The sequence below is a fragment of the Salmo salar genome, chromosome ssa27 (assembly GCF_905237065.1).
Source record: "Salmo salar chromosome ssa27, Ssal_v3.1, whole genome shotgun sequence".
Lineage (NCBI taxonomy): Eukaryota > Metazoa > Chordata > Actinopteri > Salmoniformes > Salmonidae > Salmo > Salmo salar.
Genome location: NC_059468.1, coordinates 28,598,755 through 28,654,074, shown reverse-complemented (window position 1 = coordinate 28,654,074; position 55,320 = coordinate 28,598,755). Strand labels below are relative to the sequence as shown.

The 55,320-nt window shown below is 44.4% G+C and overlaps 2 protein-coding genes across 4 annotated transcripts; one reads left to right on the top strand and one right to left on the bottom strand.

Moving 5' to 3' along the window:
- Positions 1-13,352: 13,352 nt before the first annotated feature.
- Positions 13,353-17,569, top strand: LOC106588859 (TLR4 interactor with leucine rich repeats). Its single transcript, XM_014178347.2, has one exon. It carries the CDS (start codon positions 14,091-14,093, stop codon positions 16,683-16,685), a length of 2,595 nt encoding a protein of 864 aa, XP_014033822.2. The 5' UTR covers positions 13,353-14,090; the 3' UTR covers positions 16,686-17,569.
- Positions 17,570-18,344: 775 nt separating this feature from the next.
- LOC106588860 (cyclic AMP-responsive element-binding protein 5) lies at positions 18,345-49,508 on the bottom strand. 3 transcript variants are annotated; one of them, XM_014178349.2, is made up of 11 exons: positions 49,423-49,508; positions 36,766-36,832; positions 36,499-36,589; positions 34,494-34,603; positions 32,457-32,641; positions 30,157-30,286; positions 29,837-29,917; positions 22,410-22,757; positions 21,753-21,971; positions 21,258-21,409; positions 18,345-21,211 (listed from the first exon to the last, which is right to left on the bottom strand). In XM_014178349.2, the coding sequence occupies exons 2-10, from the start codon at positions 36,817-36,819 to the stop codon at positions 21,293-21,295; spliced, it is 1,335 nt and encodes a 444-aa protein (XP_014033824.1). In that variant the 5' UTR covers positions 36,820-36,832; positions 49,423-49,508; the 3' UTR covers positions 18,345-21,211; positions 21,258-21,292. The 3 variants fall into 3 exon arrangements, with proteins under 3 accessions (XP_014033824.1, XP_014033823.1, XP_014033825.1); XM_014178348.1 differs by having other exon boundaries at positions 18,345-19,776; positions 21,301-21,409; XM_014178350.2 differs by having other exon boundaries at positions 19,642-19,776.
- Between the last annotated feature and the right edge of the window lie 5,812 nt (positions 49,509-55,320).

The window sequence follows — 55,320 nt, the reverse complement described above, 5'->3', positions numbered from 1 at the left end:
TAGCGTCAATTATTTGAATAATTTAATGAATGTTTTGTGCACTAAGTCATGACTGAAGTGTGTAATTAGGACTTTTCAAATCTGACTTCTCTAGGGCTCCCGAGTGGCGCAGCGGTCTAAGGCACTACAGACACCCTGGTTTGAATCCAGGCTGTATCACAACCAGCTGTGATTGGGAGTCCCATAGGGCGGTGCACAATTGGCCCAGCATCATCTGGGTTTGGCCGGTGTAGGCCGTCATTGTAAATAAGAATTTGTTCTTAACTGACTTGCCAAGTTAAATAAAGGGTAAATAATAAATAAATGTGGCCAGCTACAGTATGGAAATGGTCTTTCTGGGCTGGGTGTCAGTTAAACTGCACTACTGAAGCAAAACCGTAGGAGCCGTACAAACCGTGCTTCTAGACCGGAACCTTGGGGCCAGCCCGGCAAGGTATCAAGCTGCATTAGCTTAACAAATTTCATTAAAACCTTGAATTTCTGGTAAAACATATGTTGGTGTTCGGAAGTTTAGATATTCATAATGGGGATTCAACTGAAATTCAAAAAACATCTTTATTAACCCGAAGGGAAATTCTTGTGATTGTAGCGATTCCCATCTTGCACAGGTTGAGAGGAGTTCTTGATGTGTCCGCATAGAAATGGTTTTGTTGTGGGTGATGTTCCCATTTCGGTCTATTGCAGGGTATAAAATACAGAGTTCCATTAGGGCTACATTTGATTACAGTACAAATGTGATAAAGTGTGTTCGAGTGAGACGGTAAGAACCGCATGCTCTCCTCTCACCTGTGTTAACACTTCCTGGTCACCGGTTTGTGTAACACGTGGCCTATAACCCCATGTGAAAGTGCCCCTACAGGGATTGTCAGAGAGGAAGAGGCAACGTGAGAGGGTCCACTCCCATCAAAATCTGTCCACATGGGAATACATCTCATCATTATGTACAGTATCTCTGGGATTGTCCATCAGTCATCTATAAATCAAAGCGAAATGCTTGTGGTTTAGCTCCGACAGTGCAGTAATATGTAACAAGTTATACAACATACACAAATCTAAGTAGGAATGAATTAAGACTATATACATATGGATGAGCGGAATGGATTAAGATACAGTAGTATAGAATACAGTATATACATATGAGATGAGTAATGCCAGATATGTAAACATTATTAAAGTGACTAGTGTTCCATTCCTTAAAGTGGCCAGTGATTTCTAGTCTATGCCTATAGGCAGCAGCCTCTAATGTGCTAGTGATGACTGTTTAATAGTCTGATGGCCTTGAGATAGAAGCTGTTTTTCAGTCTCTCGGTCCCTGCTTTGTTGCACCTTTACTGCCCTTGCCTTCTGGATGATAGCGGGGTGAACAGGCAGTGGCTCGGGTGGTTGAGGTCCTTGATTATCTTTTTGGCCTTCCTGTGACATTGGGTGCTGTAGGTGTCCTGGAGGGCAGGTAGTTTGCCCCCGGTAATGCGTTGGGCAGACCGCACCACCCTCTGGAGAGCCTTTGCCGTACCAGGTGGTGATACAGCCTGACAGGATGCTTTCAATTGGGCATCTGTAAAAGTTTGTGAGGGTTTTAGGTGACAAGCCACATTTCTTTAGCCTCCTGAGGTTGAAGAGGCTCTTTTGCGCCTTCTTCACCACACTTTCTGTGTGGGTGGTCCATTTCAGTTTGTCAGTGACGTGTACGCCAAGGAACTTGAAGCTTTCCACCTTCTCCACTGTGGTCCCGTCGATGGGGGTACACCCTCTGCTGTTTCCTGAAGTCCACGATCATCTCCTTTGTTTTGTTGACATTGAGTGAGAGGTTGTTTTCCAGGCACCACACTCCCAGAGCCCTCACCTCCTCCCTGTAGGCTGTCTTGTCATCATTGGTAATCAAGCCTTCTACTGTTGTGTCGTCTTCAAACTTGATGATTGAGTTGGAGGCGTGCTTGACCACACAGTCATGGGTGAACAGGGAGTACAGGAGGGGGCTGAGAACGCACCCTTGTGGGGCCCCAGTGTTGAGGATCAGCGGAGTGGAGGTGATGTTTCCTACCTTCACCACCTGGGGGCGCGTCAAGTGGTCCAGGACCCAGTTGCACAGGGCGGGGTTCAGACCCAGGTCCTCGAGCTTAATGATGAGCTTGGAGGGTACTATGGTGTTGAATGCTGAGCTATAGTCAATAAACAGCATTCTTACAAAGGTATTCCTCTTGTCCAGGTGGGATAGGGCAGTGTGCAGAGTGATGGCGATTATACACTCAAAGTGTCTGTGTAAGAGAGAAGTGAGAACCTGTACTAGTATAAGTCGGTGCCACATGTTGAGAAGTGGGCACACATACTTTATACTCTTGACAAGCAGTTTCTTTGGGACTTTCTCTTTTGGGAAATAACCCACACTGTTCAAATTATGTTTTTTCCCAAGCACACATATTTCCCTACAGTGGTTTAGTGTGCTTTACTCAGCCTCAATTCTAGATTTGTTTACTCAACAAAACACATTTCTTCCTTTGCATGACATGAATGACACTTCCTGCCCTAGCCTATTGCTATGACAACACAGACAGGGAAAACAAAAAGCAGAAAAAACATTGTCTGAAAGGCTCGCCGCTGTTGTGTGGGGCCGCTGCCCTAGCCCTACCATTGGCTTGGTCTAATGGTGGATTTGAGCTCCCTGTGTTCATAGCTATTATTGTGTGTGTGTGTGCGAGCGCAAATCAGAGATCACTCTCCAGACTCACCGTGGTTAATCTCCACATAACATGCCTGACCAGAATGATTGTCCCAATGGTAAAGACCACAGCCTGACCACCGCCTAATGCAGAGTAGACACACCCTCAGCTACATCTGTCTAACACACACACACACACACATAGTGAACTAAGTTATGAATGGCATCTACTTATGTACTACTTGTTCTTTCTGATATGTTTTGGTGATGAAGAGGACACACAATGTCATCCTCAACAAAACAAAAAACAGCAGTAAAAGTACAGTACAGTCGACTGGCATTTTGGATGCAGTAATTGCAGAATAACTGCACTCGAACTGCAGTTATACTACAGTGGAGGGCAGTTATAATGCACTCTGACTGCAATCTTTTTTCGTAAGGGCCCCTATCCCCTCTCATCCACCATCCCCTCCAACCAACTCCTCCTTAGTCTTTCGTCAGAGCAATGACATCACATTGTTATCGATGCACATACGTTACTATTGCTACAAACGTATCTGCATAATCAGATAGATTGGCTCCATTTCAATAGTCTATGGTGGCTTCCTTCCTGGACTGTGTCAATAGCAAATCAACAGCCACCACATTTGTGTCACCTATCCTGTGTTCTTTGTTACGATGTACCCCTTCACCCTAAACTACTGTGACTGATCAGACACACTCATCTACAGTAAAATAGCCCAAGATCACACAGGTGTCCTGTACACTGAGTGTATAACACATTAGGAACAACATTAAGATCATCTCCTAATATTGAGTTGCACCCTCCCCTTTTGCCTTCAGAACAGCCTCAATTCGTCGGAGCATGGACTCTACAAGGTGTCAAGCGTTCCACAGAGATGCTGCCACTTGTTGAGTCCAATGCTTCCCACAGTTGTGTCAAGTTGGCTGGATGTCCTTTGGTTGGTGGACCATTCTTGATACACACGAGAAACTGTTGAGCGTGAAAAATCCAGCAGCGTTGCAGTTCTTGACACTCAAACCGACGCGCCTGGTACCTACTACCATACCCTGTTCAAAGGCATTTAAATATTTTGTCTTGCCCATTCACCCTCTGAATGGCTCACATACACAATCCATGTCTCAAGGCTTAAAAATCCTTCTTTAACCTGTCCCCCCCCCTTCATCTACACTGATTGAAGTGGATTTAACAAGTGACGTCAATAAGGGATCATAGCTTTCACTTGGTCAGTTTATGTCATGGAAAGAGCAGGTGTTCTTAATGTTTTGTCCACTCAGTGTATATTGATGAAAGGGTGTCATCTAGAGGTTAATTGCAGTCACTGCAGTCTAGATTCCAACTCTGTGCCACTTCCCCATAGCGTTTCTCACAGAGTCTGTGGAGGGTGCTGTTGTACCAGGCCAGTCCTAGAATGTGTATTAGGCTTGCTTGTCAGGCTTGTAGCAGTGAAAGCAGAGATCATTCACAGCTGCCCTTCAGATGTTATGGTCCCTAACTAACCTACATAGTAGCTTGCTTCAGTGTTGAAAACACAATGACATCAAGGCTGAATACTCCTCTCTCTGTCATCAACCAACAACTGGTCTATACTGGTCTGTTACAGCTTGTACTTAAGTAGTGATGGTGTGAATGTGTGTGTGTGTCTAGGAGGCTGTCTTCTCTTCCAGAATGTGTGTGTGTGTCTAGGAGGCTGTCTTCTCTTCCAGAATGTGTGTGTGTGTCTAGGAGGCTGTCTTCTCTTCCAGTATGTATGTGTGTGTCTAGGAGGCTGTCTTCTCTTCCAGAATGTGTGTGTGTGTCTAGGAGGCTGTCTTCTCTTCCAGAATGTGTGTGTGTGTCTAGGAGGCTGTCTCCTCTTCCAGTATGTATGTGTGTGTCTAGGAGGCTGTCTTCTCTTCCAGTATGTATGTGTGTGTCTAGGAGGCTGTCTTCTCTTCCAGTATGTATGTGTGTGTCTAGGAGGCTGTCTTCTCTTCCAGAATGTGTGTGTGTGTCTAGGAGGCTGTCTTCTCTTCCAGAATGTGTGTGTGTGTCTAGGAGGCTGTCTTCTCTTCCAGAATGTGTGTGTGTGTCTAGGAGGCTGTCTTCTCTTCCAGTATGTATGTGTGTGTCTAGGAGGCTGTCTTCTCTTCCAGTATGTATGTGTGTGTCTAGGAGGCTGTCTTCTCTTCCAGAATGTGTGTGTGTGTCTAGGAGGCTGTCTTCTCTTCCAGAATGTGTGTGTGTGTCTAGGAGGCTGTCTTCTCTTCCAGAATGTATGTGTGTGTCTAGGAGGCTGTCTTCTCTTCCAGTATGTATGTGTGTGTCTAGGAGGCTGTCTTCTCTTCCAGTATGTATGTGTGTGTCTAGGAGGCTGTCTTCTCTTCCAGTATGTATGTGTGTGTCTAGGAGGCTGTCTTCTCTTCCAGAATGTGTGTGTGTGTCTAGGAGGCTGTCTTCTCTTCCAGAATGTGTGTGTGTGTCTAGGAGGCTGTCTTCTCTTCCAGAATGTGTGTGTGTGTCTAGGAGGCTGTCTTCTCTTCCAGTATGTATGTGTGTGTCTAGGAGGCTGTCTTCTCTTCCAGTATGTATGTGTGTGTCTAGGAGGCTGTCTTCTCTTCCAGAATGTGTGTGTGTGTCTAGGAGGCTGTCTTCTCTTCCAGAATGTGTGTGTGTGTCTAGGAGGCTGTCTTCTCTTCCAGAATGTATGTGTGTGTCTAGGAGGCTGTCTTCTCTTCCAGAATGTGTGTGTGTGTCTAGGAGGCTGTCTTCTCTTCCAGAATGTATGTGTGTGTCTAGGAGGCTGTCTTCTCTTCCAGAATGTGTGTGTGTGTCTAGGAGGCTGTCTTCTCTTCCAGAATGTATGTGTGTGTCTAGGAGGCTGTCTTCTCTTCCAGAATGTGTGTGTGTGTCTAGGAGGCTGTCTTCTCTTCCAGAATGTGTGTGTGTGTCTAGGAGGCTGTCTTCTCTTCCAGTATGTATGTGTGTGTCTAGGAGGCTGTCTTCTCTTCCAGTATGTATGTGTGTGTCTAGGAGGCTGTCTTCTCTTCCAGTATGTATGTGTGTGTCTAGGAGGCTGTCTTCTCTTCCAGTATGTATGTGTGTGTCTAGGAGGCTGTCTTCTCTTCCAGTATGTGTGTGTGTGTCTAGGAGGCTGTCTTCTCTTCCAGTATGTATGTGTGTGTCTAGGAGGCTGTCTTCTCTTCCAGTATGTATGTGTGTGTCTAGGAGGCTGTCTTCTCTTCCAGTATGTGTGTGTGTGTCTAGGAGGCTGTCTTCTCTTCCAGTATGTATGTGTGTGTCTAGGAGGCTGTCTTCTCTTCCAGAATGTGTGTGTGTGTCTAGGAGGCTGTCTTCTCTTCCAGTATGTATGTGTGTGTCTCAAACAACAATGGAATGGAGTCTAGAGTGTATGTCCCTTTAGTGTAATTATGTGATTGAACTCCATTACGTTTGCAGATGTTATATCAAACACATGCAGTGAAAGGTTTCTAAAGCCCTCTCTCTCTCTTCATTCTCCACCTCTCCCTCTGCTTTCATTTAACCGCTGCTCTCCCTCTCTCACTGCACTCTCTCTTCCCCTCATTTCTCTATCGCTCCGAACAGTTTCTCTGTACTCTATCGCTTTCTCCCTTTCAACTGAGAAATAGTGTGCTTCATAATGTGTTCCAGATGTCGACCTCCCTCTACCTCTCCCTCTACCTCTCCCTCTACCCTTCCCTACTCTGTGTTCTCAGAAGGCTGACTGAAGTCCTGATAGGTTGGCCACCCCACATACCACGCCGCCCCCTTCCCCTCCTCCTGTATATGTGAGGTGGTACCCAAAACGTCAAGGGGTGACTGGAGTTCCCCCAAAACAGTATTAAGAGACTAGTAAATGCATATTCCATATGGGTGATTCTCATGAAACCACTTTTAAAATGAGTTACAATACGATTCATTTTCAAAAATCAACAATCATTCTAAGGACCACAATGTCTAGTTTTTGGGAAAGTGTCTTATTGTAAATACATTTGACATTTTCCCCTGAATTCTCATGACCAAAATGCATCAGGGTTAAAGTCTCAGGTCCTTTTATTTCAACAATTATTCTGAAAAACCTAACTTATTTGAATAAAACTCATATGTTGCTGTAGTTTGTGCATAAATTATAACAATGTTATACTAGTTGAAGTTTACATTAAACTATAATATTTATTACGTAGAAACACAGTGTCTGTGGACATGTCTCATTACCATAACACTTTTTCAAGTTCCTGTAAAAACTCCAATCAGTTTTTAAATAAAGTTGTATTCACCCATGATGCATCATCCAGTGGAGTCATCCTTAGATGAGCACAAGTTAAGTTATTAGCTTATATGGTTTCAGAATCAGGTTTGTATTCTCAAAAAAAAACTTCAAATCAAATTGTATTTACAGTGAAATGCTTACTTACAAGCCCTTAACCAATAACAGTTTTTTTTAAATGCCCCAAAAAAGTAAGAAATAAAAGTAACAAATAATTAAAGATCAGCAGTAAAATAACAATAGCGAGGCTTTATACAGGGGGTACCAGTACAGAGTCACTGTGCGGGGACACAGGTTAGTCGAGGTAATTAAGGTAAATGTACATGTAGGTAAAGTTATTAAAGTGACTATGCATAGGTAATAACAGAGAGTAGCAGCAGCGTAAAAGGGGGGGGGCTTATTGGGGTAGAAGCCTCTTGAACTTAGATTTGGAGCTCCGGTACCGCTTGCAATGCGGTAGCAGAGATAACAGTCTATGACTAGGGTGGCTGGAGTCTTTGACAATTTTTAGGGTCTTCCTCTGACACCACATGGTATAGAGGTCCTGGATGGCAGGAAGCTTGGCCCCGGTGATGTACTGGGCCATATGCACTACCCTCTGTAGTGCCTTGCGGTCAGAGGCCGAGCAGTTGCCATTCCAGGCAGTGATGCAACCAGTCAGGATGCTCTCGATGGTGCAGCTGTAGAACCTTTTGAGGATCTGAGGACCCATGCCATATCTTTTCAGTCTCCTGAGGGGGAATAGGTTTTGTCGTGCCCTCTACACGACTGTTTTGGTGTGCTTGGACCAAGTTAGTTTGTTGGTGATGTGGACGCCAAGGAACTTGAAGCTCTCAACCTGCTCCACTACAGCCCCATCGATGAGAATGGGGACGTGCTCGGTCCTCCTTTTCTTGTAGTCCACAATCATCTCCTTTGTCTTTGCCTTCTCATTACCGAAACGGCTAAAGTGCTCAAATTGGGAAAAGTCAGATTTAATCTTATAATTGTATAATTTCATTAGAAAATTATTTTCAGTATTATGTTTAACTCAGGCCTTTCATTAGGGGATGTTAAAACAATATTAGAAATATTGGTTTGTTTAATACTTTTGGGGACTTAACAGTAATTCAAATTTTGTCAACATTTTGATCAAATGCATAATATCTGATAAAAAAAACATAAGTCATTATAAAATAGATAAATCGAGATCCTAATCTCAATGATTCAAGAGGAAATTCTGTGAAACATAACACTTAAGAATTTTTTGGGATAGTTTTGTGAGAATGACTCCCATGTTGCAGTAATGTTATAAACCCTTTTGGATTTTTTTCTGGGTTTTTCAGTCATTGTAACATTGTAGGAGTGTTGCATGTGAGATGAGACTGATAGCCCAGCAAAGTCTTCCTCACCCTATCCTCTCTCTCTCCCTCCCCTCTCTCCTCACCCCTTCCCCTTCTTCCCTCCCTCGATTCGAACCAGCTGGGCCTAACTGGGGGATGTGTGGTGGGATAGAGCGGGAGAGGGGGCTGGATGGAGAGCAGGCATGGGGCCCATGTTCCTCCTTCATGCTCATAATACAGGTCTAACACAGACACACACACTATCATGCAGGTTTAGACACTCACTGGTTTTGACTTGCACACAGTAACACACACAAGCAAACACAAATACATACACACAAACACGCTCACTGAGCCAGTGGGACCAGAGATAGTTGGTGTGGTTCAGATCTGTGATCTCTGGCTTGGGTTAAAGCACTTAACGATCCAAACAGCTGCTGCTCATGTAAACTTTCCAACCCTCTCTCCCTCCTCTCTCTGTGTCTCTCTGTCTGTCTCACTCTCTTGCTCACCCTGTCCCCCTCTTTCTCCAACTACCTCTCCCCTCTCTCTCCCTCTAAATCTCTAACTTCCTTCTACCAAAATCTTTTGCTCTCTCCATTTTCTCAAGCTGGTTAGATGTACACACATACACCCAACATATATGGATTATTGGAGTATCTGTTATTTGTTGAGTTTTCTCCATTGATTAGTCTGCCTGTTGAAGACTAACCAAAAGCACAAAGGGATCATCTATCCACTTCCTGTACTATCATCTCTGTTGATTGTCATAAGCCCAAAGAGATCAGCCTGGTCTCATAGACTAGATGTAACATACTGTAGTAAACATAAATCCGGCACACTCAAATTAGTTTGTTACGTTTGGTATGGTTACTTAAGGCAAAAACAAAAGTAGGGTGGATGGGTAGGTGTATAACGAACAACTTTATAATTTTGCAACTTTGCAACTACTTTTGCACTACTTTGTATCTACTTAGCATGTTAGCTAACCTTAACCCCTAGCCTGGCTAATGTTAGCCACCTAGCTAATGTTAGCCTTAGCCACCTAGCTAACGTTAGCCACAACAAATTGGAATTCGTAACATATCATACTTTTAGAAAATCTGTAGCATATTATACCAATTGCAATTCATAACATATCATTTGACATGAAAGATGGACGTCCACAAATGAATAGATACCATAGGAAACATAACATATACTAGTTGGAGTGGTCCGAATGTACTTTTACTATGTTACTTCTACCCCTGAGTCCAGGTTGAAGAGATGCATCTTGTTGCATGTGGCATTTCCATTGGTCTGCATGGGGGTCTGTTTCGCATGCAGTTAATCCCTGTTGAGTCTTGAGGTCCTCTGAGAAAAGCAAGCTGCTGTGATTGCAGAACTGTTTTCAGACCAAAAAACGCCATGTGTGTCCAATTAGGGGAATTCCGCCGCTTTGTGTGTGTGTGAGGCAGATCATTACCTCAGAGCCCTCTCTCACCCCCGCTGTGTGTGTGTTCAGAGAGCCCTAAGCTGGGTGGTAAATCATCATCACTTCAAGGCCATATCACCCTCTGTGTTTTTATATTTGAATATGTGTATATTTGTCATCCCGGGGAGACCAAAGGCCACTAAAGCTGTTACAGACCTAAAGACTACATTTTTTTTGCTTCGTGAACTAGTTCAACTCAAACTGTCACAGTTCTGTTAGATAATGATACATGTGTCATGCGGATGCATAAGGTTTTCAAAACACACAAACAGCGATGCTCTACTTGTCTCACACACAGCCACAGATCCTGCAGAATCACTCACCACAGATACACATACACACAGATCCTGCAGAATCACTCACCAAAGATACACATACACACAGATCCTGCAGAATCACTCAACACAGATACACATACACACAGATCCTGCAGAATCACTCAACACAGATGCACACACACACAGATCCTGCAGAATCACTCAACACAGGTACACACACACACACACACACACACACACACACACACGAGTGCTGACTCAGGTGGGCTTTTTCAAACCTGAGCTGTAAAAGCCAACCCTCCCTAGACGACCTATATACTGCACTGTCTCATTCACATACACACACACACACACACACACACACACACACACACACACACACACACCCTCATGACCTAAACATCGACACACATGCACTTTCACACAAACATTAAATAACCTAGATAATATCTCACTTACACACTTACTGACACATTCACAGAAACAACTTTTCTTTCTCTCTCTCTGTCAGAATGAGGCTTCTCTGTGTGTTGACGGAGTGAAATGTCGAAATGTCATCTGCGCTGGTGTTGATTGGACGGTCCAAGGCTGTGGGGAATAGAGGGGTGATTGGAGAGAATGGCTGATGAAACCAGACTGTGTCCATCTTTGTGCTCAGGCATACTGACAGACAACTCTGTCCGGGGTCCTGAATGGACCTCTTTGTGAAAGTCTGGAATTGGATCAACTCCAGAAGACTACAGCTCACTGAAAAGAGGTTCTCTGTCTACAAGCATGTCTGCCTATTCTCTCTCTTTCACGCCTTCTCCCTCTTTCTATCTCTAAGTTTCTCTGTCTCTTCTTTTTCGCTCCCCCCCTCTCATCAGCTCTCTTTACTGAATATCTGTTTACTCTCATAACTAACATTGACTAGGTCTGCATTACGAAGAGACTTTCGAATAAGACTACTACACTAATTTGTGTGTAATTTACAAAACCATGCAATTACATAGGATCTGTGCAAAGCTGTATAAATGAGTGTGAAAAATTCAATTCTATTGCATGACACTACATAGACTGACTGACAGTGTAATTCGGCGAGTGTTCACGGACAGTGTGTGTGTGTGTCTCCACTGATCCAGGGCTGTATCTTGGCTCTCAGAGAGAACTGGGCTTACAAAAATGCATCCAGAGAGAGAGAGAGAGAGAGAGGGAGGGAGAGATATTCCTCCCATCGGTCTGTCAGACTGAGAGAGAAATTCATATGAAGGGCCAGACAGGAAATGACCTCGCCGGGGCAGGGGGGTTCCCAGATGGGCTGCATTTCTGACACACACACACAGCTGCATTTCACATACACACAGTTACTCACTCATAACAGAGCGCCCCTGATCCTAGTTCTGTGGAGAGCCATGACACACTGATCTCTAACAATAGATATGCATGAGAACGGGTATAATGCTCTTCTCTAACTCTGGGTTCTCCCTCACTGTAAGGCAATCCTAGGAATTTACCGCTACAATAGTCAGAAAAAATGAATTGTCCTGGAAAAATTGCATCACTTGCTTTTCTATAATCTGCGGTTAAAAAGATAAGAAAGATCCTAAAAAAATGATTCTCTTTGACGTCACAGGATAGGATTAAAAGTAAATCACTGATTTTCAAAATCTGCAACGAGTATCTAACCGCGAATCTCAGTGTTTGAAAATCACTGTTTTTCAAATGTTTTAACTTTAGATGATGGCATTGGGTACAACTTTTTAACTACAGATTTTTTTCTTCTACAAAGCGTAGAAATGCGCCGTTTTCACACGTTTACACTGGTAATGTGCTGGAGATGATGAAAATGAGGTGGAAAGTGGAGTGCTGGAGTTGCCCTGACTGTAAGTCGCTCTGGATAAGAGTGTCTGCTAAATGACTACAATGTGAACATGTAAATGCATGTGGTGCATGTGCACGATTGGCTGGGTGGGCGTGTGTGACCACTATTTTAGGACAAATCTGCAACCTTGTCTCCAGAGTCAGTGCTCCTGTAGGATTTACTGCAATGTTCTTTCACTCTGGTCTTCTACAAGATGTTGTGGTTACATTGCAAGTGCACTACCTCTTGTGCCATCAAGATCCAGACCTCTTGATTCAAGCTGTGGGGCACTAAAGACTGCGTGTACACAGGCAGCCCAATTCTGATCTTTTGCCAAATTTATTAGCAAAAGATCTGATCTGATTGGTCAAAAGACCAATTTAGTGGCACAAGATCAGACTAGGGCAGCCTGTGTAAACGCAGCCTTTAGGGGAAGCAACGGCTTGTAGGGCTCTTACACACAGTAGGCAGCATTACACAGTCAGCCTGGTCTCATAGACTAGACGTAACATAGTAAATGTAAAGCCGGGACTCTCAAATTAGTATATGTTACGTTTGGTATGGTTACATAATACTGAAAGTAGGGTAGTTGGGTTGGTGTATAACACAAATGTCTAGCAACCCAAAGGTTGCATGTTCAACTCTCATCACGGACAACTTTAACATTTTAGCTAATTAGCACCTTTACAACTACTTGCTACTTAGAATGTTAGCTAACACTAACCCTAACCTTAACCCTTTAACCTAACTCCTAACCTTAACCCTTTAATATAACTCCTAACCTTAACCCTTTAATATAACTCCTAACCTTAACCCCTAGCCTAGCGAATGTTAGCGTTAACCAGCTAGTTAACATTGGCCACAACAACTTGGAATTCGTAACATATAACTTTAGCAAATTCGAAACGTATTGTACGAATTTCAATTTGTAACATATCATACAAATTGTAAATCATAACATCATACAAAATGGATGATGGACATCCACAAATTAATACATAGGAAATGTAACATATACTATTTGGAGTGATGCATTTACTATGTTACGTCGACCCCTGAGCCCAGGTTGACAGTATACAGACTAGAGTCCACTACATGGCTCACTGCACTGAACCCTGACTACATAGATCATGCTTTGTACCCAGCCTTTCAAGTAGAGATCCTAATCAAAGATTTGGCACCCCACCTCTGTAGTCTTAACACAGGCACCATGACCTGAATTCCTCTTGCATTAATGTGAACCATGTGTGTTTGAGCCCCAGCCCTCTCTAAGGTACCACTGACCAGCCATCTTGAATACATTGGTGTTCATTGATGATGGCATGGAGGTAAATGACTGTCTGCAAGCAATTTGAATTCTAGCAGTTACACACCAAATTAAGTGTTTTTCTTCAGTGCAACATTTGAGATCCTGTGGAATGAGAACGTTTTCTTTTACTGTCTTCCTCTGGTGCTAGGCCTATGCTGTCTGGAGAGATCCATTATGCATTTTGAAACGTGTGCGAGGAGGGAGTCCAAGACTGAGTCACTCAGTCCGGGGTCCCCCGGGGGACCCTCGTGGGAAGGAAGGCTTCCCGTCTGCTTTCTCCATACCGAGTATCGAATCTCACCTCGCGAGCCACAGGGGGTGCGGGGGCACGCGGAAAACTCGGTCAAAGGGTTCAGCCACTTATCTCTCTCTCCATGCCTCGAATACAACAAGATACAGTATATGCGTCCTATCTTCCACGCATTTGATTAGATTTAGAGAACGTGTGTGTGTGTGTGTGTGTGTGTTCAATGCACGCGCAGCTCTGAATCCTGTGACCCAGGCACTGTACACGAATGGTGGTGGCGGGGACCGGAGATGCGGGGGAGGGGCTGAGCGCGCGCGCGTGTGTGTGTGCTCTGCGCGTGAACCCTGCGTTTTGCGGAGGTCTGTAATTTGCTCCAGATGACCACTTGGGGCCGGGATATGGATCATTCTGGGGAGGTGAGCGTTTCCTCACACGGCATGACAGCGCAGTGCACAAATACATTTATTCTTTGAACAGCAGTTTTTAGCCATGGATCCAGACACCTTGTCACACTAAACTAAGTGTAGGACAACTTTCCTCCAAAATGACGGAGCAACAAGTCAATAATGGACATATGTATCGGACACCAAAGTGAGAGTGGAGAGTCGGGGTAACTGCACGTGAACACAAAGGGGGAATGCCGCATCAGAAGCTTGTGCCAACTGCCGTTTTGGAATGGATACCGGTAATTTCGTGGGTGTCATCTGCTTTCTCCTTTTCTCTTGTGAAGGGTTCCTCGCGCCTTCACCCGCCAGCGGCTTCTGTCCTGAGCGCTGCGACTGCCAGCAAGCGCAGCACATCCTCTGTACAAACCGGGGGCTGCGCGCGGTGCCCAAGGTGCACTCCTCGCGGGTCCCAGAGGACGTGCTTGTCTTCAGCCTCGGGGGAAACTTCATCGGTAACATCTCCGCCTTCGACTTCACACGGTATGGAAATCTTATAAGGTTGAACTTACAGTATAATCAAATACAGACCATTCACCCAAAAGCGTTTGAAAAGCTCTCCAAATTGGAGGAGCTGTATTTGGGCAACAATCTGATATCAACAATTCCCCCAGGAACTTTACAGTCACTGGCAAAACTGACTACTTTGTATGGCAATAACAATGACATGAAGAAGATCACTCCAGAGCTGTTTGGTAACTTGGAGAGCGTTGTGAAGCTGAGGTTAGATGGGAACGCCATAGAACTGTTACAGAACTCGGTCTTCAAGAGCTTGACTAATCTACATTATCTCCATCTAGAATCGAACCAGCTGAGTCACATTCACAGAAACGCTTTTTCCAAGCTCACCAAACTGCGCTTTCTCAACCTGGCGCAGAACAAACTGACAGCCGTGCGTAATGTGTTTACGTTCTCCCAGCTCAGGTCACTGAATACGTTGCTGCTCTCTGAAAATGAAATACAACACGTCGGAAACCACGTCTTTCAGAATCTGAAAAAGCTTTCTAAACTATCCCTCAGCAATAACAACATCTACCATTTGGAAAGCGAGTCGTTGAAAGGACTGTCGAGCTTGACAGAATTTCTGATTGACGGGAACGAGCTGGAGAATCTTCCTGCAGGACTTCTCGACCCGCTGGAGAGAGTTGAGGAGCTGGACTTTAGTTGCAACCAAATTTCAACTGTGGACCCCTCGGCTTTTGAACAACTGAAGCACCTGAGTGTTTTAAAACTCAAAGACAACAGGCTCACGAGCCTCTCGGGTAACATATTCGCCCTCAACAGCGGCCTTTACGATTTGGATCTCCATGGCAACAACTGGACGTGTGACTGCCGCCTGGGTGAGCTGAAGCAGTGGATGAAATCGGCGCACTCTCAGGGGAAGCTGCTGACCGTTTTCCTGCAGTGTCATCACCCAGCGACACTGAGGGGGAAGTATCTAGATTATATCAACAGCTCCCAGCTGCAGCCCCCAGGGAACTGGAGCCACTTGTGTGAGACCCAGACTGGGCCTGAGGAGAGCAGAGGAGGGGGTGTTCTGGAGAAGGAGCTGGAGGAGAGGGAGAGAGGGCAAGGAGAGGTGAGAAAGGAGATAGAGGGGGAGAGGAGAGGAATAGAGGCAGAGGAAAGGAAGGATGGAGAAGAACATAGGGAAATTGGGAGTAGAGAGGGAGTGGAGAAGAAGGCAATAGAGAAGGTGAGCAGGGGTAGCAAGGGAGAGGATAGGAAGGAGGGAGAGGAGGAGGTGGGTATCCAAGGGGACCAGGGAGGGCAAGAGGAGCGGGACAAATCCCTGTTGTCGAACAGGAAGAGGAGGAAGAAAATATCCGCCAGCCCTAGGTCGCGACCTTCTGCTGAGGCTTCTGGGAAGCGTGAGAAAGGGAGGTGGGATTCCGTTCCGGGCCGCAGTGTTCCTCAAACACAAGCCCCTCTCCTGAACAACCCCACACCTCCAACCACAACCTGGCCTCAGACAGTTGACCACCAAAATAGCCATGGTAACCATCTCAGTGGGCCAATCACAGAGCTCCTCACCTCCTCTCCTCCCAGCCTTCGGAAAGAGGAGCGGTTTGACCTGTTCAGAGGTGGTCAGGAGGACGTTATACCTGCAGTGACCGACCCCTGTGTGTTCAACCGTCACTTCATCACCAACGTGTCCGTCGACCAGGTCGCCTCCAGCACAGCCACGGTCCACTGGACCACACGCCACCACAGCCGCTTCACACCGGGAGCCGGACCGGGACTAGAAGAGGTCCACTACCGAGTGCTGTTTGACCGCTTTGGGTCATCTGACCGTTTCCCTCGGTACGTGTACGCCCGTGGCGGGGCGCGGTCGGTGATGTTACGAGAACTAAGCCCAGACGTCACCTACATGGCTTGTGTTGAGGGTGTGGTGGGAGGGTCCGTGTGTCAGGTGGCACCCAGGGACCACTGCGCCGGATTGGTCACTCTTCCAGAAGAGGCTCATCACCAAGAGACACTGACCTCTGACCTCCAGCTGGTCACCGTGGCAACACTGGCCGGCAACGCCGTCCTTCTTCTGGTGATTGGAGGAGCCTGGCTGGGGCGAAGTTTGAGGCGGAAGCTGAAAAGGAGGAAGTCAGCAGTGCATGTGCGCCACATGTATTCCACGCGGCGACCGTTCCGCAGCTCCATGACAACAACGGCGGCGGTGTCAACAGACTTCACAAGTTTCCAGAGCAGCCGGCCGCCACGGCTCGGAACCCTGGAGGAAGGGGGCGACCTTATAGAGTTCCCCTGCGACCGTTTCCTTGACAACAGCCCCACCCGTAGAGACAACAGTGACATGCAAAGGTTCTCAGATTAATAGAACACCAGAGACCTAGAACTTGAAAACATGTTTGCGCTGTGACCCACTTAAGCTCTAGAATATATATTTTTTATTGTGAGCATTAGATATATCTAGAACCTGAGAACACCAAGATGCCATCACCAGGAAGGAACATCCTCAGGAGAATGTGTAAGATGCTGCAGAGACAGAGACAGAAGTGGACTGGTATTTAACCTGTACTCTGAGCACTTCATGACCATAGCAGGACCACAGCCAGGGTTGAGTTATGACCATAGAACCACAAGGTTGTATTCATGACCACAGAACCACAGTAAGGTTGTGTTCAGGCAATATGACCATATGACCACAGTTATAGTTCTGTTCATGGGTTATGACCATATGACCACAGTTATAGATGTGTTATGACCAAAGTTATCTTTATGGGTGACCAAATAGCTGAGCTCATCAGGGCTGATTCAGACACTACAGGAAGTCAATCTGACAGACTTCCTCTAAGCCTCATGCATTTCCTGTTCCATTGCCTTGCACCTGTGTGTGTGTGTGTGTGTGTGTGTGAGAGAGAGAGAGAGAATTACCTGATTTCATCTGGTGCTAATATTAGACTAATAGACATTAAATTGTGTATAAAATGTCATTTGTAATGTGCTTGAAAATGCAAGAAAAGATGGCTGCTGGTTGGCAGAAGTAATTATTCGGTTTTATATATTGTTTTTATACTTTTATACTCAACTATGTATTGTGCTATGAGCACAAGTAAGTAACCATGCATTTCCAGACTGTGTGACTGTTGGACATAATGGTCCATTTGTCTGTATGAAAAGAAAGACAGATGCCTTTGCAAATAATGGTATAAGTCCTTTGTTCAAATGGCTCCGATACAAATAAAGAAACTGATATTACAGTTTTGGTATTTTTACAGAAAGGCAGTATGTTTAACATTTGTAGTAATACTGCATATTCATTCATTAGAAAACATGTTTGTGTGTGTAATGTATGCCTGCGTTTGTGTGTGTGTGTGTGCGTGTGTGTTTCATCATGTACTTAAAGCGTGTGTGTGTGCGTGTGTTTCAAGACAGAAAGTCTTTCAATAGTTAGGTGTTTTTTTGGGTAGACCGGGTGGAGTACCTCCAACACTCAGGCCTGATCAGCTCTACACTCCAAGCCTGTCAACAGTGTGTTACCATAACAACAGCAGACACACAGACATATAGACCAGGAAACACGGTCTGAGATATGAAACAGAAACAGCATAATCCACTTCAATATCCTAGTCATATTTGGTTAAGACTGATATGTTGCTTCTTAGGTTTTTGTTAAAGTGGATTGGGCCTGCCCTCTACTGATAGTGAATAAAAGTCATCACTATTGACTTTGGTTAGTTCTTGGCATTTTCTTCACTCAACCTGCTAAAGCTAAGTTATAGACCAATTTGTAAGTCGCTCTGGATAAGAGCGTCTGCTAAATGACGTAAATGTAAATAGACGGGTAAATAAATCTGTGATCGGTGACCTTTGACTCATTCAATCAGGGTGGCTCAAACCGTCTTCAGTTCCAGAAGATATCGCTAGGGGGCAGACTAGACCATTTGTCTGACAGGCCCATTCGATCAAATGACATTTTCTCCTCAGATCTCCTGATGGAGGCAACCGAACTTGAGTAAAAATCACAATAAGATACCAGAGAATAAGTGCTTTTATTTTCGTATTAGGTTTGTAGCGATTGTCAATATCTGTACAAAAAAAAAATGAAACAAAACACAAATCACAATACAGACACAGAAGGATACATAGATACAGGTTATAGGCCAACGTGCTGTGTGAGCCTAGTTTACATGATAAATACACTGTAGGAAACTAGTAAGTGCTTTACAGAGGTTAAACAAAGGGCCAGGAGTTATCTTGGTAAAGTGACATGGTCAAGGAAAACTCTGGGCCCAACTTAATGTATGTACAAACATTGTAATACTTTCAAAGGGAAAAGAGGCTCTGCATTACATTGTTACAAAACAAGGGCATCCTATTCATAGGACTTGATATAAACTTGTATAAAATGTACATTTGTATTAGTTTTCGTTCACGTTCTGCATTTCAGAGAGGCTTATGTTACACATACAACCATACACATACGCAATTTAGTAACATTATTTAGTCATGGTTAGAGCCAGGAGTTTAACCTGACCCAGTGACCTGACTAGGTAAAACTCTGGTCCAAAATAACAGGCTATTTTTAAGCCCCAGAGTTGTTCCTGGAGAAACTCCTGGTCCTAGTCATGGTTTAAGTTACAAGACCCAACTCCGACACATTCAACAACAAAACAACTGGCACTAAGAAAAAGGTGATATGATAACGAGTATGTTTGCAGACACACCGCTAGGAAGCAGTCCTGGAATAGATAGCACAGTACTTGTCTGATTTCCCACTAACTGAGACACATTGGTCGACTGATTCCCCCAGACACAATACGATCCAGTTCACAGGTGACTATGATCACACAGTTAGAGAGACAGAGACTAGGGTTGCAAAAACCCTGGTAACTTTCCCAAAATGCACAGGTTTTCCAGAAATCACGGTTGGGAAAGTTACCGGAATTTTGCAAACCTACCGGAGATGTAAGGCTTATAGAGACCAGTCCAGTTCTGCTATACATGTGTCCATAGAGGCTAGGAGACCAGGAGAGGGAGCCATTTTAGACTAATGAGATGCACCCACCTAGGGTTTAATCCCTGATTCCAGGTAGAAGTTGCCTCTAACCACAGATCAAAGATCAGCTCACCCTTCCCCATCCTAACCTTAACCATTAGGGGGGGAACACATGACTGACCTTAGCTCAGTGTTTAGGAGGAACTACATCCTGTACTCAATTGGAGGGGGGTTGATTCTGAACCATAGAGATGTACTAGAGAGTTTGTCTCCTGGGACATTATTGGAAGCTCTCTATCCAACTCTATGTTCCGAACCACATGCGCACCCACCCGCTTTCATTTTGAATTGCTGTGCGCTCCATCGCCCCCTCCAGATGAGGAGGTGGAGATGCTGTTGGATTGGATGGCCTGCTGCTGCGACCCGGGACACAGGGGGGAGGGACTTCCTGTCGAACTCCCTGGACCTGGGGCACAGAGACAGCTGTCAATCAAATTGACCTGGCTAGTGTTTGACAGCTCCCTCTCTCTCTGTTTAAGATCTGGGTCCAGAGGAAAGTCTACAATAAAAACACTACATATAGAAATAACAAAATGTCACTAGAAATAGAGCAGTCATATGTTATATAATTAATGACAACTCATGTACAGTTCATATAAGGAAAATAGCTATTTTATTTTGACATTTGCTTTACTGTGGAGCAAATAAGGCAAACATTGTAATATACCAATAAAGTACATCTGTCTGTAACACCCAAGAATGTGCTCATTGGTTACATCAATTATCATTCTGAAAAGAATAGGCATCATAGATTTTTCCATTCAGTCATCAAGGTGCAAAGGGTTTTTCAATCTCACTTTTCAACCTCATACGCCAACCATTGCGAGACTGTAGCCCTGTGTTTCTGATACCTGTATTTTTGACTCTGGACGTTTGTTGAATTGGGGAGATGCTCTGACAGGGGAGCTACCTGGGGCGTCAAGAAAACTTTAGGCTTTAAGCTGCTATCCTGGACATGTAACATTTTGCCGGTGTGCGAGGCACTTCATCAAGTGTTCTTGGGAGTGAATCATACCTTGAATTTATGAAAGTTTTACGCAGAGCAGCACAAGTCTCTCACAGCGCCGTCCCACTGGGAACAATTCAACGCCTATTCTACGCTGGTTCAACCAGTGGAGGCTGCTGAGGGGAGGACGGCTCATAAAAAAGGCTGTAAAGGAGCGAATGGAATGGCGTCAAACACATGGAAACCATGTCTTTTATGTATTTGATATCATTCAACTTATTCCGCTCCAGCCATTACCACGAGCCCATCCTCCCCAGTTAAGGTGCCACCAACCTCCTGGATGTTCAACATAATTTAATTGAAATGACGTGGAAACATCGTTGATTCAACCAGTGGGTTGCTGCTAAGACCCAGGTTTCATTAAAAACAATAGGAGTGTCTCACACTCTGCAAAAGTGTCCTGTGTAGCAGGCCCATCACACTCACATGGGACCATGTAGATGGTACACATAGTACAGTATGTATCCTTGTGGGTACAGTCTGTGTTTTGGGATAGGAGTAGGAGTCTGTGTTTGGGATAGGAGTAGGAGTCTGTGTTTGGGATAGCAGTAGGAGTCTGTGTTTGGGATAGCAGTAGGAGTCTGTGTTTGGGATAGGAGTAGGAGTCTGTGTTTGGGATAGGAGTAGGAGTCTGTGTTTGGGATAGGTGTCTGTGTTTTGGGTTAGGAGTAGGAGTCTGTGTTTGAGATAGGAGTAGGAGTCTGTGTTTTGGAATAGGAGTATTGTAGAGGGTAGGGGTATACCTCTGGGTGTTTTGGGATAGGAGTATTGTAGAGGGTAGGGGTATACCTCTGGGTGTTTTGGAATAGGAGTATTGTAGAGGGTAGGGGTATACCTCTGGGTGTTTTGGAATAGGAGTATTGTAGAGGGTAGGGGTATACCTCTGGGTGTTTTGAGGATGGGTGGGGTCGGGGTGTTACTCACTGAGGTACCCCTGTGATTCTCTCTGGCGGGCGGAGACAGGACAGTCTTTATGGGTCAGCAGGATTTGCTTCAGCTGGCCAACCTCTGACCTCAGAGTGGTCACCTCGTTCTGGAATGGCATGAGGGACAGAAACGTTAGTGATAGTGTGACTGTGTGTGTGTGTGTGTGTGTGTGTGTGTGTGTGTGTGTGTGTGTGTGTGTGTGTGTGTGCGTGGGTGCGTAAACTCATGTTGTCTAGGGTTGTCACCATACCAGAGGAAAACGTCCTAATGTTAGAAACAACCTTATGTCACCCTGAATCATTTTTTGATTTCCGTGCTATAGCACACAATATTTAACATTAAATAGGACCAAAGAGTTTAGTCTGCTTTGAGTTTTACTTTTGTCCAGGGAAAATCAGTTATGGTAGTATCGCTGTACTGGTATGGTGACAACCCTCGTAGAAACCTACCTGCAGCTGCATGTTGTTGTGCGTCAGCTCCTCTGCCTTCTTCTCCAGAGCAGACACCCAGACCTTCCTCTTCTGTCTGCATCGCGTGGCCGCAGCTCGGTTGCGTTCCAGGAACTTCTGCCTGCGCTCGTCTGGGTCCTGGTCCACAGACCTCCTGCGACGTCCTCCAGTCGCCTGGCCTGCATGCAGGGAATGTGTCTGCTGGGCTGCTGGAGACAACTGCACAACAGTCAAACACGGGTCATTAAACACGGGTCATTAAACACGGGTCATTACACACGGGTCATTAAACACGGGTCATTAAACACGGGTCATTAAACACGGGTCATTAAACACGGGTCATTAAACACGGGTCATTAAACACGGGTCATTAAACACTATTTACTAAGAACCTGTAAAACTTTGGATCCTCTGTGATAAGGGCTGTCTTCCAAATAGCACCCTAATTCCAATTTACTTTTGAGTGCACTACATAGGAAACAGGTTAATTTGGGATTCAAAAGGTCTATGTAATAGTGCCATAATGTTGATGCAAAAGGGGTGATGACAGGCAATTTTACAGATGTCAGATTACAGCTATTGGCAACCACCCTCACGCTAAACTAACAAAGCTTGATATAGAGTGGTTGTCATGTCAACACCTAGGTAATACTGTACCTGAGCAGCTATGGAGTGGAGGGGCAGGTGAGGCGAGGTCTGGTGGGTGTGGCTGGCCTGCAGGTGCGAGGGAGGTGATTGGTGAACCGGATGATGTGGCACGTTCCCTGATTGGTGGCCCAGGCTGTGGGCGTTTCCCAGGTGATGTGGAGGGGCGTGGCAGTGCTGCTGGTAGGAGATGGGCGGAGCCTGCTGCAGGTGCTGATGATGCTGCTGCTGCAGTTGACTGTGCCGTTGGCGCGGTGACATCTCCATCATGTTACCCATGGTGGGACCCATGTTGCCGTTGGCGACAGCTCCCGGGTGTGGGTGTTGGTGTTGGTGGAGGTGACCCACGGTTTTAGCTCTCTAAGGAATAAAAACATAACAAAACATAATACCATGAAATTACAATTAAAACTGATCTCTACAGGACATTTCTTACCAACACCCAAGTGATTTTATTTTTGTCCAAAATCCAGACTTGGTCCAAAAAACAGACTTGGTGATTAAAGGCATTAAAGCATTTCCAACAAACATCACCACTGAACTGAGGAAAGGAATACAACTGAATGTCGTCATTGCGTTTCTTATTCTTTCTCTTCTTTTACAGCTGTGAAAACAGTTAGAGGTCAAGAAGTACCAATCATCAATGACACTTGATATCTTAAGTTAAGTCAACAGTGTATCACTTGATATCTTAAGTTAAGTCAACAGTGTACCACTTGTTATCTTAAGTCAACAGTGTATCACTTTATATCTTAAGTTAAGTCAACAGTATATCACTTGATATCTTAAGTTAAGTCAACAGTGTACCACTTGATATCTTAAGTTAAGTCAACAGTGTATCACTTTATATCTTAAGTTAAGTCAACAGTATATCACTTGATATCTTAACCTCTCTGGGCTAGGTGGCACCAAATCGTCCCACCTACGTAACAGCCAGTGCAATCCCGTGGCGCGTTATTCAAAAACCTTAGAAATGCAAAACCTTCAATTTTTCAAACATACGACTATTTTACACCATTTTAAAGATAAGACTCTCGTTAATCTAACCACACTGTCCGATTTCAAAAAGGCTTTACAACGAAAGCAAAACATTAGATTATGTCAGCAGAGTACCCAGCCAGAAATAATCAGACACCCATTTTTCAAGCTAGCATATAATGTCACATAAACCCAAACAGCTAAATGTAGCACTAACCTTTGATGATCTTCATCAGATGACAACCCTAGGACATTATGTTATACAATACATGCATGTTTTGTTCAATCAAGTTCATATTTATATCAAAAACCAGCTTTTTACATTAGCATGTGACTAGCATGTGACTAGCATTCCCACCGAACACTGCCGGTGAATTTACTAAATTACTCACGATAAACGTTCACAAAAAGCATAACAATTATTTTAAGAATTATAGATACAGAACTCCTCTATGCACTCGATATGTCCGATTTTAAAATAGCTTTTCGGTGAAAGCACATTTTGCAATATTCTCAGTAGATAGCCCGGCATCACAGGGCTAGCTATTTAGACACCCAGCAAGTTTAGCACTCATCAAAGTCAGATTTACTATAAGAAAAATGTTATTACCTTTGCTGTCTTCGTCAGAATGCACTCCCAGGACTTCTACTTCAATAACAAATGTTGGTTTGGTCCAAAATAATCCGTCGTTATATCCAAACAGCGGCGTTTTGTTCGTGCGTTCAAGACACTATCCGAAAGGGTAAATAAGGGTTACGAGCATGGCGCAATTCGTATTCCATTACCGTACTTCGAAGCATGTCAACCGCTATTTAAAATCAATTTTTATGCCATTTTTGTCGTAAAAAAGCGATAATATTCTGACCGGGAATCTGCATTTAGGTAAACAGACGAAAAAAATAAAGCATTCGGTCGACTCGGGCACGCGCCTAAGCCCACAGTACTCTGAGCGGCCACTTGCCAAACGCGATAAAGTGTTTCAGCCAGAGGCTGCCTCAATATCGTTCAGCTTTTTCCCGGGCTCTGAGAGCCTATGGGAGCCGTAGGAAGTGTCACGTTAGAGCAAAGATCCTAAATCTTCAATAAAAACAGCCTAGATGAAACACATCTTGTCAGACAGGCCACTTCCTGCATGGAATCTTCTCAGGTTTTGGCCTGACATATGAGTTCTGTTATACTCACAGACACCATTCAAACAGTTTTAGAAAATTTAGGGTGTTTTCTATCCAAAGCCAATAATTATATGCATATTCTAGTTACTGGGCAGGAGTAGTAACCAGATTAAATCGGGTACGTTTTTTATCCGGCTGTGTCAATACTGCCCCCTAGCCCTAACAGGTTAAGTTAAGTCAACAGTGTACCACTTGATATCTTAAGTTAAGTCAACAGTGTATCACTTGATATCTTAAGTTAAGTCAACAGTGTATCACTTGATATCTTAAGTTAAGTCAACAGTGTATCACTTTATATCTTAAGTTAAGTCAACAGTGTACCACTTGATATCTTAAGTTAAGTCAACAGTGTACCACTTGATATCTTAAGTTAAGTCAACAGTGTACCACTTGATATCTTAAGTTAAGTCAATAGTGTATCACTTGATATCTTAAGTTAAGTCAACAGTGTATCACTTGATATCTTAAGTTAAGTATATCACTTGTGTGTATCACCTTATAGGGGCAGCAGTTAGCCTAACGGTTAAAGAGGTGAGCCAGAAACCGGAGTTAGAATCCCAGGTCCAACGACGGACCTGGGATTCGAACGGAAAGTGAGCTGGCAAGCAGAGGGTTGCTGGTATCAAATCTCAGGGCTAGAGGCTTCACTACAAACCCTGGTTTGATTCCAGGCTGTATCACAACCGGCCGTGATTGGGAGTCCCATAGGGCAGCGCATAATTGGCCCAGAGTCGTCCGAGTTTGGCCGAGGTAGGCCGTCATTGTACATAAGAATTTGTTCTTAACTGATTTGCCTAGGTAAATAAAGGTTAAATAAAAATAAATAAAATAAAATTCACCTGAGGGATTGTCTGAGAACAGCCACCCATACAGTTGATGAAACTGTGGGTTTGTACAATCGAAGAATCTCTGCACAAACTGTCAGAAACTGTATCATAGAAGCTCATCTGTGTGCTAGTCATTCTCACCAGGGTCTTGACCTGACAGCAGTTCGGTGTCGTAATTGACTTCAGTGGGCAAATGCTCAACTTCGATGGCCACTGGCACGCTGGAGAAGTGTGCTCTTCATGGATGAATCCTGGTTTCAACTGTATTGGGCAGATGGCAGACAGCGTGTATGCCGTCGTATGGGCAAGTAGTTTGCAGATGTCAACGTTGTGAACAGAGTGCCCCATAGTGCCTGCGGGTTTATGTTGTGCGCAGGCATAAGGTACGCACAATGCACACAATTGCATTTTAGCAATGGCAATTTGAATGCACAAACATACCGTGATGAGATCCTGAGGCCCATTGTCGTGCCATTCATCCACCTCCATCACCTCATGTTTCAGCATGATAATGCAGGGCCCCCCGTACACAATTCCTAGAAGCTGAAAATGTCCCAGTTCTTCCATGGCCCGCATTCTCGCCAGACATGTCACCCATTGAGCATGTTTGGGATGCTCTGGATAGACATGTACGACAGCGTGTTCCAGTTCCTACCCAATATCAAGCAACTTTGCACAGCCATTGAAGAAGAGTGGGACAACTTTCCACGGGCCACAATCACCAGGTTGATCTATGCGAAGGAGATGTGTCGAGCTGCATGAGGCAAATGGTGGTCACACCAGACACTGACTGGTTTTCTGATCCACGCCCCTACTTTTTTTTAAAGGTATCTGTGACCAAAAGATGCATATCTGTATTCCCAGCTATGTGAAATCCATTGATTCGGGCCAAATCATTTATTTCAATTGACTGATTTCCTTATAGGAACTGTAACGCAGTAAAATCCTTGAAATTGTTGCATGTTGTATATATCCATTGTTTAGCTGGAATGGAATGTTCGTATCATGTATTTGTGATTAATATGTGGTTGTCTCACCTTGCTATCTTAAGATGAATGCACTTATTGTAAGTCACTCTGGATAATATTTTTTTGTTGAAAAAAATATATAAATTGTCACAAATGTATAATTTGTGCAGTTCTTTATAAACAATGTAGTTATTTGTTATATTTGACTGTGTAAAACATAATAGTACTAAGTTTTTCCCTGAGAGTGAGGAGGATATTTGACATTTTGCAAAAAAACATGATCATTGGTCTCTCTGAAATGAAACCATCAAGTGATAGATTTGAAACAAATACATGTCTGTCACTGAACAACCCCATGATGCCATGATTAGATAAAAAACACACAATTCCATTAAACATTAAAAGCAAATGGACAAACATTTCTGAAAAAGAATATATAGCAATTTGTAATGAAACTCTTCACTTCAATTATAGAATATAAATAATACATAGGCAAGTTATTTTACAATTTATTGTTTTACAAAGTGGAATTAAAATGTATTTAATTTTAATTTTTTGGCAACAATCTACACAAAATACTCTGTAATGTCAAAGTGGAAGATATTTCTATTTTTTAAATAAATAAATTCATAAATAAAATATTGTCGTTGCATAAGTATTTAGCCCCTTTGTTTAGGCAACCCTAAATTAGTTCAGGATTAAAATTTGGCTAAACAAATCACATAAATTACATGGACACATAGTGTGTGAAATAATAGGGGTTGACATGATTTTTGAATGACTAACCCTTCCTCTGTCCCCCATACATACAACGTCTGTAAGGTCCCTCAGTCAAGTATTGTATTTCAAGCACAGATTCAACTACAAAGACCAAGGAGCTTTTCGAAAGCCTTATAAAGAAGGGCAGTGATTGGTAGCTGGGTACAATAACAAATCAGACATTGAATATCTCTTTAAGCATGGTCAATAATTATGCGGTGGATTATGTACTAAACCACCCAGACACATTTACATTTAAGTCATTTAGCAGACGCTCTTATCCAGAGCGACTTACATCAAAGACACAGTCACCCTTCTGAACGGAGCTATAGGAAAGGAATTAAACTGCTCAGGGATGTTACCATGAGGCCATTGGTGATTTTAAAACAGCTACAGAGTTTAATGTCTGTGATGGTAGAAAACTGAGAATGGATCAACAACATTGAGGTATACAAATATACAGAATCAAAATATTCCCAAACGTGCATCTTGTATGCAACAAGGCACTAAAGTAATACTGCAAAAAAACACGGCAAAGGAATACACTTTTTTGCCTAAATGCAAAGCCTTATGTTTGGGGCAAATCCAACACATTTTTAAAATGTTTTTATTTAACCTTTATTTAACTAGGAAAGTCAGTTCACAGCTCTAGCAGTGAGCTCTCACACTCAGCAAGAGAGGCCAGGCAAAGTCTGTGTCCCAATTGGCACCCTATATAGTGCGCTACTTTTGACCAGAGCCTATAGACAGGCCATAGGGCTCTGGTCAAATGTAGGGAATAGGGTGCCATTTGGGACAGAAACAGAGAGTGTTTCTGGGGAATGACATCATCCAACATTACTATTGCTCTCGGTTATGCAATATTTCTTTAAGAGAAGTAGTTTATTTTTTCTGTTCCATTCACCAATGAAAAAATAGAGTACATTTAGAGAGTGCCAACGATGAGGTCATGTAGCTGTCTATGCCAGTTTGCCAGCCACACAGACACACACACACACTCTCTCTCTCTCCTCTCACACACACACACACACACACACACACACACACACACACACACACACACACACACACACACACACACACACACACACACACACACACACACACACACACACTCAGCAGCAACAGTATAAGAGTCCTGGAGATCTGTTTACTACATTAAAAGCCTGTAACACTGGCTCTATGATTCCGTCACTGTTCTATACTGGTACATTACTCCAACAGGTTGATATTTCTGTCTGGCTGATCACCCTGAAACCATGGTGTACTGTACTCTACCTCATGTGACAGAGTCAAACAGATATCCATCACTGTTTGACACATGGAATACGTCCCAAATGGCAACCTATTCCCTTTATAGTGCACTACTCTGGTCATAAATTATGTAGTGCACTTTATAGAGAAAAGGGTGCCATTTGGGATGCATACAATCCCTCACTGAAGGCCTCACTATTTAACTTATTTAACTTGCAGAGTTCTTGAATTCTAGAACGGAGCTAACTTGACCTACTTTCAGTAAAGCTAACCTAGATGTTATACAATTAATAAACCCAGTCTCATTCTCTAATCTGCTGAGCCATTTGTCAAGCTAAACAATAACATGTTTAAAATACATCAACTTTAGAATATATTTTTCTCAATAAAAAGTCCAGAATTCATTATAAAATTCCAAGACAAGCAACAGTTGTACGTTGGCCATGTCAAAGTCCTCAGGTCAAAACAGGTACAGATATGAGTCCATAGAGAGAGCTGCTACTCAGACGAGAGGAGGAGAGTGTTAGAACACAAAGGCCAACCAGCCCCAGGCTGTGGGTCAGATGTTAGCCAGAGACCTTTCTGGTTCAGACACATGACACCATATAGTCCCCAAGCACAGGGTCAGCACGTGAGCCCATTTCCTGTGTGTGTTGTGCGTTTTTGTGGCTGGGGAGTCTCTTGGAGAGTCTAGTGCCTGTTTAACGTTGTAGATTGTGAAGTGTTTTGTGTGTGTTTTGTGTGCTGAATTTTACTTAGAGCAAATTCTTCAAGACAGCCTTTAAAAACTAAAAAAGATGAATAAGTGAGAAAAAGGTCAAGTTAAACAGAGAATCAGAAATGTATAACTTTTGAGTGAATTACAGGGATAAAGAGGGCTAGAGGGAGAACATGTAAACTGTGACTTCCTCTGGTTGGGGATAGTGTATGTAAAGGTGTAGAGTTACACTCCGTTTCCTCTGTTCCAGCCTAGGAGGAATGAGAATAGCCAGAGGGTGAATGGGGCCCCACAGAGAGAGAGGGAGAGAGAGAGAGAGAGAGAGAGAGAGAGAGAGAGAGAGAGAGAGAGAGAGAGAGAGAGAGAGAGAGAGAGAGAGAGAGAGAGAGAGAGAGAGAGAGAGAGAGAGAGAGAGAGAGAGAGAGAGAGAGAGAGAGAGTCTGTCTGTCTGTCTGTCTGTCTGTCTGTCTGTCTGTCTGTCTGTCTGTCTGTCTGTCTGTCTGTGCGTGCATATGTGAGAAGGAAAAGGTGAGAAAGTGCAAGAGCATAGGCAGCATGAAAAACATGACATACATAAGAGGTGAGTAGCTGTTTGTACCATGTTTGTATTGGAAGAAATAGTTCAGGATAACAAGCCCAAACAACAGCTCCTCTAATCTCTGTCATCATAGAGAACCATGCAGAAACATGAACATCGTGTGAAACAAGAAAGAGCCTTCTAATTGGTCGGTACCATGAAAGAGTATTCTGATTGGTCAGTACCTGAGGTGAAGAGCAGGAAGAGTTGTGGGCGGGACCTTGGATGCTCATCATACTGGATCCCATAGACATCTGTCTTTCCATCTGAGGAACATAACAAATTACTTATTATTTCTACACAATGTACCTTGAAAACAAGTCAAATCTATTGAGATCTATACAGCCTGTAAATCCTTCCCGTTTCAATCAGTTCCAAAGGATAATTACTAGATAATTACAATGTAATACTAGGACTTGGTAATAGCAATGTAACAAGCAATAGGTATTTCTCAAGTATAGGCTCATTAAAGAAGGCCAGTGTAAGTAACGTTGTATGTACTTACAGACATGTGCTGGGCAGATGCTCCCTGCATGGCTGGGTCTGGCAGGGGGCCAGGCATGGAGGCGGCCAGGGGCTGTCTCTGTCTGTTGTTCCTCAGGTGCAGTAGGGAGGAGAGGGGCCCAGGGACAGGTCTGAGATCATCAGTGGGAGAAAGAAATAGTCAGACGTCAGAGAACCTCAGTAACCAGCCTCTACACTGGTCTCAGATCAGGGACAGAGAAAAGAGAGAGAAACATGGGACAGTGGTAGAGTGGAGAGGATGAAGGAGACAGAAGAAAGCGATTGAGATGTAAAGGGAGAAAGTTTGATGTAGCTGAGAAATGGATGGAAAGTACGGTGAGATAAAGCCATAGAAAGAGAGGAGGTTCAATTAAAGTGATAGAGGGATAGAGTGAGAGTGAGACAGAGACAGAAAGATGGAAAGTAGAGGGGGAAAGTAATAGATTGAGCAGAGGGAGAGACATGCGCCACAGAAGGGGCTGGGGTGCGATGTGATGATGTAATGCATTTGGCCCTCAGCCAATCAGACTGCGTGGTCCTCCCTCGCTGCGCTGAGGTCATCCCTGGTGATGTCACCACTGACTCTGTAGCAAGCAGCGAAATAAACGTGCAAAAAGAAAAGAAAGAACCCGAACCAAAACAACGCCTCCTAACGTAACCATAACAGTCCGCCCGGGCCAACAGCCAGACACTCGGAGATGGGGTTGTCGTAGAAACCAGTGGTAAACACAGGGAGAAACAGTCAGATCCCCAGAATCCAACACGGATCACCTCATTGCTAGCTCGGCCTGGGCTACAGAGCAAGACGTTGTCTGACTTTAACTGGCCATGTGATATGGTCACTTCCCTTCCCTAGTCAATGTACTCTAATAGGCAGTACTATGTTGTAATCAACTGGACTGTACTACTCAACTGTACTATGCTGTGGTGTGCTCTGCTGTAGCTAAGCCCACTCTAACTCTTCTGAAGAACTTCTGTTACTTCTGAAACTCTAGGTTTGTGTCCCAAATGGAACCCTATTCCCTATATAGTGCACTACTTTTGACCAGAGCTCTATGGGCCCTGGTTTAAGGAATAGGGTGCCATTAGGGACTGAGAATAGACCTCTAGCAGCAGTGTCTTGAAGTTCTGAAACATACATTCTGAATCAATCAATGAACATCACCGATTGGCCAGAGAGCGAATGTAAGGGCTCATAAAGGTATGTTAGAAGGTATCCATAACACACCATCTTTCCAGCACATGGACTGACTAGATAGCTCAACTCGCTGCCTCACACACCAGAGATTCACGTAGCTACCTAGCTCTAGGTTAGTAGCTGTATCTGTGACAGGTTTCACAAAGCAGGGCCAGATGTCTGGAGTTGAGAGGAAAGACAGAGCCATGCCTAATCTCCATGCGCTGCAGTGTGATAACCACAGCCATGTAACCCACACCACCACACTGCCCTGGGCCCGGACTGAAGCAGGGGCTGGAGTTGGTCGGGTTGGGCCGGGGCTGAAGCAGGGGCTGGAGTTGGTCGGGGTTGGGCCGGGGCTGAAGCAGGGGCTGGAGTTGGTCGGGGTTGGGCCGGGGCTGAAGCAGGGACTGGAGTTGGTCGGGGTTGGGCCGGGGCTGAAGCAGGGACTGGAGTTGGTCGGGGTTGGGCCGGGGCTGAAGCAGGGGCTGGAGTTGGTCGGGGTTGGGCCGGGGCTGAAGCAGGGACTGGAGTTGGTCGGGGTTGGGCCCGGGCTAGAGCTTGGGACCAGATGATTGGTTTGTGTCAACGGCCGAGGGAGAGATGACGGGTGAGGAAATATGGGGAGAGATGGAGAGAAAGAAAGAGATGCAAAGGGAAAGACAGAGTGATAGATAGGGGGATGGGGGTTGAATGGGACCAATGGTGTATTTTAATAGCCAGTAGCCCCTCCCTCCCTCCCATCTCTCTCTCGCGCTCTCTCTCTCTCTCCCTCCCTCCCTCCCTCCCTCCCTCCCTCCCTCCCTGCCTCTCTCTCTCTCTCTCTCTCTCTCTCTCTCTCTCGCTTCAATTGTTTTCCCTCTCCCCCATCTCCCCATCCCCCCTCTCTCTCGCTCTCTCTCTAATTCATTAAGGCCTAATAAATGAGACTGTCTGGGGAATGACAGCCTGCTACAGACAGAATGAGTTATGGTTAGGACAGCAGAGGGGGAGGGGTGAGAGGTACAGGGAGGGAGGGAGAGAGAAAGGTGAGAGAGAGGGGTGAAAGGTAGAGGTAGAGGACAGTAGCATGTTGACAAGATGTGTGTGTGTGTGTGTCTGAATCTTTGTCTCTGTGTGCTTACCCTGAGTGTGTGAGCATGGAGTGGGCCTGGGTGATGACTGAGTTGGACTGGGCAGAGGGCAGTGCTTGCTGTCCAGCCATACTGCAGCTTAGACCCCTCATACCACCATGGGACTGTGGTTGGTGTTGGGAGTGTGACTGGGGTTGGTTCACACATGATGATCCATTCTGAGGGAGACTCTGAGTCTGAGAGACAAGGAAGAGAAGACTTGTTTTAATATGCATTCTGTTGTTGTTTGAATGAATACACACTTCTACATACCAATTTTACATCTTGGAGTGTGTGGCATTGTGTGTGTGTGTGTGAGTGTGTGTTGTGGGTCTGCGGCAAAGTGTCTGTGTGCGTGAATGTGTGTGTGTGCGCGCGTGTGTGTGTGTCCGTCATGTGTCAGTCTGTCTAGCTGCTTACCCTGCCAATAAGAACGTGATCACCTGGTGTTTCTTACCTGCCGCAGGTCAGTTATCTAAACCTGCCTGGATGTCTGTCTGTCTGACTCTCACTCACCAGTCACTCAATACTTCCCCGTCAGTCAAAATACCTGCCAACCTGGCAGTGGTGTAAAGTACTTAAGTAAAAATACTTTTAAGTACTACTTAAGTAGTTTTGGGGGGTATCTGTACTTTACTTCACTATTTTTATATTTTTGACCACATTTACTTTTACTCCACTACATTCCTAAAGAAAATAATGTACTTTTTACTACATACATTTTCCCTGGCACCCAAAAGTACTCGTTACATTTCAAATGATTAGCAGGACAGGAAAATGGTCCAATTCACTCACTTATCAAGAGAACATCCCTACTGCCTCTGATCTGGCGGACTCACTAAACACACATGCTTCTTTTGTAAATTATGTCTGAGTGTTGGAGAGTACCCCTGGCTATCCGTACATTTAAAAAACAAGAAAACGGTGTCGTCTGGTTTGCTTAATATTAGGAATTTAAAATGATTTATACTTTTACTTTTGATACTTAAGTATATTTTATCAATTACATTTTCTTTTGATACTTAAGTATTAAGACTTTTACTCAAGTAGGACAGTTGAGTACTTTTTCCACCACTGACCCTGGTGACGGTCTCCTATTTGGTGGTCTGTTCCATTTGCTAGTTTCATACAACAGCCTCGAAACCTAGCTGGCTCTTTCTGGGTATCTGTAGAGCACATTGTGACAATTGCTGATGTAAAAAGGGCTTTTGAAAATAAATGTGATTTGATTTGAAATCTAGCATGCAAGGCTATCAGTATGTTCTCTGGATACGGTGTTTGTTTAATGTGCTAGTACAGTAATTACTGTCATGATAAATTACAGTTTTGTTAGTTCAAGTCCATAGAGATAGAAAACTCTATTGCCCAAAAAGCCTGTTTTAGCATGGGCAGTGCCATTGAGGACTTTCACCATTTTGAAGTAGTCAAATGGGTGGAACTTCCTATGGGTTAAGGAAGGATCACATAATTCCATCCAGGTCACCAGGAGCCAATGAATTATACTCTTGAGCAAATAGTCTTCCCTGTGGCTCAGTTGGTAGAGCATGGTGTGTGCAACTCCAGGGTTGTGGGTTCGATTCCCACGGGGGGCCAGTAAAAATACAAAATGCATGAAATGAAATGTATGCATTCACTACTGTAAGTCGCTCTGGATAAGAGCGTCTGCTAAATGACTAAAATGCAAATATTCCATTACTGCAGGTATATCACCAACCTTGGCTTTATACCAGTTCAAACAACACACTCTAGGCGGCAGAGTGCACCATTTCAGTTTGTTTGCCAACTCATAGAAGTAGTAGAAGTGGAGATGGCCTTCAATGGCACTGGCCGTGCTCTCACAAATGCCATAATTGGACAGATAAAATGAAGCAATGTCTATGCTAGTCGGAAACATTTAACTGGTTGTAGTTATACACGTGCCTCGTTCAACGAATCAGAAAGTCTGACATTTTGGAGTTTCCTAGTTCCAGCTAGCATATGTTCAAGTCTCATCCGCTTGCTCTATATGTCTGAGATTTCATGGGAAATGTAGTTTTTTTCGTGTGTAACCTGTTTATTGTTCTGCTCCTCCTGTGCCTGGCGGAACTCCTGTTCGATCTCATTGAAGAGGCCCACCTCCTCACAGTTACGCAGGAAACGGGTCGGCGTTGGGGTCTGGTCTGATCACACATAGCACAGAGAGAGCAGACAGACGTTAAGCATCAAACAGATATCATAACAACCATGATATTGTTACATTTACATTGTAGTCATTTATCCCGAGTGACTTACAGGAGCAAATTAGGGTTGAGTGCCTTGCTCAAGGGTACATCAACAGATTTTTCACCTAGTTGGTCCAGGGATTCTGGCCCAATGCTCTTAACCACTAGGCATATGGAAGTACACAGAGAGGTTTTGGTTGTGGCAGAGACAGATCTAAACCAGCACCTCAGGCAGCTTACAGCTGGCATGGTTTCAACATCACTGGAACTATGTTCAACCTGCTTTGTGTATCCTTCCCTACACCACCATGACAGCCTTCCCAGCCACAGGCTCAGGAGCAGATCACGATGCTGTAGGGTGATGTTGCCCCTAGCCACTGATCTTGGGTCAGTTTTGTGTCTTCCTCACTAATGGCTAAGGTTAGGATTGGGGGCGGGGAAGCTGATCCTATATCTGTACTTAGGGGAAACTTCACCCCAGAGCAATCACCACAGTAACCAAGATAAGATCAGACAGAGACTGATTCTCTCACCTATATTCTAAACTATCAGGGTTGAAAGGTCGCGAGGTCAGGAATCAAGAGTCACAAGCTCGGCACTCCTTTGTTTTGACAGGACATTTCCTCCAGGAGGGCTGAGTGTCTACAGGCCCCTGCAGGATAGAACCTGGCTGGTGTGGGTCAAAGGTCTACAGAGATGTTTAAGCCCAGAGAAACAGACAGCCGTTGCCACGGTAACAGACAGACAGGGTCTTCGTCTGGCCTGCATGATTGAGAGTGTGTTTTTGTCTGAGGCTGAGCCTTGGCCACCAGTGCTCTAGTCTGCTGTGGACTGACTGTTCTCGTCTCTGTATGTGCTGCAAATACGATAGTATCTTACCACTACTGGTTAGCAATACAAGTCATCAGTATACTGTACTGTATCTTACCACTACTGGTTAGCAATACAAGTCATCAGTATACTGTACTGTATCTTACCACTACTGGTTAGCAATACAAGTCATCAGTATACTGTACTGTATCTTACCACTACTGGTTAGCAATACAAGTCATCAGTATACTGTACTGTATCTTACCACTACTGGTTAGCAATACAAGTCATCAGTATACTGTACTGTATCTTACCACTACTGGTTAGCAATACAAGTCATCAGTATACTGTACTGTATCTTACCACTACTGGTTAGCAATACAAGTCATCAGTATACTGTACTGTTCTCTACGTCATCATTTTATCATCAACCACAGAAGAGGTCACACGCGCATGCAAGCATGTACACACACACACACACACACACACACACACACACACACACACACACACACACACACACACACACACACACACACACACACACACGAACATGCATACACATGCTCACACACACACGCATACCCACACACACGGACACACAGGCACACATGCCTGAACCAGACAACACTACGCTTGAGTGACAGACAGTCGGTCAGAGAGGTGAAGGGGGAGGGAGGGAGGAGAGAGGAGAGGGGGAGGGATAAGACTTAGAAGGACATTTGTATTCTACCGATCGGAAGGGACGAGAAATATTGTCATACCAGTCAGACACACAAACTCTACACTAAAAAATCCTGACAGACTGAGAACATTAGTGAAACATAAATAAAGAACTCTGGGTAATAAGTTAATAAGGGTCCGGGTGAAACAGGGGAACAGAGAAAGATAGAACGAAATAGTCAGGGTGAAACAGAAAAGGAAAAAGAGGGACAATCTATGGCAGTGGAGGTTATCCTTGACTGGAAACAGAATAGAAATAATCATCATTACAAAACTAATGTCCTCTCTATGCTGTCTACATCTATACATGTTATTCTCACCTGCAAGAGGATCAGCCTTGGTGGAGGAGAACTTGAGGGTCATCTCATGCTTGTGTCTGTGGATCATCAGGTGGTCTTCTGTTTGGAAACGCTGTATGGGGGCGAAGAGAGAGAGAGGTCAACTTAGCATGCTCACAAAAAAAAAATGATTTATGGAATGACTTAAGTGGCATAGATGTATCAAATCTGACTTATGATAAAATAAGATATTAGATATCAAATCATCATGCAGTGAGGAGATTGTTTACTAGAGGTCCACACACACACCTGCGAGCAGCCAGGAGCGCTGCACCTATAGGGCCGGTCCTGTTCATCATTCATCTTTATTACAAACCTACAGTCAGAAAGACAAGAGAGAGAAACCCACAGTCAGAGAGACAAGAGGAGAGACATACCCACAATCAGAGAGACAAGAGGAGAGACATACGCACAATCAGAGAGACAAGAGGAGAGACAAACCCACAGTCAGAGAGACAAGAGGAGAGACAAACCCACAGTCAGAAAGACAAGAGAGACAAACCCACAGTCAGAAAGACAAGAGAGACAAACCCACAATCAGAAAGACAAGAGGAGAGACATACCCACAATCAGAGAGACAAGAGGAGAGACAAACCCACAGTCAGAAAGACAAGAGAGACAAACCCACAGTCAGAAAGACAAGAGGAGAGACATACCCACAATCAGAGAGACAAGAGGAGAGACAAACCCACAGTCAGAGAGACAAGAGGAGAGACAAACCCACAGTCAGAAAGACAAGAGGAGAGACAAACCCACAGTCAGAAAGACAAGAGAGACAAACCCACAGTCAGAAAGACAAGAGGAGAGACAAACCCACAGTCAGAGATACAATAGGAGAGACAAACCCACAGTCAGAAAGACAAGAGAGACAAACCCACAGTCAGAAAGACAAGAGGAGAGACAAACCCACAGTCAGAAAGACAAGAGGAGAGACAAACCCACAGTCAGAAAGTCAAGAGGAGAGACAAACCCACAGTCAGAAAGACAAGAGGAGAGACAAACCCACAGTCAGAGAGACAAGAGGAGAGACAAACCCACAGTCAGAGAGACAAGAGGAGAGACAAACCCACAGTCAGCAAGTCAAGAGAGACAAACCCACAGTCAGAGAGACAAGAGAGACAAACCCACAGTCAGAAAGACAAGAAGAGAGACAAACCCACAATCAGAAAGACAAGAGGAGAGACAAACCCACAGTCAGAAAGACAAGAGGAGAGACAAACCCACAGTCAGAAAGACAAGAGGAGAGACAAACCCACAGTCAGCAAGTCAAGAGAGACAAACCCACAATCAGAAAGACAAGAGAGACAAACCCACAGTCAGAGAGACAAGAAGAGAGACAAACCCACAGTCAGAAAGACAAGAGGAGAGACAAACCCACAGTCAGAAAGTCAAGAGGAGAGACAAACCCACAGTCAGAAAGACAAGAAGAGAGACAAACCCACAGTCAGAAAGACAAGAGGAGAGACAAACCCACAGTCAGAAAGTCAAGAGGAGAGACAAACCCACAGTCAGAAAGTCAAGAGGAGAGACAAACCCACAGTCAGAAAGTCAAGAGAGACAAACCCACAGTCAGAAAGACAAGAGGAGAGACAAACCCACAGTCAGAAAGACAAGAGGAGAGACAAACCTACAGTCAGAGAGACAAGAGGAGAGACAAACCCACAGTCAGAAAGACAAGAGGAGAGACAAACCCACAGTCAGAAAGTCAAGAGGAGAGACAAACCCACAGTCAGAGCGACAAGAGGAGAGACAAACCCACAGTCAGAAAGACAAGAGGAGAGACAAACCCACAGTCAGCAAGTCAAGAGAGACAAACCCACAATCAGAAAGACAAGAGAGACAAACCCACAGTCAGAGAGACAGGAAGAGAGACAAACCCACAGTCAGAAAGACAAGAGGAGAGACAAACCCACAGTCAGAAAGTCAAGAGGAGAGACAAACCCACAGTCAGAAAGACAAGAAGAGAGACAAACCCACAGTCAGAAAGACAAGAGGAGAGACAAACCCACAGTCTGAAAGTCAAGAGGAGAGACAAACCCACAGTCAGAAAGTCAAGAGGAGAGACAAACCCACAGTCAGAAAGTCAAGAGAGACAAACCCACAGTCAGAAAGACAAGAGGAGAGACAAACCCACAGTCAGAAAGACAAGAGGAGAGACAAACCTACAGTCAGAGAGACAAGAGGAGAGACAAACCCACAGTCAGAAAGACAAGAGGAGAGACAAACCCACAGTCAGAAAGTCAAGAGGAGAGACAAACCCACAGTCAGAGCGACAAGAGGAGAGACAAACCTACAGTCAGAAAGACAAGAGGAGAGACAAACCCACAGTCAGAGAGACAAGAGGAGAGACAAACCCACAGTCAGAAAGTCAAGAGAGAGAAACCCACAGTCAGAAAGACAAGAGGAGAGACATACCCACAGTCAGAAAGACAAGAGGAGAGACAAACCCACAGTCAGAGAGACAAGAGGAGAGACAAACCCACAGTCAGAAAGTCAAGAGAGAGAAACCCACAGTCAGAAAGACAAGAGAGACAAACCCACAGTCAGAAAGACAAGAGGAGAGACAAACCCACAGTCAGAAAGTCAAGAGAGACAAACCCACAGTCAGAGAGACAAGAGGAGAGACAAACCCACAGTCAGAGAGACAAGAGGAGAGAGAAACCCACAGTCAGAAAGACAAGAGAGACAAACCCACAGTCAGAAAGACAAGAAGAGAGACAAACCCACAGTCAGAAAGACAAGAGGAGAGACAAACCCACAGTCAGAGAGACAAGAGGAGAGACAAACCCACAGTCAGAGAGACAAGAGGAGAGAGAAACCCACAGTCAGAAAGACAAGAGAGACAAACCCACAGTCAGAAAGACAAGAGGAGAGACAAACCCACAGTCAGAAAGACAAGAGGAGAGACAAACCTACAGTCAGAGAGACAAGAGGAGAGACAAACCCACAGTCAGAAAGACAAGAGGAGAGGCAAACCCACAGTCAGAGAGACAAGAGGAGAGACAAACCCACAGTCAGAAAGTCAAGAGGAGAGACAAACCCACAGTCAGAGCGACAAGAGGAGAGACAAACCTACAGTCAGAAAGACAAGAGGAGAGACAAACCCACAGTCAGAGAGACAAACCCACAGTCAGAAAGTCAAGAGAGAGAAACCCACAGTCAGAAAGACAAGAGGAGAGACAAACCCACAGTCAGAAAGACAAGAGGAGAGACAAACCCACAGTCAGAGAGACAAGAGGAGAGACAAACCCACAGTCAGAAAGTCAAGAGGAGAGACAAACACACAGTCAGAGAGACAAGAGGAGAGACAAACCCACAGTCAGAGAGACAAGAGGAGAGACAAACCCACAGTCAGAAAGACAACAGGAGAGACAAACCCTCAGTCAGAAAGACAAGAGGAGAGACAAACCCACAGTCAGAGAGACAAGAGGAGAGACAAACCCACAGTCAGAAAGTCAAGAGGAGAGACAAACCCACAGTCAGAAAGACGAGAGGAGAGACAAACCCACAGTCCGAAAGTCAAGAGAGAGAAACCCACAGTCAGAAAGACAAGAGGAGAGACAAACCCACAGTCAGAAAGTCAAGAGGAGAGACAAACCCTCAGTCAGAAAGACAAGAGGAGAGACAAACCCACAGTCAGAGAGACAAGAGGAGAGACAAACCCTCAGTCAGAAAGTCAAGAGAGACAAACCCACAATCAGAAAGACGAGAGGAGAGACAAACCCACAGTCAGAAAGTCAAGAGAGAGAAACCCACAGTCAGAAAGACAAGAGAGACAAACCCACAGTCAGAGAGACAAGAGGAGAGACAAACCTACAGTCAGAAAGACAAGAGGAGAGACAAACCCACAGTCAGAAAGACAAGAGGAGAGACAAACCCACAGTCAGAAAGTCAAGAGGAGAGACAAACCCACAGTCAGAAAGACAAGAGGAGAGACAAACCCACAGTCAGAGAGACAAGAGGAGAGACAAACCCACAGTCAGAAAGACAAGAGGAGAGACAAACCCACAGTCAGAGAGACAAGAGGAGAGACAAACCCACAGTCAGAAAGTCAAGAGGAGAGACAAACCCACAGTCAGAGAGACAAGAGGAGAGACAAACCCACAGTCAGAGAGACAAGAGGAGAGACAAACCCACAGTCAGCAAGTCAAGAGAGACAAACCCACAGTCAGAAAGACAAGAGGAGAGACAAACCCACAGTCAGAAAGTCAATAGAGAGAAACCCACAGTCAGAAAGACAAGAGGAGAGACAAACCCACAGTCAGAAAGACAAGAGGAGAGACAAACCCACAGTCAGAAAGACAAGAGGAGAGACAAACCCACAGTCAGAGAGACAAGAGGAGAGACAAACCCACAGTCAGAAAGTCAAGAGAGAGAAACCCACAGTCAGAAAGACAAGAGGAGAGACAAACCCACAGTCAGAAAGACAAGAGGAGAGACAAACCCACAGTCAGAGAGACAAGAGGAGAGACAAACCCACAGTCAGAAAGTCAAGAGAGAGAAACCCACAGTCAGAAAGACAAGAGGAGAGACAAACCCACAGTCAGAAAGACAAGAGGAGAGACAAACCCACAGTCAGAGAGACAAGAGGAGAGACAAACCCACAGTCAGAAAGTCAAGAGGAGAGACAAACCCACAGTCAGAGAGACAAGAGGAGAGACAAACCCACAGTCAGAAAGACAAGAGGAGAGACAAACCCTCAGTCAGAAAGACAAGAGGAGAGACAAACCCACAGTCAGAGAGACAAGAGGAGAGACAAACCCACAGTCAGAAAGTCAAGAGGAGAGACAAACCCACAGTCAGAAAGACAAGAGGAGAGACAAACCCTCAGTCAGAAAGACAAGAGGAGAGACAAACCCACAGTCAGAGAGACAAGAGGAGAGACAAACCCACAGTCAGAAAGTCAAGAGGAGAGACAAACCCACAGTCAGAAAGACGAGAGGAGAGACAAACCCACAGTCAGAAAGTCAAGAGAGACAAACCCTCAGTCAGAAAGACAAGAGGAGAGACAAACCCACAGTCAGAAAGTCAAGAGGAGAGACAAACCCTCAGTCAGAAAGACAAGAGGAGAGACAAACCCACAGTCAGAGAGACAAGAGGAGAGACAAACCCACAGTCAGAAAGACAAGAGAGAGACAAACCCACAGTCAGAGAGACAAGAGGAGAGACAAACCCACAGTCAGAAAGTCAAGAGAGACAAACCCACAGTCAGAAAGACAAGAGGAGAGACAAACCCTCAGTCAGAAAGACAAGAGAGAGAAACCCACAGTCAGAAAGACAAGAGGAGAGACAAACCCACAGTCAGAAAGACAAGAGGAGAGACAAACCCACAGTCAGAAAGACAAGAGGAGAGACAAACCCACAGTCAGAAAGACAAGAGGAGAGACAAACCCACAGTCAGAAAGACAAGAGGAGAGACAAACCCACAGTCAGAAAGACAAGAGGAGAGACAAACCCACAGTCAGAAAGACAAGAGGAGAGACAAACCCACAGTCAGAGAGACAAGAGGAGAGACAAACACAAATGGTCAGCATTTTAAGAGTGACTTAAAGTCAGCAACAATTTGGACATCCTTTTGGTTTAAGATCAAGTCAGATGCGATCTGACATAATCAAATCCCAATAACACTGAGTATACAGTATATACAGTATACATGATTAATACAACTTGAAATGAATCCAATTCTAGCAGTAGTGGCCCATACCCACTGATGATGAATGACTGCTGGGACGGAACCTTATCTCAAAGACAACGATCCAGTCAGGGTCACTGTGAGTGTGACACACCGTAGGGCCCTAAGTTTTTCCCAATCAGTATGTGACAGAGAAGATTCAGGGCATCATTTTCATAGTGCAAAAGAATTGTACAAACTGCAAAAATGACCATAAACCTCATTATAATCTGCCAGCTTGATTTAATTAGAAACTTTTCTTCAATAGTGTGCCTTATAAACAGACAAATGGCTGTTAATATATCGACTAGACCTGCCTGAATGACCCTGCTCTTAGGTAGAGGTGGGCGTTACGGACAAAAATGATTAACACTTTACTTGACACCCAGCGTCATAACACACTAGGACATGGTCATAACCATGTCAAAATGTCATAACAGCTGACATAACTTGTCATAACATGGTCATAACACTGTCATGACCCATATATTTACACCTGTTGTGACATGTATTGTGTTATTTTATGGCTGATTATGACACATACATAAGAGTGTCAAAACCCATATATATTCAGATGTGTTTTTTCCTGCCAAGAAGTTTCCTTTTGTTTGAAAGTTGTTTTCTTAATTTCTTTGTTGTTTTTGTAATGAATTCTTTACAGTCACATTTTTTTCCCTCCGATTTTAAATAACTTGTAGAAAATACACTCTATGACACTGTCAAGGAGCATTATGACCATCCTGTGTCACTTTACTTAAACTAAGAAAATACACTTTATGACACTGTCAAGGAGCATTATGACCATCCTGTGTCACTTTACTTAAACTAAGAAAATACACTCTATGACACTGTCAAGGAGCATTATGACCATCATAATCATACAAGCCAGATAAACCTATTATGTACATGCCATTATGTCAGTCATCAGTCAAAAAGAGGGTGTCTTGTCCTGCTCCTGAAATCTGCTCCTGCATTCATCCCAGTCATCCGCAACAGAGCATTGGGGTAGGTACATGTCTGACATCAATGTGTATGCAATTACAATGCTAATTTAATATGGTCAATTTCAGAAAATGTTATATAACATAAACATACTGTTGGTAGGTTATGGTGTAAAGTTTTGGAATGTTTTGCCTTGTTTGTTAGGTTTTGTGGGTTTTGAAACTTATTTAGATGTCATAACCAGCCATAAAACAATGCAATAAATGTCACAACAGGTGTAAATATGTGTGTCATGACAGTGTTATGACCATATTATGACAGGTTATGACAAGTTATGTCTACTGTTATGACATTATGACATGGTTACAACCATGTCCTAACGTGTTATGACGCTGGGTGTCAAGTGTTAACCAAAAATTCATATTGTGATAAATTGCTTTAATTGATGCATTAATAATAAATAGAAGAATACGTTTATAACATTAATGTGCACAACTGTTCTTTAAATGATCCTTTCAACTACTACTACTAGACTGATGCTTGTAGCCAATCGGCAATATTAGCAAACTTATTGCATTTCAAAATTCACATTTCTCTAGTATAGGCTACTTATCGTAATGATATGAACAGCACATCTCTTGACTTGAGACGTGATTTAAGCTTAAGTAGACTGTAGCCTATGCTGTCATTCCCTTTGTTAGAGAGCACTGAAGAAGTCCCATTTCTGAACAACACAAGCATCGAGACTTGAGAAAGACTTGTGAGAGATTTGAGAGTGAGGGACAGAGGGTTCATGCCAACCCCAAGCTGACCCCTACCACAGCAGTGAAATGAAGACGGAGGAGGGAGGAGGAGGGGTTGATGGGGGTAATTATGAACTATTAGAAGTGCAAGCCCTTCATTTTCCACTGAGACCAGGATCTAGTGAACTCTGACACGCCAGACATTCCTCATGGCCATGTCGAATGCGTCCCACCGCCCAGGGCTCTGGTCAAACGTTGTGCACTATATAGGTAATAGGGTGCCATTTGGGATGCAGACAGAGGTGTGTCTGAGTCAGGACACAGATTTTCAGGAGAGCTTATGCCTGGGTCTTATGAGGAGAGCTGATGCCTGGGTCTTATGAGGAGAGCTGATGCCTGGGTCTTATGAGGAGAGCTGATGCCTGGGTCTTATGAGGAGAACTGATGCCTGGGTCTTATGAGGAGAGCTGATGCCTGGGTCTTATGAGGAGAGCTGATGCCTGGGTCTTATGAGGAGAGCTGATGCCTGGGTCTTATGAGGAGAGCTGATGCCTGGGTCTTATGAGGAGAGCTGATGCCTGGGTCTTATGAGGAGAGCTGATGCCTGGGTCTTATGAGGAGAGCTGATGCCTGGGTCTTATGAGGAGAGCTGATGCCTGGGTCTTATGAGGAGAGCTGGGTTGGTTGGTTGGTAAACTCTTCAAAGGTGTTTTATTTCTTAACTGGCAGCGTCCTCTGAGAAGGCCGCTCCTGTCAACTTTAGAAAGACAACAGAAAGGCCCCCACACGTTGTGCTGCCAATTGCCATCTTTATTGACAATGTTTTGATCCACAACGATCTTCGTAAGGTCACTTTATATCAAGGCAATTATGGTTTCAGCTTGTGCTCTTTATGACCTTAGTCTCTCTAGCCTTGAAGATGGAGTCCTTAACGGTCAAACTGCCACATCCGATTCTGATATTACAACAACAAAGACTGCAAACAACAAACACTGTTTTTTTCCTCAGACATTATTGCATGTGCGATAGAAAAGCAGCATATGCACTGCAATTTTTTTTCACCTTGATGCTCGATGCTCCCCAGCTCTGCGTCATCAACAAAACAATAACATTGGCTGTGGGGCGGACAGTGGCGCTGTTTCCCCTACTGCGGATTCCATCAGTGACCATGATGACCAGCCCTGAGCTTGGATGCAGAATACACCGGTTGTCGGTTGCCCATAGAGGTTAGCCACCATACTTGTCATTCAGCAACATTACAGCGGTCACTAAGGCAACTATTTCCGTGGTGAAGTGTGATTCATCACTCCAGAGAACACGTTTCCACTGCTCCAGAGTCCAATGTCGGTGAGCTTTACACCACTCCAGCTGACGCTTGGCATTGCGCATGGTGATCTTAGGCTTGTGTGCGGTTGCTCGGCCATGGAAACCCATTTCATTAAACTCCCAACGAACAGTTATTGTGCTGACGTTGGTTCCAGAGGCAGTTTGGTACTCGATAAGCAGTGTTGCAACAGAGGACAGATGAGATTTAGGCGCTTCAGTACTCGGTGGTCCCGTTCTGTGAGCTTGTGTGGCCTACCACTTCACGTCTGAGCCGTTGTTGCTCCTAGACGTTTCCACTTCACAATAACAGCACAAACAGTTGACCGGGGCAGCTCTAGCAGGGCAGATATTTGACAAACTTGCTGGTTGGAAAGGTGGCATCATATGACGGTGCCACGTTAAAAGTCACTGAGCTCTTCAGTAAGGCCATTCTACTGCCAATGTTTGTCTATAGAGATTGCATGGCTGTGTGCTCAAATTTATACACCTGTCAGCAATGATTGTTTGAAATAGCCAAATCCACCAATTTGAAGGGGTGTCCACATACTTTTGTATATTTATTTTACTGTAGACACCTCTCTTCTTTAACAATACTATGTTGTTTACTGTAGACTCCTCTCTTTAACAGTACTACATTGTTTACTGTAGACTCCTCTCTTTAACAGTACTACATTGTTTACTGTAGACTCCTCTCTTCTTTTTTACCTTTATTTTACTAGGCAAGTCAGTTAAGAACAAATTCTTATTTTCAATGACGGCCTAGGAACAGTGGATTAACTGCCTTGTTCAGGGGCAGAACGACAGATTTGTACCTTGTCAGCTCGGGGATTCGATCTTGCAACCTTTTGGTTACTAGTCCAATGCTCTAACCACTAGGCTACGCTGCCGCCCCAAAAGTATATAGTACACACTTCACTTAGGTAGGTTTAGCCTGAGAGAGAGTGGGGATATTTTATTTGTTTTTTATTTAACCTTTATTTAACTAGGCAAGTCAGTTAAGAACAAATTCTTATTTACAATGATGGCCTACCCTGGTCAAACCTTAACCCGGACGACGCTGGGCCAATTGTGTGTCGCGCTATGGGACTCCCAATCACGGCTGGTTGTGATACAGCCTGGAATCGACCAGGGTCTGTAGTGACGCCTCTAGCACTGAGATGCAGTGCCTTAGACCGCTGTGATACAGCCTGGAATCGACCAGGGTCTGTAGTGACGCCTCTAGCACTGAGATGCAGTGCTTTAGACCGCTGTGATACAGCCTGGAATCGACCAGGGTCTGTAGTGATGCCTCTAGCACTGAGATGCAGTGCCTTAGACCGCTGTGATACAGCCTGGAATCGACCAGGGTCTGTAGTGACGCCTCTAGCACTGAGATGCAGTGCCTTAGACCGCTGTGATACAGCCTGGAATCGACCAGGGTCTGTAGTGATGCCTCTAGCACTGAGATACAGTGCCTTAGACCGCTGTGATACAGCCTGGAATCGACCAGGGTCTGTAGTGACGCCTCTAGCACTGAGATGCAGTGCTTTAGACCGCTGTGATACAGCCTGGAATCGACCAGGGTCTGTAGTGATGCCTCTAGCACTGAGATGCAGTGCCTTAGACCGCTGTGATACAGCCTGGAATCGACCAGGGTCTGTAGTGACGCCTCTAGCACTGAGATGCAGTGCTTTAGACCACTGTGATACAGCCTGGAATCGACCAGGGTCTGTAGTGATGCCTCTAGCACTGAGATGCAGTGCTTTAGACCGCTGTGATACAGCCTGGAATCGACCAGGGTCTGTAGTGACGCCTCTAGCACTGAGATGCAGTGCTTTAGACCGCTGGGAGCCCAAGTGACATTTTGGTTGAGGGGGATATATGAACACTCACACTAGGAGGGGTTGAGAGATATAAAAGGTGAGTGACAGAGAGAGGATGAGTGGTATAGAGAGATTTACACTGAGTGTATAAAACATTATGAACATGATTTAGACTGTCCAGGTGAAAGCTATGATACTTTTTTGATGTCACTTGTTAAATTCACTTCAATTAGTGTAGATGAAGGGGAGGAGACAGGGTAAAGAAGGATTTTTAAACCTTGAGACAATTGGACATGGATTGTGTTGTGTGCCATTCACAGGGTGAATGGGCAAGAAAAAAGATTTAAGTGCATCTGAACAGGGTATGGTAAGAACTGCAACACACCTGGGTTTTCACGTTCAACAGTTTCCTGTGTGTATCAAGAATGGTCCACCAACCAAAGGACATCCAGCCACCTTGACACAACTGTGGGACAAATTGGAGTCAACATGGGCCAGCATCCCTGTGGAACGCTTGACACCTTGTGAGTCCATGCCCCGACGAATTGAGGCTCAATTCAATATAAGGATGGTGTTCTTAATGTTTTGTACACTCAGTGTAAAAGGTGAATGACTGACAGAGAGAGAGGAGGAGGGGTAGAGATATAAAAGATGAGTGACTGACAAAGAGAGGAGGAGGGGTAGAGATATAAAAGATGAGTGACTGACAAAGAGAGGAGGAGGGGTAGAGATATAAAAGGTGAGTGACTGACAGAGAGAGAGGAGGAGGGGTAGAGATATAAAAGATGAGTGACAGAGAGAGAGGAGGAGGGGTAGAGATATAAAAGGTGAGTGACTGACAGAGAGAGAGGAGGAGGGGTAGAGATATAAAAGGTGAGTGACTGACAGAGAGGAGAGGAGGGGTAGAGATATAAAAGGTGAGTGACTGACAGAGAGAGAGGAGGAGGGGTAGAGATATAAAAGGTGAGTGACTGACAGAGAGAGAGGAGGAGGGGTAGAGATATAAAAGGTGAGTGACTGACAGAGAGAGAGGAGGGGTAGAGATATAAAAGGTGAGTGACTGACAGAGAGAGAGGAGGAGGGGTAGAGATATAAAAGGTGAGTGACTGACAGAGAGAGAGGAGGAGGGGTAGAGATATAAAAGGTGAGTGACTGACAGAGAGAGAGGAGGAGGTGTAAAGATATAAAAGGTGAGTGACTGACATAGGAGGGAACATAAAAAAGTGAAGACAGGCACAGCAGGATTAGAGCACAGACAGAGAGAGAGAAGGAAAGAAAGAGAGAGAAATAGGTTGTGGTAGAGAGAGGGAGGGCGGAGGGAGATCGAGGGAGGGAGTGTTGTGGACACACACACCCTATTCCCTAAGTGCACTGCTTTTGACCAGGGTTTTGATCAAAGGTAGTACACTATGTAGGGAATAGCTGCCTTGTGGGGTGCATGGAGAGCGCTGTCAGAGTTAGGCCACAGAGACGGAGGGAAGGAGTGTGCTGAGGAACAGCGCAGGGCAGGCTGAAACCTGCTCTGAAGCAGTCACCATATTCCGCCCTGCTCCACATGTGCGGAGGTGACTTCATAGGTGTGTGTGTGTGTGTGTGTGTGTGTGTGTGTGTGTGTGTGTGTGTGTGTGTGTGTGTGTGTGTGTGTGTGTGTGTGCACATGTGTGTGTCACTGTTAAAAAGAAATCAACCACCCCATTCATCATCATCATCATCATCATTATCACCCCCACAATCTTCATCACTACAACCATGAAATATGAATCTGAATACTAGTTTTGACTAGGTTACTAGGCTACTGAAATTGTATTACAAACTCAAACATGGGCTATAGTATGATGTGTCATGTTTTAGGGCTAAACAATGATTGCACTAACGCAAAAGACAATAACGTTTAACAAATCACTCGGCATCATATGGAAACACACACACACACACACACACACACACACACACACTCTGAATTCACCTGTCAGTTTGATTTCACAAAATGCTTGTCGTGCGCAAAAACTTCAGCAGTTGTTTTCGAAACAATCAACTTCCAACTTCCCTTTTTCTGTAGTCTGTACCAAGTCCTAAATGAACCCAGATCACCTACGGATAAACTGCTACTTCACGTACAGAACATCTGATAGCCTTCAGTCTAATGTGAAGAACATGACCCGCGTTAAATGGATCAACCCGAGCCCCTCATAAACAAGCCGACACCGTTGGGGATTGCGGTCACCCCCCCCCCCCCCAAATAGACATGCAGCTCGTTGATGAACCAAAGCGGGACCAGCACTGCACACACCAAACTTTAAGAAAGCAAAATAAAAAATGTATCGCAAAATCTACCAAATACTGAAATCTTTCCAGTCTAAAAATGATTTTGAATACAGCCGAACAGTTGTGGGCTATAGAAAGTTCGTTGTGATAAACTTACCTAACAAGTGGAGCGGACAAGCGGCACTGAGTTGAGAGGAACCACGTTGGACTGAAGCAGGATTACAATACATTCTATTTACAGAAGCATTACATCACCCCTAGGGTGACGTCACGTGGGATTCCTGAACTTCTAAATCATTGCGGTCCCTTCGGAGGGGGCGTGGTTAACTACTACCCGGGCTCGGAATGCGTATTATAGGCAACAGTAGGCTGGCATCTCGCTCAAACCTCCACCGCCTTCAACAGCTGTCTGTCTGCCTGGGATTGGGTGCGCGGGACGCGACGGTACGCCAGACAGGCCTTGGGGACAGAGGCATCGAGGGAACTGGGAAGGAGATCGGGGGAGAAGGGGGAGGAAGATGGGAAGGGAGGTCTATCTGTCACTAGCCTTTGCGCAGAGCCGTACAGGACGTCCCAGCGGGGTCTACCTCTGTACAGAATGTGTTGATTTGCTGTAGGCTATGTGAATGAGTAAGATATTGTATTTCGAGTTACTTTCGTGGTTCCATAATGGCTTTTTATGTCAATAAACACATCAAACAGACAGGAAGTCAAGTTCACATTGGAGCCCAGTGGTAAAGTAGAGGACCCCATGTCTCTAAAACAAAATAAACAAAATAGAGAGAGTTTCAGACCAGGTTTCGAGCCACTCAGGGCACACTGGGACAGTCACACCAGGACTCCATTAGGTGTAATGACAGCGACCTCAGATTGCCTATATACAGTGAGCTCCAAAAGTATTGGGACAATGACAAAAGTTTTGTTGTTTTGGCTCTGTACACCAGCAGACTGTCAGCTTTCATTTGTGGGTTTTGTACATAATCCCCCCATTATAGGGGACCAAAAGTATTGGGACAAATTCACTTACATTACCAGTCAAATGTTTGGACACATCTACAGTACTCATTCCAGGGTTTTCTTCATTTTTACTATTTTCTACATTGTAGAATAATAGTGAAGACATCAAAACTATGAAATAACACATATGGAATCAATGAGTAGGTGTGTCCAACCTTTTGTGTATTAAAGTAGTAAAAAATTAAGTATTTGGTCCCATATTCATAGCACACAATGACTACATCAAGCTCGTGACTCTACAAATTTGGAAACCATGTGTTTGATGTGTTTGATACCATTCCATATATTCAGTTCCAGCCATTATTATGAGCCTGTCCTCCCCAATTAAGGTGCCCCCAGCAGCCCGTGTTTGGCACCAACTGCAACATGCCCTTACCGACAATAAAAAAAACTTCATGATTTCACCAATCAAAGACTCTTCTCTGGAAATTAGCAGTGGTGGAAAAAGTACCCAATTGTCATACTTGAGTAAAAGTAAAGATATCTTAATAGAAAATGAAAGTCACCTAGTAAAATACTACTTTAGTAAAAGTCTAAAAGTATTTGGTTTTAAATATACTTAAGTATCAATAGTAAATGTAATTGCCAAAATATACTCAAGTATCAAAAGTAAATCATTTCAAATTTCTTATATTAAGCAAACCAGACGGCACGATTTTCTTGTTTTTTAAATGTATGGATAGCCAGGGGCGCACTTCAACACTCAGACATAATTTACAAACTAAGCATTTGTGTTTAGGGAGTCCGCCAGATCAGAGGTAGTTGGGATGACCAGGGATGTTCTCTTGATAAGTGAATGAATTGGACCATTTTCTTGTCCTTGGGTTTCAGGGAAAATGTATGTAGTAAAAAGTACATTATTTTCTTTAGGAATGTAGTGGAGTAAAAGTAAAAGTAGTCAAACATGTAAATAGTAAAGGAAAATACAAATACCCCCAGAAAATGACTTAGGTAGTACTTTAATGTATTTTTACTTAAGTACTTTACACCACTGGAAATTAGCTATTTATTTATTTTTGTTGAACCTTAACTTTGAATTGGATTAATTTGCTATATTTGGTCAGGCCGTCCTGCATGTCCTGCAGCGGCTGTAGAGCCAGAGAGTGACTTGGGCCTGTATTCATGTGTCTCGTATGAGTGCTGATCTAGGATCAGTTCACCCCAGTCCATGCAATATTATTCACTGTGATTGAAAAGGCATAACCTATCCCAGAACAGCACTCCTACTCTAGGAGGCTTTATTACTATGGGCCCAGGTTGTGTTGTTGATGTGGCTGAAGTGTGAAACCAAACTAAACCCTCTGACTCTGTGACTCACCTCAAAGCAAAATCAAATATGCTAATAGTCCTAGTGGTGACTGTGGCAACCATGAAAACAGGAAGTAGTGATGACGATACAGGGCTGCATACTGGAGCTGCTATTCCTCATATGGAACTTTGTGGGCCGGTCAAGAAGACACTCTGTGTGTGTGTGTGTGTGTGTGTGTGTGTGTGTGTGTGTGTGTGTGTGTGTGTGTGTGTGTGTGTGTGTGTGTGTGTGTGTGTGTGTGTGTGTGTGTGTGTGTGTGTGTGTGTGTGTGTGTGTGTGTGTGTGTGTGTGTGTGTGTGTGTGTGTGTGTGTGTGTTTGTGTGTGTGGGGGGGATGACTCAGAGTGAGATAGACCAAGACAAAGAATGAGAGCTGGAGAGAGAAAGAAAGGGAAAGACAGAAACAGAGTCAAGAGACACCAAGAGGAAATAAAAAGTTATCTTGCTGTAATAACTGTATTCAGGCAGACAGTGAGACTCCTGTGGATCAGACACTGGTTACATCACAAATGGCACCCTATTCCCTTTATAGTGCACTACTTTTGACCGGGGTCCATAAGGCTCTGGTCAAAAGTAGTGCAATGTATCGCGAAAAGGGTTCCATTTGGCACACTACCACTTCCATTAGAACCACTGCCATAACTCAGACATTACTATCAGCCGTTACTATCTGCCATCTTCAGCCAGCCTGGGCTTTTAACAGACACAAGGGCGTCTTTTTATTGCCCCTAGACGCCTGCTGTGGGTCCTGCATCACCCTGCCTGTAGATGTGTGAGAGAGACGGGACAAACAGAGACAGGTCGCTGAACCCAATTCACCTGGGTCAGAGCTCAGGCCTCACGTACAGAACAGATGAACTGAGTGTGTGTTTGTGTGTGTGTCTTAGTGTGTGTGTTTTCCCACATGAAAAAATACTATAGCATACCATGGTATAAATAAAGCATTTACATTACTGTTTTTGCGGACTATACTGTTGTCACGTCCTGACCATAGTAAGTTGTTATTTTCTATGGTAGAGTAGGTCAGGGCGTGACAGGGGGGTTTTCTAGTTGAGTTTTTCTATGTTGTTATGTTCTAGTTTTGTATTTCTATGTTGGGTTGTTCTAGTTTTGTATTTCTATGCTGCGCTTTGTTTGAGATGATCTCCAATTAGAGGCAGCTGGTCATCGTTGTCTCTAATTGGAGGTCATATTTAAGTTGGTGTTTGTCCCACCTGGGTTTGTGGGAGATTCATTTTGAGTAGTGTATGTTTCACCTCTGCATCACGGTTTGTTTTGTCTTTCAGTTTATTTATGTATTGCATAGTTTCACAGTATAAATAAAATGTGGAATGACACACACGCTGCACTTTGGGCCGCTCATTCCTATGACAACTGTAGTATTTCTTTATTTAACCTTTATTTAACTAGGCAAGTCAGTGAAGAACAAATTCTTGTTTACAATGACGGCCTACCAAAAGACAAAAGGCCTCCTGCGGGGACGGGGGCCTGGGATTTAAAATAAAAAATAAATACAATATAAAAATAGGACAAAACACACTACATAAAGAGAGACCTAAGACAACAACATAGCAAGGCAGCAATGCATGACAGCACAACATGTTAGCAACACAACATAACAACAACATGGTAGCAACACAACATGGTAGCAGCACAAAACATGGTACAAACATTATTGGTCACAGACAACAGCACAAAGGGTAAGAAGGTAGAGACAACAATACATCACACAAAGCAGCCACAACTGTCAGTAAGAGTGTCCATGATTGAGTCTTTGAATGAAGAGATTGAGATAAAACTGTCCAGTTTGAGTGTTTGTTGCAGCTTGTTCCAGTCGCTAGCTGCAGCGAACTGAAAAGAGGAGTGACCCAGGGATGTGTGTGCTTTGGGGACCTTTAACAGAATGTGACTGGCAGAACGGGTGTTGTATGTGGAGGATGAGGGCTGCAGTAGATATCTCAGATAGGGGGGTGAGGCCTAAGATGGTTTTATAAATAAGCATCAACCAGTCTTGCGATGGGTATACAGAGATGACCAGTTCACAGAGGAGTATAGAGTGCAGTGATGTGTCCTATAAGGAGCATTGGTGGCAAATCTGATGGCCAAATGGTAAAGAACATCTAGCCGCTCGAGAGCACCCATACCTGCCGATCTATAAATTATGTCTCCGTAATCTAGTTTGGCAGCTTGGGTGAAAGAGGAGCGATTACGATAGAGGAAACCAAGTCTAGACTTAACTTCAGCCTGCAGCTATGATATGTGCTGAGAGAAGGACAGTGTACCATCTAGCCATACTACCAAGTACTTGTATGAGGTGACTACCTCAGGCTCTAAACCATCAGAGGTAGTAATCACACCTGTGGGGAGAGGAGCATTCTTCTTACTTAACCACATGACCTTTGTTTTGGAGGTGTTCAGAACAAGTTTAAGGGTAGAGAAAGCTTGTTAGACACTAAGAAAGCTTTGTTGTAGAGCATTTAACACAAAATCCAGGGAGGGGCCAGCTGAGTATAAGACTATAATCTGCATATAATGGATCAGAGAGCTTCCTACTGCCTGAGCTATGTTGTTGATGTAAATTGAGAAGTGCGTGGCGCATAGATTCTGTATACTTCTGGCCCCTCTTTGGACACTGTGTTAACTCATCTCCAGACGAGCTTCAATGCCATACAACTCTCCTTCCGTGGCCTCCAACTGCTCTTAAACGCAGGTAAAACTAAATGCATGCTATTCAATCGATCACTGCCCGCACCTGCTCGCCCGTCCAGCATCACTACTCTGGATGGCTCTGACTTAGAATACGTGGACAACTACAAATACCTGGGTGTCTGGTTAGACTGTAAACTCTCTTCCAGACTCACATTAAGCATCTCCAATCCAAAATTAAATCTAGAATCGGCTTCCTATATCGCAACAAAGCATCCTTCACTCATGCTGCCAAACACACCCTCGTAAAACTGACCATCCTACCGATCCTCGACTTCGGTGATGTCATCTATAAAATAGCCTCCAACACTCTACTCAACAAACTGGATGCAGTCTATCACAGTGCCATCCGTTTTGTCACCAAAGCCCCTTATACCACCCACCATTGTGACCTGTATGCTCTCGTTGGTTGGCCCTCGCTTCATACTCGTCGCCAAACCCACTGGCTACAGGTTATCTACAAGTCTCTGCTAGGTAAAGCCCCGCCTTATCTCAGCTCACTGGTCACCATAGCAGCACCCACTCGTAGCACGCGCTCCAGCAGGTATATTTCACTGGTCACCCCCAAAGCCAATTCATCCTTTGGTCGTCTTTCCTTCCAGTTCTCTGCTGCCAATGACTGGAACGAACTGCAAACATCTCTGAAGCTGGAGACTCATATCTCCCTCACTAGCTTTAAGAACCAGCTGTCAGAGCAGCTCACAGATCACTGCACCTGTACATAGCCCATCTGTAAATAGCCCATCTATCTATCTACCTACCTCATCCCCATACTGTATTTATTTATTTATCTTGCTCCTTTCCACCAGAGTATCTCTACTTGCACATTCATCTTCTGCACATCTACCATTCCAGTGTTTAATTGCTATATTGTAATTACTTCGCCACCATGGCCTATTTATTGCCTTAACTTACCTCATTTGCACTCACCATATATAGACTTTTTGTTTTCTTTTGTTCTACTGTATTATTGACTGTATGTTTTGTTTATTCCATGTGTAACTCTGTCTTGTTGTTTGTGTCG

Excerpts from the sequence above, each read along its gene's own strand:
- LOC106588859 (XM_014178347.2), top strand. The coding sequence starts at position 14,091 with ATGGATACCGGTAATTTCGTGGGTGTCATCTGCTTTCTCCTTTTCTCT.
- LOC106588860 (XM_014178348.1), bottom strand. The coding sequence starts at position 36,819 with ATGAATGATGAACAGGACCGGCCCTATAGGTGCAGCGCTCCTGGCTGC. Across the intron at positions 32,642-34,493 it reads AGGAGCAGAACAATAAACAG|ACTCAGAGTCTCCCTCAGAA; the intron begins GTTACACACGAA and ends CTTGTCTCTCAG. Across the intron at positions 21,972-22,409 it reads TCCACTCCATAGCTGCTCAG|TTGTCTCCAGCAGCCCAGCA; the intron begins GTACAGTATTAC and ends ACTGTTGTGCAG.